This window comes from Labrus mixtus, chromosome 17 (genome assembly GCF_963584025.1).
Source record: "Labrus mixtus chromosome 17, fLabMix1.1, whole genome shotgun sequence".
Lineage (NCBI taxonomy): Eukaryota > Metazoa > Chordata > Actinopteri > Labriformes > Labridae > Labrus > Labrus mixtus.
In genome coordinates this window covers 2,710,227-2,780,418 of record NC_083628.1, presented here as the reverse complement: position 1 = coordinate 2,780,418, position 70,192 = coordinate 2,710,227, and the positions used below count along the sequence as shown (strand labels likewise).

At 41.5% G+C, this 70,192-nt stretch overlaps 5 protein-coding genes across 8 annotated transcripts; 3 read left to right on the top strand and 2 right to left on the bottom strand.

The window, feature by feature from the left end:
* Positions 1-12,322: 12,322 nt before the first annotated feature.
* tor1 (torsin family 1) lies at positions 12,323-18,314 on the top strand. Of its 3 annotated transcripts, none has more exons than XM_061060728.1 (6): positions 12,323-12,618; positions 14,484-14,749; positions 14,830-15,005; positions 15,667-15,794; positions 15,897-17,253; positions 17,298-18,314. In XM_061060728.1, exons 1-5 carry the CDS (start codon positions 12,420-12,422, stop codon positions 16,139-16,141), a joined length of 1,014 nt encoding a protein of 337 aa, XP_060916711.1. In that variant the 5' UTR covers positions 12,323-12,419; the 3' UTR covers positions 16,142-17,253; positions 17,298-18,314. The 3 variants fall into 3 exon arrangements, with proteins under 3 accessions (XP_060916711.1, XP_060916712.1, XP_060916713.1); XM_061060729.1 differs by having other exon boundaries at positions 15,897-17,263; positions 17,314-18,314; XM_061060730.1 differs by lacking the exon at positions 12,323-12,618 and adding an exon at positions 13,151-13,437.
* Positions 18,315-20,465: 2,151 nt separating this feature from the next.
* On the bottom strand, positions 20,466-23,885 carry nsa2 (NSA2 ribosome biogenesis homolog (S. cerevisiae)). The gene is made up of 6 exons (XM_061061389.1): positions 23,725-23,885; positions 21,886-22,073; positions 21,643-21,793; positions 21,313-21,492; positions 20,972-21,164; positions 20,466-20,773 (listed from the first exon to the last, which is right to left on the bottom strand). Exons 1-6 carry the CDS (start codon positions 23,725-23,727, stop codon positions 20,706-20,708), a joined length of 783 nt encoding a protein of 260 aa, XP_060917372.1. The 5' UTR covers positions 23,728-23,885; the 3' UTR covers positions 20,466-20,705.
* A 418-nt stretch (positions 23,886-24,303) lies between these two features.
* Positions 24,304-33,601, top strand: gfm2 (GTP dependent ribosome recycling factor mitochondrial 2). Its single transcript, XM_061061966.1, has 20 exons — positions 24,304-24,600; positions 24,680-24,764; positions 25,987-26,032; positions 26,127-26,224; positions 26,320-26,445; positions 26,532-26,620; positions 27,387-27,475; positions 27,561-27,621; positions 28,238-28,423; positions 28,509-28,589; positions 28,678-28,826; positions 30,142-30,282; positions 30,359-30,458; positions 30,548-30,737; positions 30,822-30,898; positions 30,997-31,135; positions 31,485-31,670; positions 32,289-32,404; positions 32,996-33,178; positions 33,264-33,601. The coding sequence occupies exons 1-20, from the start codon at positions 24,559-24,561 to the stop codon at positions 33,390-33,392; spliced, it is 2,313 nt and encodes a 770-aa protein (XP_060917949.1). The 5' UTR covers positions 24,304-24,558; the 3' UTR covers positions 33,393-33,601.
* Positions 33,602-33,653: 52 nt separating this feature from the next.
* On the bottom strand, positions 33,654-43,166 carry hexb (hexosaminidase B (beta polypeptide)). 2 transcript variants are annotated; one of them, XM_061061967.1, is made up of 14 exons: positions 42,853-43,166; positions 42,539-42,690; positions 41,010-41,075; positions 40,785-40,831; positions 39,388-39,498; positions 39,192-39,293; positions 38,967-39,099; positions 38,622-38,802; positions 38,440-38,526; positions 37,799-37,871; positions 35,206-35,386; positions 34,713-34,803; positions 34,037-34,141; positions 33,654-33,911 (listed from the first exon to the last, which is right to left on the bottom strand). In XM_061061967.1, exons 1-14 carry the CDS (start codon positions 43,119-43,121, stop codon positions 33,848-33,850), a joined length of 1,662 nt encoding a protein of 553 aa, XP_060917950.1. In that variant the 5' UTR covers positions 43,122-43,166; the 3' UTR covers positions 33,654-33,847. The 2 variants fall into 2 exon arrangements, with proteins under 2 accessions (XP_060917950.1, XP_060917951.1); XM_061061968.1 differs by lacking the exon at positions 35,206-35,386 and adding an exon at positions 36,493-36,667 and having other exon boundaries at positions 42,853-43,163.
* A 7,143-nt stretch (positions 43,167-50,309) lies between these two features.
* enc1 (ectodermal-neural cortex 1) lies at positions 50,310-68,833 on the top strand. The gene is made up of 3 exons (XM_061061171.1): positions 50,310-50,630; positions 59,722-61,539; positions 65,478-68,833. Exon 2 carries the CDS (start codon positions 59,728-59,730, stop codon positions 61,501-61,503), a length of 1,776 nt encoding a protein of 591 aa, XP_060917154.1. The 5' UTR covers positions 50,310-50,630; positions 59,722-59,727; the 3' UTR covers positions 61,504-61,539; positions 65,478-68,833.
* The last annotated feature ends 1,359 nt before the right edge of the window (positions 68,834-70,192 follow it).

The following is a 70,192-nucleotide window of genomic DNA, read 5'->3' as shown; positions in this document are numbered from 1 at the left end:
TAGATTAAATAGTCAGATTTAAGATGTTTGCACAGTACTGGAAGAAAGCTAGGATGCTAACTTTAGCCGTTACCTAGCTAACAGGCTATCAAACATGTTGTTTTACCTTGAAATAAACCTACAGACTTGTGTCATCCATGCTCTTGTATTTACATGATGTTCTTTGAGGTTATTCACAGTTGTAAAGAGGATGGTGAGTTTAAACAGGAGCAGGAAAACATCCAGACACTCACTTGTTACTTACACAGTCCATTGATCACTGGCTTCTCTTACAGCTTTTATCAGTGTCTCGCTCCATCAGCTGTCTGCACCGGGTCACTTTCACGGTTCAATCAGCACTCTGAGATTGTGACTCCCTCTCTCTCTCTCTGCAACAGCATTTATTATCCTTGTTTGTGTTTGTGTGTTTGCAATGTGTGTCTGAAGAGGGGGTCAAAGAGCAAACGAGGGAGAGTAAATGAAAAGGATTCCCAGAGTTGCGAGGTGTAAAGGTTACAGATGGCTTTAGAGACCTCGTGCTCTCCGTCTTCGTCAAGAAACTTGAAGCAATTAAGTCTTATCTCACAGCTGAGCCTTTGGTGCCATCCATCCAATCCCTCAGTGTCACCTCACAGCTTTTTAGCGGGGAGAGCGACGCTCTGTATGTGTGTCTGTGCAGAGACGTCTTATCTCGTTGAGACAGTTCCTTCGCCTGACTGACTGGACAGCATGAAAGTTCTGCTTGGTTTTTGGTTTGGTCTTGATTTCATGGATTTTCCCCACTCGATTGTAAGAAATGAAAGCATGCAGGAGGAGAATAAAAACTGGGATTTTCACAACGTGCAAACCGAAGAGTAGATCTTATGAAGGAAGCATTGCCATTCTATTCTGTATTAACAAGTGCAATGATTGAAATTCATTCTAAGAGCTGGAAATAAAAAACGATGTAGTCAGAGAATAAAAACGGCAAATTGCCGTAAGGGATTCATGTGATCCAGAGATTCTGCCTGTGTGACATTATTAAAGGACGATTATTTTTCTTTTACTTTGGGTTACGTTTTTAGGTGTTCTGTGCCACATCAACCGACAGGTACAAATAAAGTAACCCCTCTGCCAGTTGTCAAACTCTCTGTCAGTAGCTGATAGAGGACGGCCAGTGGAGCAGGTGGGTGTAACACAAGCCCTGTGTTTGTTTGTTTCTACCCCCCCTCCCCACCTGCTGCTGCTTCCTCCTTCCATTTATTTTGGGTTTTCCTCGTTTCATCCGACACTTTTCTGTCTAGTGGCAGGTTGTTCCCAAGACCCCTCTCACAGCAGGGATTCACAGATGGTGGACAGATAATCCGCTCCAGCTTCTGTTTCTGGTTCGGCGTCACATCTACAATTCTACAATTCACTTAGCAGACGCTTTTATCCAAAGCGACGTACATCAGAGAGTAAGAACAACACAAGCAAGGATCTAGAAAAAAAGGGAACAATGTCAGTAAGAGCAAACGATCAGCTTTGAGTCTGATTGGACACACAGGTGCTGACAGGAAGTGACCAGAGGCAAAGCACAACATTGAGGGCAGTTCTTGAGAGCTCTAATCAGTATAGAAACCATCTTATAAGTCGTCGTTATCAAACAAAAACCATCGTCATTACCATCGTCATCATCAATAATATGGAGACCATCATCATTAAGTTAGTAGGTATTCATGAAAGAGCTGGGTCTTTAGCTTTTTCTTAAAGGTGCAGAGGGACATCTGCTTTCAGAGGATCCATCTCCCTGCAGAAGTTTCCTTACAGACACCTGTTTTAACAATCTGTGACCCCCAGTTCAGTTGTGTTTATTTAGCTTTTAGCCTGGAAGGACACGCTCGCTAACACACACACACACACATCCCAGCAAACAATACGGCCGTTAAGTTACCTCGAAGGTCAGCACAGGTGTGTTTGGCTTTTCCTTTCCTTTGACTGTTTCGACACATGAGAAACAGCTTTTTTTGTCTCAGCTGTCACCTTGAAACACCCACTCGTGTTTGTTTGGTTTGTGAGTGACCTTATGACCCCTCAAACACTCGAGTCATTCCAGGTTTTAATCTTTGGTACGTGTACATGAAGGTAATAATGAAACGTTGCTATTAATCAGGTTTCAAATGCTTGTTTTCCCTCCTCAAAGATTTTAAGTTAAGAAATAGCCCCGCTGCTCAGCTTCATTGCTTTTCTTGATTGATTAGCTCTCACTGAAACGAGGCTCATTTCGGAGCTCGGCCTGGAAATCTAGGAGTGATTGATTTTCTTGTACAAAAACATATACCGTCCCTAAAGCGTTGTAAAGGATCTGGGAAATGTGTGCATTTGATTTAAAGTAACGGTGCTTTACTATAATAATGCCTCGATCAGATAACAAGCTTTTTTTTTTCATCTCAAAGTTTTATTCCACTACTTCAACATTTATTTGATCACACCTGATTATAAAACGCAGGAAATGAACAATATTAAGAATAACACAGTTGTTGTTTTTTTTGTGTATGTTGAGATGTATGTTGAAGTGCAGTATAAATTAAGCTTTCTGGCTTGAATCCAGTTTGGACCTCATGAGGTTTTATGACTGTCAGCCAAGCATGTCAGTCCTTTTCGTTAGCGTGTTCGACTCCCTGCAGGTTCCTCGGCTCAAATTCATACTTGTTCTGTCGTAATCAGAGAAGTTGAATGTGTTTGCCAACAGGACAGGTCCACAGTGGATATAATATACGTTGGTTCCTGATCTTAAATGATTGTAGAGCGGAGAGACATTTGGATTATGTATGTAATGTAAAACTGAGACGTTAGTAAATGAGACTATTTATAAAAGTAAAAAACATGGTACCGGAACATTTACCAGCAACATAATGCTAAGAGAAGTATTTTAATGGCGCTTTAAGCTATCTAAGCTTCACCACATGCCCTGCGTCTTCATGACCACAAATACAGCCGCCACCATCAACCACTGCATGTGTGCTAGGCAAAGCATGCTGGGATACATAACAACTCATACCCAACTGACGGCGCCACTTTTTATCAACTTTTTTTTCCCCTCATTGGGTCATGATCATGTTTCAGACAATTTCAAGGTAAAACAACATATGCTATTACCAACTAGCTACCTTAAAAACAAGCTAATGTTAGTATTCAATATGGATGACAAGTCCTTTGATGTTACGGATGTCAATAACTGTTCATGTTTTTCTTTTTAGATTAGCATCCAAAGTAATATCACTAATACTGTAAAGTCCAGGTAAATGGTAAATGGTAAAATGGACTTGAGCTTGTATAGCACGTTTATGGTCTTCTGACTACTCAAAACGTGAAAATTGACATTTGCATCACAGGTAACACATATATCATTGGTATTTTGTAAGTACCTGCCTTAGGACTACTAAAAAATGTAAGCTATTGCGCTAATATCAGCATATTTACATTTATCTGTATTGCTGATATGTTGGTTAAAGGCTTTATATGAGATTTTTTGATCCAGCAGATGTCGCCCTTGAGCACCAGCATGAAACCAAAACAACTCACGCTGCATTGTTGTGTTAGCATGCTAATGCTAGCGATCTTTATTATGCTCGTATCTTCACGCTGCATGTAAATTTACCTGAAATGAGCGTGATCTAGAAACACAGTTAAGCAGTGAGTACAGTATGTTATTCTTCTTTTCTCCGTCCCGACGATGTAAACAAACTGAAGATAGGACTCTGAAAACTCTGAAAACATCACAGACAGTGGGACTCGGGTGTTACACCCATTGTAGACAGTCATGACTCACAGAGTTATTTTCAGAGGATATACTTGATTTATATTATATTTAAGTGTGAAAAATCACATATAAAGACTTTAACGTGCACAAATACAAAATTAATCAAATTTAAAGTGCATGTTTCAGAATCCGTAAATTTAATGAATGACAATATACTAACTAAGATACCAACTTTCTTTCGCTGTAAAGTTCTGGTTCATCACCAAAGTCCAGGCTATAGCCTCCTCTTAGCGGGCGCTGCCCTCTCTCCATCAACCCCCTCACTTTTATTTGGAGGGCGGCTGCCGGGAAGGTTGAGCACCTGAGAGAGGAAGTCTGTGGCGGACGTTGGAAATGAAATCACTTCCTGCTCAGGGTCTGAATTTAGTCGTGATGGGGTGCAAAGGGGATGTTTACATACGACGGGGGCTCCTGACACAATAGGCACAGCTCGGAGTGTGTTTGTTGGATGACGACAGGCATTGTTCTGTGGAAGTGTATGCTCTCTCTTTCTACCTCGCTCTCATTTCTTAAGCACAAGTTAACCTTTTAATGTTTGCATTTCCATACTGCATGATGGGATACCTGTGCTCATAGTGCACCAGTGCTCCTGGAGACACTCAGCTTTCTGCAGGGTGCTGAGGAAGACTATCGAGCGCGGTCTTGACATATATTTGGCAGCCAGCAGAAAAAAACACTCACTCCTGCAGAGATCAGACAACAATCTGGATTCAAACACAGCTCGACACACTGCTTTTGAATTACTTTCCAGCTGGTTCAGTCGAACAGACACTGGGAGCAGGTGTTTAAAGTTATCTGTGTCGAATGGGACTCTTCCTTCCTTTCTGTCTGTCTGTCAGTGTCTTGGCCTGTATATGATGGACTCATTCGCTCACCTCGGCCATCTCGGTTACTCTGCGAGACATGAATCTGAGACCAGGACAACACACACAGTTGTTTTGGGTTCTCTGGTTGTGGGAGGATCCAGTGTTTTTTGGAGACTCGGACCACATGTTAAACGAGCTAACAGAGCTACCCCTGTGGCAAGAGTCCGTTGGTTAGCAAAACAAGAAACCTCAGTGACCACCATCCATTTCAGACGACAGACAATAAATGTGTGAAAACACTTTATGACAAAAGGTAGTAAAACTTAAACTCTGTAGTGTGTTCAACCTCCCTGAACTTCTATAAAACACTTCATATCGGTCCTAAACTTGCATTAAAATTTATTCAGAGGAGGTGCTAGCTTGTTTATGTTTCGCAATCGTCAAATACTGACTCTTTTACACGGTCCATGGTGTATGATGCAAACAACTTCCACTGCTGCTTTAGACCCACCAGGCCCTAAAAATGTCTAATGTGTAGTCAGACTAAACTGAAATATCTTCTCTATAGTGGGAGACATTTTTAAGTTAACTCATTTTTGGTTCTTAGACGCAGCATGACAAACTGGTCAAATGTGTTATCGCCACCCTGGCAATGATTGGCTAATTGTTTTTTCTGTCATTGCTCGTTTTTGTCAGCTACCTTTCAACTGTAGTTTCACATCCTGATGCAGAATCAAAGGTGTGGATTGTTGGCTGTAAATGGGAAGTGGGCATACCCACCCTGTAGTCACAGTTGGTGGGTTATTGTTTGGGTTGCCTTTTTGGTTGTCATCATCTTGATTTTTTTTTTTTATCAAGAAGAGTCCATATTTGGTCTAAAGGTGGATATGCTTTAGTGAGCCTCTATTCAGACTATGAGGTCACAAACACCTAATCAATTAGCCCCCAAGCAGCTGGGGAGTTTGGTGCATTGCTCAAGGGCACCCTCAGCAGTGGCAGTGCTCGGGAAGATAACCTTTATAGCTAACGGACCAATTGCCAGACTTGGTCTGCACCGGGACTTGAACCGGCGACCCTCCAGTTACCAACCCAAGTCCTACAGACTGAGCTACTGCCGCCCCAAATTACATTTAAACTTTGCATCTTGTATTTTATTATAAAGGTGATAAATTAAATTAAAAAACCTGAGTGGAGATCGTACTTAACTTTTCAACCTCACCCCTCAAGCATAGAAGTACTTCAGTAAATTTATAGACCAGCACATGTAGACCAGTAAGAAAGTGTACAATAATCCCGTCTTCTCCACCCCTGCTATTTCATGACATCATGCAGCGATTTTCAGGGTATTGAACACTTAACTATTTAACTATCGCATGGAAAAAACAGCATCTCAGAGACGCTGTGAACGCAGCATAATCTCATTCAGGGAAAATAACAGTGAGTAAGAAAACTGAAGGGAGGGGGTGCTGACAGAAAAACACATTTTCAGACCAAATCCTCACAGTGTTACACAAACCGAGTCACAAATGTTTTTGATTTGTGACCTCTGGACATGATTTAGCATCATTGGTAGTCTTTACTTTTTCTTTTATTATATTTGTGTGTGTGTGTGGTGAGAGCTTTGTAGTTACTGTAATTGAGTTACTTGTGTGTTCTGCACCTCCCAAGAGGCATCAATTTGGCATCATTAGGGGAATTCAACCGGCTGAGAAAAGTATTGAGCCCCTCCTGGTGGTTGGAACGGGTACAACAATCCAGACTACAGCATTTATAACCAGATGTATATTTCTACATGTGTGCCTTAAATGTATCTCTCTTCCTTATTTAATTCCATAATCTTCACCCTGTAGATCCCGTCTTGGTTGACTTCACAGGAATGTGCTTTGCCCCCCCCCCCCACACACACACACAGGGTGGGGGTTAAAGCGAGAGTTAGATGAGGTGAAGGGAGCAGGAGTAGGGGAGGGGGGTTTCAGTGTGTTTATACTGAGATTAGGCGCTGACCTATCCCCTTTGTTTCCCCCTCAAAGCTCAAACTGCTTCACAAGTGCCCTCCACTATTCTGTAGCCTCTGAATGAAGCAGCACTGGAGACATTAGTGGGATTGAAAAGAGAAGAAAAGACCTTCAATTAGGCCCCTAAAATTCTGGTTTCCTGACTGGTAAACATCGGTAGACAAGCTAAATATTTTTGCTACGTCAGATGCCAAATGATTTTCCAACTTGCACAGTGAATTGACATATTTACTCTCACTTGTCTAACGCTGAGAAGATGCCCAGACTTCTCAGGCCCCAGAGGTGGGAGCGGGGAAAATCCTGTTACATAACACTACACTCATAACTTAGAAAAACTAACAGATTACAATGGCTACAATGACATGGCTAAAAAAAGCCCCATCTGTAAAAGTATTTTGGGTATGACTTAGGAGTTTTATAAAAGGAGCAATCAGTAAGATATCTACTGAATGAAATTATAAAGTGATCTTACTATCTGATCAGACATTAAGGAAACATGCTATGTTGAAGTGCTGGCTTCTCTGACAACAATGCAGCAGCCAGTATGTCCTCCTTCTAACTTTAGATTCTGCTCCTGAATGCTCTGGATTTGTTTGGACCAGAGAAGGTTTGAAGGCGCCCTCACACGGCCCGTTTTGGACGCCCCTCGGTTTGCCAGATATGAGAGCAGTTATCAGGTCAACAGGTGTTGCAGCGATGGAAGCGGGCAAGAGAAGTGGTTCAGATAGAAGTGATTGCACCCGACCTAAAAAGCCTCTGCATGTTTCTAATAAGCTCCACGAGCAGAAACGTGCTCAAACTAGGATCAATATTGGAGATGCTTTTGAAAAATGGAGAGAGGTTAGAACACAGAAAGGTTTACAGACCCATGCAGAGCTGGATAAACACTGAAGCTTCAGAGTCCACCACATGGTGACCTGTGTGAGCATGGACTCTAGAGGGGGGGGGGGGGGGGCAGCTCTCTATGATGTTTTGAATTTGGACTGCAGTACCCATTTTAAACACTAGGTGTCAGAGTTACATACTGCTCCTTTAAGGGGGGAATCAAAATATGTCAACTATTGGATGGTTTGACGTTTGTGGTTTGTGGTTTGTATCAAGATGAGTTTATAGCAACAGATAACTCAAGAAACGTCTTCAACTAGTCATGGATGAAGGGCGTTAGACTGCTTTGGCTCTTCTTTTTCCCAGCATTATCTAAGCATACTCAGATTCCTCTTTTTCTCTAGGAATTATCTCTGTCCGCAAGAGAGCCTGGGCTTCATCAGGATTCACGCCCCCCCTTTTCCCCTCCCTGATGAGTGACCCCAAGGAAGAGTGCTGAATCTGGAATCGGACCACCATTTGACCCCATCCACAACAGGAAAGACACGCCACGACAGTGACAGGCTGGAGGAAAAGGAAGGAAAATCACCACCAGCAGCAGCAAAAACAGAAAATGAAGGCTCTTTGTTTGGCTTGAGCCCCTTGAGAGCGTCTGTTTTGGCAGATTGCAACCATCCTGATCAGGAGTAAGTGTTGGGATCACTGCAGAGGAATGCACAAGGATCTTTAAACTCCTTGCTGACCAAAATGTAAGCAATAAACATGGTTAGCTAGGAGGAAATAACTAGTTTACTAGCTTTATTAAATCTTGAAATATGGCTTTTCATTCTTCCAAATTTTCAGAATAAAATGTCACATCACCTTGAAACGTGTCAAGCTTTAGTCGTGAAGAATAATTATTTTCACTCAGAGTTTTGTGGATGCTTAATGAGCATCTCTACTTTAATGTCATCTTTGAAATTGTATATTTGGTGCTAATTTCCAGACGCTTCATGAGTCCTTTTTTTTTTACCTGTCATTTCTTTTTAATTTGCAAATTCAATCCACTTTATATCCTAAATTTTTGGTCCTTTTTACAATTACATAACTTTTTTTGAAGCCTTCAAATCAAACTGTGCGATCAGTTTTTAAATCTGGTCTTGGTTACACTGTCTCACCCTTCACATCCTTCCCTCAAAGTGTGCCAGAAACCTCGCAGAGCCAGCGGCTTCAGAGGCTACAGAGGCTACACAGAGGGTGAGGAGCTGGAGGGAAACATTTGGTATCTATAAACTACGCTTTCTTATAATAGAGTCGGATCCTGAGAATGAAAACATAAACATGCGGTAAGAAGGGTTCACTGAGAGAATGACCTCAGGACACACAACAAAAAAAAAACAGAGTGCCTCGTCTTGTAATGTCAAAATATTTCCAGAAAATAAATCTGCCATTTTAAATATATCAAGCCGACATGTCAAGTTTACGGTATTTATAGTCCAACACCGCAAACAATGTCTCAATGGACTCAGAAGGCCACTTCCTGCCTTAACACAGGCTTTTTAAGAAGACCAATATCCCAAATATAAAGAGGGCGAGAGTTTTATTTGGACGGCTATGAATTAGAAATGTCAAAACTACAAGACAAAGTTCCCTTTCGCTCCTATAGGGAATTTAAATATTTATTTTTGGGCCTTTATTGGAGGGATAAGAAAGTGGACAGAGCTGGAAATCAGGGAGAAAGAGGGAGCGCAGGGATCGACATTCAGGAAAAGAGCCACAGGGTGGATTCGAGCCCAGGCCGCCCACCTGGAGGACCGCAGCCTCCGTACATGGGGGTGCACGCACTAACCACTGTGCCACCAGCGTACCATCAAGAATTTGAAACAACTTCTTCAGTGGATCAAACTTTTATGAGGACTCTGACATGTGTACTAAAACGATCAGCATTTTGGTTGTAAACCTTTCAAGTTTTGTTTTTAGGCTTTTTGATGAAGTAATAAATCTGTATCATTAATGCAAGCGTTACACCAACCGACTTCTCAAGCGATTTCAAAGTCGCAGACCATTTCAAAAGTCTTGCTGGATTTGGGCTGTGCTCCCGTGATCATGTCGTTTGTTGTTAGGTGGTCTTAAGTAACATAATTATGGGATCTCTTTAAAGTTGCTGGCTTTTCTTTTCTTTTGTCTTCTTTTATAGTTTTGGTTTTATTTAGGGGTTGCACGGTGTCGCAGTGGTTAGTGCTTGTTTCCTCACAGCAAGTTGGTTCCTGGTTCAAATCCCCATCAGACAGAAGCCTCTCTGTGTGGAGTTTGCATGTTCTTCCCAACAAACAACACATCACACTTCATCAAGCATAACAAAAAGATTCTCCAGAAAGAGGAATGAGTCTGATCATCCATTTTAAAAAAGTCCTAATTCATGCAATTGCCCCATGTAGAAACCAGCAGGGTAAAACTGCCCTCTAGTGGCAAGTTTGATACTTTATTATGGGAGCAAACCTTTCCTCCCCATGCTCAGTGGATCAGGTCCTGGTATTCTATGTGGGAATTTGATTGGATGTAAATTATTATGTGATAATGTGACATATATTGCAAACAAATGAGTATAAAATATACAGTGGTGGACAAAGTGCAAAACCTCATGACTTATTTTAAATCCCTTTAAAACTCTGTGACACTGAACAGGTTTTATAGATTTTTGAGAATGCTTCAATACGTTGGAGTTAAATTAAAGAAACGATTGGATTGACTTTTATCAAACTGATCATTTAAAAAATAATTTTGATAGAATATGTTTGTGTGAAATCTTGTGTATGTTAAAGAGCTGCACATTAAATGACAATTGTATCCTTATCTTAATATGAGCTTTAGCAATAAACACATGTAATGTCTGAATTTAATGCATTAAATAAGAAACCTTTGCAAACAAGCACTGCTTTCTCTCGCTGCATACGCTCTTGCACCATTTTCATGCAGTCAGATGAAACTCAAGCTAGCTATCAGCTCTCAGCCATTGTTCAAATTTGATGGTAAGAAAAAAACCTGCTTTGTTTTGGATTCACAAGAAACGTTGCAAATAGCTGGAAGTTTATTTTTCACACTTCGTGTCATTATCTCTACATTGAAAAATTGTTTTGTGCATCACATTTTTCCTGGAAGCGAGATAGAATACACCTAAAGTTCAACATAATTTAAGTAGGATTCTAAGATTCAAGTATTAACTGCAGATATTTAAGCTTAAAGAAATTGACTGCATTTGTTTGGAATAACTGGAATAAGTTGTGTGTTCTGCACCTCCCAAGAGGCATCAATTTGGCATCATCAGGGGAATTCAACTGGCTGAGAAAAGTATTGAGCCCCTCCTGGTGGTTGGAACGGGTACAACAATCCAGACTACAGCATTTATATCCAGATGTACATTTCTACATGTGTGCCTTAAATGTATCTCTCCATACATCCATAATTTTCCATAATCTTCACCCTGTAGATCCCGTCTTGGTTGACTTCACAGGAATGTAGGACGACCCTGATGAAGGCCACAAGCCGAAACGCATCGGTCTAATTTGTTAATAAAGTTGATCTTCTTACTACAAAAGTCTGGTGGGGCCCTAGGCAAAAATGTTTTGGGGGGCCGTCTCTCCTAAAGTCGGTAAAGACGGATAAATCCACTTAATTTTCTTTGTTGACTTTCATTGACAAACTTTTGGTTTTCACAGCAGTAATGCATGCAATCTGTAGCAGGGCAACGAGAGTGAGTGCTGTAAGATGGGGCCCGCTTAGGGAGGTTTCCTACTGTCATTAAATACTTTGCACATTTTGGGCCACTGCTTTGGTTTAAGTTTGTGAGCCCTCAGGGGCCCCAAGCAGTTGCCTGCCTTGCCTGTTGACAAGCAGCGCCTCTGCCCTTCATGCACCTTGCTGGTTGGTGAAGTTGGGCCAGAAAATCCCACTTTGTTTTCTTATGTCGCAATATATCTAATTTCATTAATTTTCATTTCTTTCTTTATTTCGAACGATTAAAAAAAATTGATGAAAATGAATAAACAAAAGGAAGAAATAAATCTGTATAAAATAAAAAAAATAAAAAAGCCAATTTCAATATAATACACATTTGACTAATTCGAAAAGGGATAGGAAGAAGCCTAGGCTTAGAAGCCCCCATTCTTCACCATTAACAAATGCAAAATCCAATAAAATAAACTAAACGGATAATACAAAAAAATACTCCAATCGAGCTATTAAGAAAAACAGAACAAAACAAAAACAAAGAAAAAGAAAAGAACAAAATGAACAGGCGCCATTAACATCTGTGAGATTTACATTCTCCTTCCTCATTTCTGTACTCTTCAAAGATATATCTTTTGTACATTTTTAAAAATTGCATTATATTCATACTTTGTTTAATCGTTGCGCCAAGACCATTCCACAAAACCACCCCACAAATGGAAATACACATACTTTTCTAAACTGGTCCGAGCATAATGCTGTTTCAAGTTTAGTTTCCCTCTGAAGTTCTAACCCCCCTCTCTGTCTTTGAACAGTTTTTGTATGTTTACAGGTAGCAGTTTATTTTTTTGCTCTATACATTATTTGTGCAGTCTTAAATTCTACCAGATCCCCAAACTTTAAGGTGTGCAATTTTAAAAACAGTATATCGGTGTGTTCATAATATTGTTTACTATACGAATGGCTCTGTTTTTGTAGTGTGCTTAGTGATTTTCTCAGAGAGGAAAAATATTGCAGTGTTACATTTTTTCCAATAATATGTAATAGTAATTAGATATTTGCAGTAGATTTCAAAACCAGGGGACCTTTGTTGGACCTTATTTTGGCTCCGAATAAATTTCACCGTTGGACTCTGACGTCATCAAGCCTCCATATGTGCTTGGCAACCAATAGCGCCCCTCGACTCTACTGCCAGTCAGCTGTCTCCCCCTGTGTTGACTCAGTCCACTTTGGCAAACAGTTTGACGCTCTCCCTGGCTCTTTCTTTCTTTTATGCCAAGTCTGATTAAGGTTTGACTTTTAGGCGACATGAGACCGAAGAAGCGACACGTCCTGCTGCTGTGGATGCTGGTCTGCTCCGGCATGACGGAGGCGATTGAGCCCATCAGCACCAGTATAGCAGTGGGCATGGCAGCGGCTCTGACTGGGTTTCTAGCGAGCTACCAGAACATTTTCTACTATTTTCACGAGTGCTGTCGCCCCGAGTGGATTTCGTTCAACAGGACAGGTAAGAAAGAGGCTTACACATTAGCTGGTGTTTGGGTTTAAATAGCTACCATGTTGACCTTCCGTCGAATGCGTTTGTGTTTCCGTACTAAAAACAGTTATCAAAAAAAACTGAACCAGTCCTCATGGTAGCTTCTTAGTTTAGTTTGTCAACAAATACAAATTTGATTAGTATAGTTTAACATTATAATTCAGGCGTTCGTGAGGACTCTTCCCGTTTTAATCGGCGCTTGTACGAGAACCACACCGCAGAATGTCGCCAATTAACACGGTAACTATTTAAACCGTTACACCTGTACATTAGTTTCTTCTGTTTTCTCCAACGTCCTCTCGCTTTTTATTCTCTAAATGTTTATCGAGTGGATATATTTTCTAAATGGTAAGTTACGGATAAGAATACCTCATTCAACTGTATTATCTTTAATAAAAAAAAAACTTGACAAACATTACTGCTGTTGTGGTTGGGGATGCCTCTCTTCCGTGTAGTGTCTGTGACGTGTGGCTTTTTTGTGACGTAGACGGAAGTTCCCCGTTGTACAGTAAAAAATAAGCAAGCTAGCCTAGCGCGTTTTTGCCGCGGTGTTATGTTTAATTTACTACGTAATAACAGTTTTATTCAGGAATTACGCGGTTGCGACGATGAAAACGGCACACTTGTGTTTGTTGCTGCACGGTGTTTTGACAGCTAATGTGCTGGTAAACGCGTTTGATCCATTCACAACAACCGTGGTGCTCGGTCTCGGTGCCACACTGGGGCGGACAATCTACAATTATTTACATGAAAGCTGCGATAACAAATGGATAGCCTTCAATGCGACAAGTGAGCATGTGCAGAATTTACATCTTTATGTTTTTGGTGTTTTTTTTTAAATAACGTAGAGATCATTTTTGAAGGTTACGATGATAATGAAAGTAGCACGACTTGAGTTGTTTTGACTTTCTTAACCGTCTATTTTTCAAAATTAAACATTTGTCCTCTGAGGCTTCCGTCACCTCTGAACACCATCATTTAGAATACATTTAAATAATTATACTTGTTGCATTATTTAATTGTATTTACTGAAACCAAAGCTGTTATAAAAAAAAAACAGTATTTATATGACAAAAGTGCTGCTTTCGATGTTTTCAAATAAAATAGGCAGGGCACGTTTATTTATAAATCACATTTAGCAACAAGGCAATTCAAAACAAGACATTAAAACAACACGATAAAGGAAAAAGAAACATTAAAATAGTGGCAATTGTGTAAATTGTTTTTGTATTTCTGCTTATTTATTGCCTTGTTTTTGAAACCATTATTTAATTAATACTATTCATAATTTCCCGTTTTATTTATTTTAGTCATTTATTTTCTTATTGTTTTGCACTTTAACTTATGTCAATACTGTCCATTTACAACTCTGTTTTTGCACATTTACATTTAATCTTTCATATTTAATTTACAACCATTTATGACTCTGTTTTTGTATATTTACATTTAATCTTTCATATTTAATTTACAACCATTTACGACTCTGTTTTTGCATATTTAAATCTTCCTATTTAAGACTAGTAATGCTTAGGTAAATGCTGGTTGTATATATTCCCATTCTTAGTTTTGATATTTTTAGTGCTTATTTACTTTGTATTTAATATTATATTATGTTTAGATTTGCTAATATTGTGTTTTTTTCCTCATATTGTGTGTTTGGATAACCTGCTGCTGTAACGCCACAATTTCCCAGTTTGGGATCAATAAAGTAATTCTATTCTATTCTATAAGGATGGCACTCATTTAGTCTTTGAGTTCACTGACATTCGACATGCCTCACTCAGATGTTTACCCCCACTAATCCCTGCTGTTATGTTCTGTTGTGGACTCTGCAGGTCTCGAGGCCGACCTGGAGCGAAAACTGTTCGGACAGCACATCGCTTCACGCATCATCCTGAAAGCTGTGAATGGATTTATGAGCAACGAGAACCCCAAGAAGCCCCTGGTGCTCTCGCTGCACGGATGGACCGGCACGGGGAAGAACTTTGCCAGCCAGCTGATCGCAGAAAACATTTACAAAGAGGGGATGACCAGCAGCTTCGTTCATGTTTTCACAGCTGAGCTTCACTTCCCACATGCGAGTCATTTTGACACCTATAAGGTACGAAGACAAACACAATCTGGTCTTCTAAAGCGACTCTGTTCTGTCCTCTTATATGAACGTGTTTCTGTTCTCCCCAGACTCAGTTACAGCAGTGGATCAAAGGAAACGTTACCAACTGTGCCCGCTCCATGTTCATCTTCGATGAGATGGACAAGATGCAACCTGGCCTGATTGACAGCATAAAGCCGTACCTGGACTACTACGACAAGCTGGATGGAGTTTCTTATCGGAAAGCCATCTTCATCTTCCTCAGGTAAGAAGATGAAAGTATTCCCTGAGTCAAACATTTCCTTTTGAGCCAAAAACATTGCTGTGCTTGATCAGGTATTAAAGGAGCAATGTGTAACTCTGTTTAAAACGGCAGTCCAAATTCAAAATATTGGAGAGAGCCGTCTCCCTCCCCCACCTAGATACATTTGTATTTCTTAGATCATTTTTGTAATCTTGCAATTTATAATAAGCACCCTCCATTCCCTGTCAGGCCATGACGTGTTGAGGGGACGCTGGGCATCTGATCTGATACGTATTCAGAGGTCATCCCTTCAGTGCCTGCCTCCCAGAACGAGGCCATTGTCTTATTTACTTTGTTTTTGACTTTGTGTGTTACATCCTGCCCTGTTTGTTGTTTTAGGATTTTACAAAACACAATTAAAGTCTGCGACCACTCCAGACAGGGAGGTGGGTTTTTTTTTTATCTGATCCGTTGGTAAATGTAGTGATCTCTTCAGCAGTGCTACAGACAGTGGTATGTGATCACACCATGTCTTAATGACAGAGCGGACCATGTGCTTCATCTGTTAAATCATGAGGACGTTCAGTATCGACTCACTGACATATATCACTTAGACTTTAATGTAAACTGAAGTAACAGGATACAATCAGCGTGAGTTTCCTGTCTTTAATCTTCCTCTTAGCAATTCTGGAGGGGAGAGCATCATTCAGACGGTTTTAGATTTCTGGAAAGAAGGAAAAGATCGAGAAGAGCTCGAGCTAAGAGACCTGGAAACAAAGCTGTCTCTGTCGGTGTTCAACACCAAGAAGAGTGAGTATAAATGTAGTCATTACTTCTTTGTGTTCCTGCAGACTTGAGCTTCATTGTCAGTGAGAAACGAGATCTGATGCATCTCTTTATTTCTCTCTGTAGGCGGCCTGTGGCACACGAGTTTGATTGACAAGAACCTGGTGGACTTCTTTGTCCCGTTCCTGCCGCTGGAGTACCGACACATCGTCCAGTGCGCCATGGCCGAGATGAAGGCGAGAGGAGTTCGTCCGGACCGCAGCGTGGCCGAACAGGTGGCCAGTGATTTAGTCTACTTCCCCAAAGCGGAGAGGGTGTTCGCCGTCAAAGGCTGCAAGACGCTAGAGAGCAAGCTGGACTACTACACATAACGCCGGCACCTGACGGACGCTGGGGATCGAACACTATGTGCACTTTTTTTTTTTTACAAAGAGAGAAACGCTCTCCGCTGAATGACTCGAGAGGAAGTCGAGCTAGACTGAACTCTGAGGAGGTCTCTGCAGAGTTTTATCTGCCCTGACCCTGAGGTCTCGTTGAAGGTCTCAGCCGGCCTCCTCCGGTGCTGCTTCTCGCTTACACTGAATGAAGAGGAGAGAGCGCATCTGCTGCCAGCTGAATGAAAAAGTAATAGGACTGGAATTGCAATCTTCTGGAGCTGATTCAAAGGCTTTTATGTCACGAGAGACTGAGAGTCTCTTTTTTTGTATTCCTCAGAGGTGTCCTTCCATCGGTGAATCTATTTCAATGTTCATGTGCTTTTTGTTTTTCTAAGTATGTCATCCATTTATCTGGATTTAGGATTGTCATGGTACCAGAATCTTACACTTGGATACAACACTTCAAACCTCTCTGGTTACCATGGCAACAAAAATAAAAGTCCTAGGCGCCCAGTATTGGGTAATTTATTGCTTTTAATCACCAAATATTGCAGGTAAACTCCTCCACACTGTCTTACACAAATGCATTTGTTGCCGATGTACACTATTTGTGCAATTTAGACGATGTCGTATCCTCTGCACTCTATCCGTTTGCAAGAGACATGAACGTAAATTTTGCGTCTTAATGAGATGCAAAAAGGACTTGGGCAACATCTGTATTTGCTGACCTGTGACTTTGAGTTAGAATTTGAATGCACGTAGTTTCAAAACATCTGGTATCCACAAGTGTTGAAATAGAGTCACTTTGACGGCCTTAATTCCGATTATCGGTTCACCTGCCTTATTTTTTCCTGAATTTCTTCATTTTTTTAAATCAAACGAAGTTCTTAACACGTGTCCACTGTGTATTTATAGAGTTATGATTCAACACGCCATGTTTTCAGGAGGGCTGTCACCACACCGGGTTTTTAAACTTTGATACCTTAGTAGTATAAACAAATCCAACACCACAGCCAAAGAAGGAAGTCTTACTACACAAAATGATCACAAACCAACACATGTTTAGAAGTATCTAAAGCCATAGTTTGTAGGATAAAAAAAAAAATGTATTGACTTGTATCTCTTCGTCACCCTGATGGCCAGTTACAAGAGTCTGATTGTGTCAGTGAAATGTGAAAATGAGAGATTTAATCTTTTTAAATGTGTGGCATCGAAAGGAAAGAATCAAAGTATGATAACTTTAGACAACCTGACTTTGTTAAAATATGAGAATGAAAATATAAGCAAGTTCTGCAGCCACATGTTTGTAATGTCTTATCTGATTAAAATGACAGAAGATCACAAATAGAATTATACAGAAACTAAGAGGACACACGTCTGTACAGTTTATTTTACAGTTTTCACACCAAACTGCGTAACTTTTGGTTGATTATTTTATGATCTTGACTCGTTTATCTCGTCATCTCATGATAACAACGCTGGTTTTGTCCCCCGTGATGACGACTTTATTTCACTTAAGTTCTTAGCATCTCCAGAATCTTAACTCGTTATCACGGCATAACCAGCGTTATGACCAGGTAACGACATGAATAAGTCGAGATCGTGTCAAATCAACACAAAGTAACTTGTTACCATGGGAACATGGAGTAAAATAAGATGTATGGGTGTTCTTCTGTGGAATCACATGCATTGTACATTTCCATTAATGTTGGTGAACTCATGTTGATTTATTTGAAGCCTTACTGTTTTATTGTTTTTTAAACCTCTCACTCGCCTTTGTTCCAGAGACGCCGTGTATGAACTCAGGATCCTCTTCCTCACAACACACACAGATGTCATCTTTACCAAAACTTCATTTTTTTTTACCCATAAATAACTCAATTCTGATGATATTGTATATTACAGAGTGGTTGATGCTACAATTTCTAAGGTTTGAAATGTCAGCTTTTCAACGGTCTTGTGGCAGGAAGTGTTCTGGTGTTTGCTCCTCTGTGTCTGATGATCCACCGTTAGCTCTGGAAACAACATGAAGAAGTTGTGAATCTTCTGTATGTGAAGGATCTTTTAGAGGACTGTGAAAAGAAAATGGGTTGTGTGGATGGGAAAACAATCTTCTGCTGTTAAATGAAACACAAAAAAAAAACACAGAATAAAATTTTAAATTTTTCATGAAGTTTCTGTTACTGATGCTCACTTAACTTCAGGATAACAACAGAACTTTAAAACCAAAGAGGGACAGTAAGGCGGCTGTGTTAGAGTCTGTCATCTCTTAAAGAGGGACATGTTTTATATGCTCTTCAGTGTGTTGTTCATGTCTCAGGTTTATCGATGTGCAAAAATTCAGAGTCTGTCAAACTGTTGCTTCTCTGTCTCCTGAGAGCATGAAACGGCTCGTTCTCTTGAACTACAGAGCCGTCAGAGGACAGGGGTGCAAAAAAAGTATCTCGTGCTCATGAATCAGTATTTAAGTTTTCCAAGAGAAAATGCACGTGCAATAATTTCTCATGAGCACCAGAACGTATGATATGAGCAAGAGAGTTTTTCTTTTTTTTGCACATCAGAAACTTGTTTTTTCTGCCAATGTCCTTTTTTGGGTTCTGTAGAAAACATGTAACAACGCTGCTCCAATGGAGAGTTTGAAGCTTAAATAGCAGTTGTAGTTTAAATGAAGGGTGAAGTTGCTCAGTACGTTCTGTTTCTGAAATATCTAAAACCCAAAGGATGAACTATTCAAGGGCACACCGATGGATCAATAAAGAGCCTGTTGGTTCATGACTGAGTTTGTATAAACTTTGATCGAGCTTATTTTAAGAGCCGCACTATCACTGAGTGTATATTTAATATAATATAAGATCGAGAGCTAAATACACACAGAAGTCTAAAGTGACAGCAGCTCATTTGACCTGATAGAAGCGTGATGTAAGAATCAAACAGATTGCCAAACAGTGCAAAGTGCAGCTCCAGGGCCAAGGCTGAACAAAAGAGAGAGAGTTGTAATATCACATGCGTTCTCTGGCAGAGCTTTTTATTTGTCCAATAAAGGGGCGGGGATGAGACGAGCCTGGTTTGTGTTTAACAACTATTCAAGAAGAACTAGACAGAAGAATACACCAGACATCATTTATAGAGTTAAAAGGAAACACTTAAACTCTGATATTAGTCAGACTCTTGTCCTGGTTTACTGTATTTGTGTTTATTTTAAGAGGCTGGTCTGATAAAATGCAACATAAAGACAGGTACACTGCTACCTCTTGTTTTCAAAAATGTTGTGAGCAGGAAACTGAAAAGAAGGGGTTTTTTTTATTGCAGGGTTAAGTCTTGTATGTTTGGCTGAAACATAAAGCTTTCTATTGGTTCTTTGCTTTAGTGGTTCTCTACTGGTTTATCCTCGGGACCCACCACCAACTCCTGCATGAAAAATCACAACCCTAATTTCTGACATTCTTCAACCAGTCAGATTTATTAAAGAAAGACGGTACCGTCCAAACCTCAGCCGTGTAAAAAAACATGTGACAGAACCAAAACTACTAAATAAGAAAACATGTTTAAAAAGCACTTTTTGATGTTGTTTTCTTTCCAGGCACTCATTCGCACCCACTGAAAATAGCAACGCCTCATATTAAAGAAACAGCTTTTCTTTTGATGTCTAAGTTTGACTTTAACAAAGCAGGTTTTAGTTTGACTTCCTGAACAAGCTTCCAGTTGAATTAAATCCTGGTGGAAGAAACCCAACTCTGTCTTCTAGAAATCAGTCAGACGTATCGATTCAGTTGGTCAGAGGAAAGCCGATGTTGACTCCTCTACTGTCGAGTATTTCCAGTGTATTTAACAGAAAAGCAGGGACGAAGAAAATTTCAATTTTCACACATATTGTGTAAAATACACTTTACCATGTTCTTCTATACGTGTCTCTAACCTCTCTACAAACCCCCCAATGATGAGAAAAGTCCATCCTCTTTCCCAGTCCCTTCCAGAGAGGGGGCGTGGTCAGACACAGCTCATTTACATATTTAAAGGTACAGACACAGAAACAGCCTGTTCTGAGCAGGGCTGTCTTACATCTGTTATCATATGTTTAAAGGAATCTTTAGCTGCTTGACTCTCTCCTTTCCTCCACTTTTATTAGGATCATGGTCCTCACACTGGATTCACTTTAATCTGCCTGCTTTGTTTAGTGTCTGAAGCATCAGGATACTAACAAGGATCTATTCTGTGTCACTGTTTTAAATCCTTCAGAGAGCATAACTGTGATTATAAGAATTATTTTTCTCTTAAGTATTTTAAAGTATGCAAAGAAAAGGACAACAAATCCAACATATCTTGTGTGAAATCAGGTTTATTTAAATCATATTTAACACATCATTACCACATCGTCCTTCTTCTTACATCCTCCTGTTACAAAGAAAACGTTCTGCCAGGTGAAGCATCAGCGACCTTCCTGCTGTTCCCAGAACATGAAGGTCATGGCTCGTCACATCTTTGTGTTGTTTGTAGTCATCGACAGTCCTCGAGTAAAAATACGAGTGACCAGACACAGTCTGTATAACGGTCAAGAGTCTTATACGAGCAGAACTGCGTTAATGCAGCCATCGTTCTCTGGGTTGTTCGTCACCTGGGCGTATTTACCTGAGAAGAAACACAGAGGTTTTAGTTCCCACATTATCACAAAACACTCTTTATTCTCTCTAGTCTTCTTCAGATAAACTCTCAGTGTTTATAAAGTTATTGCACTAAAGACTCAACTCTTCATCTCTGAAATATCGACAAAAGTAGGAAGTAAACACCGAAGTGTAGATGATGTAAATAAACGAGGAAGTGACTCACCCCAGATGACTTTTCCTCCTTGTGTGACTAAGCCCAGCTCGCTGACATTGACCTCGACGACTGTTCCTTTGGTGATGACTCCCAGAGACGTGTAGAGAGGAGAGGAGGGGTTCTTCTTCACCCCGAGGATGGGGAGGCAGAACGTGGCTTTCAGCTCGGGATGTGTGACGTGAGCCTTCTTAAAACGTAAACCCTGAAGCGGAACAAAGAGAGGGGCGATGAATTCTGCAACCTATATGTACCAGTTCTGCACATCACAAAACTTTAGACATTAACTTTGAATGTTTGTGAAGTAATGTTCAGAACATAAATCAAACATTTAGTGTTTAACGCGGTCTTACCATGGGTCTGATGAAACGCTCGTATTTCGGAGGTTTACGAGTGAAGCCGTCGCCGACAAAACAAACTTTGGTGACCATTCTCTTCCACGCCTTCTTCTGTCTCTTTCCAGTTTTGATGACTTTAAGCACTTCTGTCTCTCCCTGTGCTCGCACCTTCGGCAGCGGGACCTCCCATTTGCCCTGAACAAGAACATGACACACTTGTTTTGAAACCAGACCAATCAATTAAAGGCAGCTACATCATGAACAAAACACACATTACACTGAATCAGTGGATGTTTTATTAGACAACCTCCACAATAAGGACTGTTGATTTCGTCTGGTACTTACAGCTTTCTCCTTCCTCTTCTGTTTGATCATGTTGGAGAGGACCTTAGCGCGAGACTGTCCCTCTCTGTCCAACAGGTAGGCCGGCACCGCTCCCTCTGGGGTCTTATCATCGTTCTTCTGCTTGGTCTTTCTCTGTTCATGCATTTTGATGCTGCAAAGAAATTAATCAGAATTGTTATTGATCATGATTTGGTTTTAAACAACGTCACCATTCATATCAATAAGCCGAGTGTTTATACTCACGTCTTCTTCATCTGGATCTTCTCTGAGTGTCTCTGTTTGTGGTAGAGTTTGGCCTTCAGACCGATCAGCTTCCTCGCTTTGTGCGAGCGCTCATGAACCTCACGGCTCTCCTTCTTCCTCTTCTTTTCATGGTGGTCCAGACGGTAGCCATGCCGCTTGCGGTGTAACTCAATGTGCTCGTTCTGAGGCTACAAATGGAAAAACAAAAGTACAATTAAAACCTGGTTTACGCTTTAACAAAAGTGCAGGTGAAGTAAGGAAGCTCCAAAAAACAGATACATGTAAAACAATAATAACACCTAAGAACCCAGAATTTCTCTATAAATGTAACATTAACTTCTTTAAATGAAGCTTAACCCTCATGCATCATTGTAGACATTTGGGCACATTTTTCCTCTTGATCTGCCCATCGTTTTGGTTGTGTTAGAACAGGGGTGTCCAAACTTTTTTTCTTTCGGGCCAAAATTGTCGTGTTAGAATCGCTCGCGGGCCACAGGTTTTGTTTTTTAAAATATAGTTGAAAAAATAGTAAGGCTTTGTAGATCAGAATCAAAAGGCTCGCTAAAGAAACCCTTTAATAAAAGGAAATCAAATATTTTGATTTCTTCGTTCTACTTTATTTGTTTTTTTTCTCAGAATCAAACCTGTAACGTGGTTCAAGCTTTCTGCATTTAGCTCAGGTCATTAAATGGTTAAACAACAGTCCGCTTGTTTGAAAAAACTTTTTTTTTTTTTCATAGTTTACAAAAATTTTTGGAAAATAGTAAACGCTGTAGATTTAAAAAAACAACAACATACATATTACTGAACATTTTCTATTTTAGGAATATTGTTCAGACCTTGTTAACATGAAAAACAAAAATAAGATAATGTGCCGATCTTAATCGAGGCCTCGGGACAAAATCTTCAGATTCTTTATTTGAAGTTACGGGCCGCAAAAAATCCCCTCAAGGGCCGCAAATGGCCCTCGGGCCGCACTTTGGACACCCCTGTGTTAGGGCATATGGCACAACTTTTTTTTGTAAGAAAGTCTCCCTCTTGTCAAATTTTGGATTTACAAAGTTTTCAAATAGATCAACAGAACACTGACAAAACTATTTACTACCCTCTTAAGTTATTAAGGACAAAATGTACACTTCCAAAAAGCTGCTATAAGAAAAGTACAGATTCATATTTATTCCTCTTTACTGCATTAATATCTTCTGCTCAAAACTACCAAACATTCAATCATTTTGAGGATATTTTCATTTAAAAAAATATAAGCATTATGTCATCAAACTGGCATTTAAAGGGTTAAAATCCTCAATATAATTGTTTGGAGGTTTTGAGCAGGGCTGAAGTGACAGATTTATGCAGAAATATATTAATGTGAGCCTGAGAGTTAAGAAACTGCACACCTAGACTGACACATGTAAAACATTTTCTGAACTCTTATCACAACAAACATTAATGCCAAACAACTGCCAGATATCAACACTGGAGCAATCCTGTGAAAGGGAGCAAAGGCACTAACAAATAGATTCTTTTACAGCCATGAAATAAACCTCAAGAATCCAGGCGACCTGTTTGAGCTGTTAAAGGGTTAAAGTTATTTTAGCCATTTCAATTGTCTGAATCTGAGAACCACTCCTCAATTTTAGTAAACTAATTATATGTTTAATATTCATACTTTTCAACTAGACCCCTGCTTATGGAGGATAAACAGTGTTATTATGAAACTACACACAGCAGAGCAGCACGTCACTCCGCCACATGTGAACCAGAGCTAATGCTAATGCTACCCCGTTAAACTACCAGATAACAGTCAAATAAATGAGTTAAACTCGGGTTTCCTCTTACCATCTTGTGCGGAAGGAGTTCAGGACCACGGAGAATACGTCAAAGATGATAATAGGTGGTAACGGCGATGAATACTTGGTGTTTTGACTTGAGGCTGGGGTGCTGTAGATGTTGTTTTCCCCGGAGCCGATACTTAGAGGAAGTACGTCACAGTGACGTAACATCTTGTCCGTTACTTTTAAATGAACGGCTTCGGTTTTATTTATTTTTAAAGTTTTTTTTTTCTATCAGATTCATTTTAAATATATATATTTAAATATGTAAGATTATTCAACTATTTTACAATGATGCTTGTCAAGTCGATTTAGTTTGCCACCCCGGTGTATCGCTTTGACGTGTGACCGTGTTGACTGGTGACTTCCGGCAGACACCGTCAGTGGTTGTCGTGGTTACAACAGACATTGAAAACGCAAAGCGATCGCTAAAATTGCTCTTTGTTTAGTCATTCATTGAAGTTTAATTTGACATTTTTTGCTGCTGTTACTATGACAACCACAGACTCATTCCCCAGTCCGCAGTCCCCAGTTAGCACGGTAACTTATCAAACCGAAACACCGGAATGCTAAGCTTCACGTCCTTGTTTCTGGGGATGTATTTTGGAGCTGTACCTTATGAAAGCGTGACATTTGACAGCCAGAAAGACTTTTATTGCATTAAAGGGAATTTTTACGCTTTAGTGGCATATAAATTAAGTTCATATTTATTGATTAGAGCCTTTAGACTTCCTGTATCCTGTATCACTTTCCTCAGCTGTGCTACCAGACTGCAGTCTTCTTGTCCCACAATGGTTCCTCTCAGGCTCAGATTCACTGTGAGGTGAACACTGAGCTGAAAATGCCTCTTAGAGCCTCCTGGACAGTAAGCAGGATGATTCGGGTAAGCTTTAATGTGCTCTCTGTAAAAAAAAACATGTACTGTGTTATTTTCAAGTTAACTTGGTTGTTTTCATCAACAGGGAAATATTTTATTATCTGCTGGACTTCAGAGCTGCAGATGTAAAGTGAGCAGGAGTGTAAGAAGACATTACAGCTTCCTTCCAGGTGCGTTGTTTTCAAAATATCTAGTTTAGTTTATTTGCACATTTTTTGAAAGGAGAGTCAAACAGAAAAATAAAACAAATAAAAAATAGAACACATGTGCAGGTGAGGGCTTATCTCAAAATCTAACCTGAAGAGATTAAACAAAGTTAAAATAAAATACAGTAAAAATAACAAAGTAAGAATATTTACTATCACTAATAAAATGTAACCAATTGAAAATTACATTCAAACATTGAAAACATAAAAATAGAGCAAAACAGGACGTACAGTATGTAGACCAGGGTTGGGCAACTGGCGGCCCGGGGGCCACACGCGGCCCCCATCAACCCTCAATGTGGCCCTCAGGTCAATTTTTTACGTATCAATTAATTGGAAACATGAAGAAAAACATGACAAAAATCTGCCATGAAATCATAAAACCCAGAAATATGTCCATAATAATATTTGATCAGTGGTACATGTTGAGTTAAATTTGAGACATAATTGACTGTAATCGTTTTTGTATTCTGCAATTTGGCCCTCTGGCAGTGAGAATTAAATGAATGTGGCCCCTTGCTGTGACCAAAGTTGCCCATCCCTGATGTAGACAATAGATGTTAGATCAATACATGCTGACTTACCTGCTCAAACTCATTGATTGATTGTTCAAACATTTAAGAACTAGCTGATTCCAGGTTCTAATCCAATAGTTGACCAAATCAAAAACTGTAATTTAGTCATAAATAATGCAATTATTGTCACATATTTGCTCGTCTTAGTATTTGAGATTTTTGAAGTGGCTTTCTCTTTCATTTTGTACACAAAACTTGAGGGTTGTAACTTAACACTCATCTCGTACTCCATATCACAACACTGGGTTCATGTTACGATTTTACTGCAAACTTTCGATCTATAGGAAGTTCCTTATTTTCTTTCAAAACAAAAGAAATTTTTATGCAAACATGAAGTAAAGTAAACTAAGCACAAGCCGTTACAAAGTATTAAAAAAAAGCAAAACTAAAACTTTGTTCAAATGCAAAATAACAGTTTTCAAACTGGATTGAAAAATAAAATAGATTCTGATTAATTCATCATGATTAAAACTATTAAATAGTGTAACCAGCTGCTGTGAATTTCCCTTCAATATTTGACATGATGATTCATCTTTTCACCTTTAAAAAAAGGATGACATTGAAACAGACTTAACAAAGTGTTGTGTTGTTCTTTATGTTCTCTGTCTTAGATGATGTCAAATCATTGCGCGCTGTGGTCAACCCCGATATATCCAAGTAAGTGATTTCATTCTGCATTCACTCGTTTCCTTCAGAGGATGTTTAGATTTAACTTTTCTCACTTTAAGAGGTGAACTCTTTGTACCTGCAGGATCAGAAATATCGGCATCATGGCGCACATTGACGCAGGGAAGACGACAACGACAGAGAGGATGCTTTATTACTCTGGCTACACGCGAGCACTAGGAGGTGAGCGGTGTGCTTAAACATCTGTATTCTATCAACTTACCCCCCCCCCCCCTCCCCTCCCCCGTCTCTTTAACTGATTCCTGTGTTCACTTCAGATGTGGACGATGGGGATACAGTCACAGATTTCATGGCTCAAGAGAGGGAACGCGGCATCACCATACAGTCGGCTGCGGTCACATTCGATTGGAAAAGTCATCGAATCAACCTCATAGACACTCCAGGTACAAACAAACAGCATGATAGGAAGTAAACAAGTCTGTGGATTACGACTTACTGGTCATGTGTCTGCCCGTGTGTTCGACTACAGGACACGTCGACTTCACGCTGGAGGTGGAGCGAGCACTTCGCGTTCTTGACGGCGCCGTGGCCGTGTTTGATGCTTCTGCTGGTGTCGAGGTGAACTGTCTGCTTCTTTTTTATTACTACAAACATGTTTGGGATCATTGTTTTCCATCATGTGCCGCCATGACAACCTCTTGTTTAAAGCAGTAAAGTTATTGTTATTCTGATTAAATGTGGCAGAACATAAGAGCGGAGCAGATGTTGGAGTATTTCCTGTGTTACCTGTACAAGAAAGAAGCCGCCTGCGTACCTTTTGCATGTCATATTGGGCAGAAATGTTTATAGTTTATTGTTTATTTGGATCCCCATTAGCCACTACCTAAGTAGAGACTACTCTTCCTGGAGGTCCACTCACACAAACATGAGTTTAAAATCCACACAAATTAAATTATAAAAACAAAAAAAGTCCAAGACGGAACAGAAAAAGACAAAAGTAGAAATAAATGACAAACACAACAACAGGCAAAGTTACAAATCAATCATCTATGCAATCAATAAATACAGTGTTGGACAAATCTTAGAATTATTTTCCTACTTAAAACACAGCAGAGTAACTAAACAATGACATACAAGACAAACATACACACACATATACACACTATACTGTTTGATATTGATACGATACACTTTATTGTCCCCTTGGGGAAATGTATTATTGCCCTATTGGTTCATTTTTTTCCTCCTCTGAAATCAGTTTTATATCCACCCATGAAAAATCCTCCAAAACGATCTGTAAAAAAAAAGTGTTTTTATTTGATTACTGTGATCTCTGGCCTGACAATGCTTCCTTCTGTGTTTTTCTCCCTGAACACACCACCAGGCTCAGACTCTGACGGTGTGGAGGCAAGCAGAGAAGCACCACGTTCCCTGTGTCTGTTTCCTGAATAAGATGGATAAACCTGCAGCAAAGTGAGCGACCAAAACAAAAGACTTTTAACTTGTTTTTGTTTTTTTTAAATCACTGTAACCTCTTTATTTTTTTCCCGCCCTTTAGCCTCACTTTTTCCATTGAGAGCATAAAGCGGAAGTTGAAAGCCAATCCAGTCCTCCTGCAGGTAAGACAACAGAAAAAATCATCAGACAGATTAAAGTCTTTATATGAGATTTTTCACACTTAAATATTTAAATCAAGTATATCCTCTGAAAATAACTCTGTGAGTCATGACTGTCTACAATGGGTGTAACACCTGAGTCCCACTGTCTGTGATGTTTTCAGAGTTTTCAGAGTCCTATCTTCACTTTGTTTACATCGCCCGGACGGCCGGCTGACTCCTCCCCTCGTGTATAAAAGTTGTTTAATTGAGGGACTAGAGAAAAGAAGAATAACATACTGTACTCACTGCTTAACTGTGTTTCTAGATCACGCTCATTTCAGGTAAATTTACATGCAGTGTGAAGATACGAGCATAATAAAGATCACTAGCGTTAGCATGCTAACACAACAATGCAGCGCGAGTTGTTTTGGTTTCATGCTGGTGCTCAAGGGCGACCTCTGCTGGATCAAAAAATCGCATATAAAGCCTTTAAGAAAGAGAAACTTTCACATGCCGTCAGAAATATTACTTTGATACGTTTTGCAGAAGCAAATGAAAATTCAGATAAATGACGTTGAAGTCGTGGTTTGTCTTTTTAATAAAGAAAACGTTAACATGATGGTTTCTCACCTTCTAGGTTCCTGTCGGCTGTGGCAAAAACTTCTCGGGTGTGGTCGACTTGTTAACAAACCAGAAGCTAACATGGAAGCAAAGATCCATGGCAGAGGACGGACGAATGTTTGAAAGCAAACCTCTAGACCAATCAGAGGATCCGGAGCTGCTGCAGGAGGTCGCTGAGGCGAGGGCAGCTCTGATAGAGCAGGTACACGTCACAACATCTACAGCAGTATGGAAACTAATGTTCCAGGTTTTTACTCTCCGGTTCAAACTTGCGATCTCCATCACAGGTTGCCGATCTGGACGACGAGTTTGCAGAACTGCTGCTGACCGATTTTAGTGACAACTTCGACGCCGTTCCCTCCATCAAGGTGAGAGATTTCTTTGCGCACTACCATTATATAATCACATGAAGAAGAGTCAGTGAATACAGGAGTTAACCCCGCTGATGTTCTCCAGCTGCAGGAGGCCGTGCGGCGGGTGACTCTGGCCCGTAAAGGCGTCCCGGTTCTCTGCGGGAGCTCGCTGAGGAACAAAGGTGTTCAGCCTCTTTTAGACGCCATCAACGCCTACCTGCCCGCACCCGATGAACGCCACCATGACCTGGTGTGAGTGAACTCTTCAACCTGTAATTAACTTAGACCAGAGGGTTTAACGGTGCTGATTGAAGGCATGACTTAAAGTCCATCTTAAAGTCTGTTTTCTGTTCTTTGATTTGACTTTTCTTTGCATTTTTCTGGTTTGGTTGTTGTTTTTTAAACTCAACAGCAAAGGCTTTGAGGTTCTCCTCGTTTGGAGCAGCGTGGTTATCCTGCAGTCTGCTTCAATCAGGCTTTATTTTCTGCTCTATTTCAGTTTCATGGACTCTTACACAGAATGTTTTTTGGTTTCTAGACAGACTTGGGATTTGAACATAACCGTCGAGTAAAAGCAAATATCAGGAGGTTTTATTTCCACTAGGGCTGGGCGATATGGACCAAAACTCACATCTTGATATTGTTTAGCTGAATGCCGATACTCGATATATATCGATATGTATTTTATTAACAGTGAAAACATGTGGAAAAATAAACTACCTGTTTGTGAATTTAAAAAGTAATATTATAAAATAAAAATGTTCCTTAAATACAATAAAAGAGAGAGAGGAGGAGCAGGGTGAAGAGGGACAGACAGTCAGTCATCATCAGTGACCTGGCACCTCTGTAACGTTATTTTAATGCAACATAAACTATATCCATATTAACGATGTTGTCTTACCCTATATCTTGTTTGAAAATATATCGATATATCTTAAAAACTCGATATATTTCCCAGCCCGAATTTCCACTGTTAAAGTAAAAGTAGCAGTGACGGGAGATCTCAACACCTCAGACGTTCAAAATGTAATTCAGTTGACGACTCCTCTCAGGCAGAATCCAAAGAAAGTCCTGGAGCGCATGAATCACTTCAGGCGAATCTATGAAGGTGCAAAAGGACTAACGTTTTGATGCACTGCGACTTCCTCAGAGTCAAACAGTTCAGGTTCAGATTTGAAAAAGGTTATCACACTCCTACTCACAGCGAGTCATCACTCATTGGTTAATGAAAGCGAGAGGTAAGCAGAGAGAGTGAACCGGAACTGTGAGTGGGAATCACAGGGTGACTCAATATGATGAGGTTCTTTTAGACGCAAACAGGTAAACCATCAAAATGTAGATTTGGAAGTGAAATTTGAAAGTTGGAGAAGTGAAACAATTCTGTGCTGTATTTTCTGAACTAAATACACAAACTTTACTCAAAGGAAAAAATGGGTCCCTGGAACACTGTTTGGTGCTAAAAAGCTACCAGGAGAGTTACCTTTTCACTGTTGCAGCCCATTTCTGTGTGTGCATGTAATAACTATTTTTAGACCTTTAGCTCAAGTTTGAATTCGTCCTCCTGCAGGCGGTGGTATAAGGACGACTTGTGCGCGCTGGCCTTCAAGGTCCTCCACGACAAGCAGCGCGGCCCTCTGGTGTTCCTGAGGATTTACTCCGGCACGCTGAAGCCTCAATCAGCCGTCCACAACATCAACAGGAACAGCATGTAGGTCGACTTTTTTTATTACAGACCCAAAACATGCCAAAAATCATAAACTTGATAAGGATGATGTCGTCTGTAGTGAGCGTATGAGCAGGCTGCTGGTGCCGTTTGCTGATCAACATGTGGAAATCTCCTCGATGACGGCGGGGAACATCGCTCTGACTGTCGGACTGAAGCAGGTACAGATCTAAAAAATCCTAGTTTACTATTTTTAATTTTTTTCCCGTAAGGAGGAAGGTTGATTTTTTCCCACCACTTTGACCCTCAGACGGTCACAGGCGACACCATCGTTTCCTCCAAGGCGTCGGCAGCAGCTGCGGCCCGCCGAGCGCAGAGCGACGGCGGGGCGGAGAAGAAACGCGGGGATAACACCACCAGTGTGATCCTATCAGGGGTGGAGGTCCCTGACCCGGTCTTCTTCTGCACCATAGAGCCTCCAACCATGTCCAAACAGGCCGGTCAGTAACTGTGATCGTAGTATTTTTACATGATGATTCAGCAGGATTAGAATAACTGACTGTGTTTGTGTGTATCACTGAAAGATCTCGAGAACGCGCTCAACTGCCTCCAGAGAGAAGACCCCAGCCTCAAGGTCAGGGTCGACCCTGATTCTGGACAGGTAACACCATCAGTGGGATTATCCTGCGGCTTTTCTTTCAGTCAGTTCACCTTCCACCTGTGGGTCGGCTAAATGTGCGTCACTCTCTCCGTCTTCAGACTATTTTGTGCGGGATGGGAGAGCTGCACATCGAGATCATCCACGATCGGATCCGACGAGAGTACGGCATCGAGACTCACCTCGGACCCCTTCAGGTGGCCTACAGGGAGACCATTCTCAATGAGGTCTCGACTACAGGTACAAACGAGCCGTGGTTTTTTGTTAAAGCTTTGGTACTTGACCACTTGGGGCGCCGGTACAGGTGGCCTTATGGTTGGTGTGGGCGTCCCGGGTATGGAGGCTGTAGTCCTCCAGGCCCAACCCTCCAGCCTGGGTTTGAGTCCGACCTGAGGCCCCTTTCCCGCATGTCATTCCCTGATCTCTCTCTCTCTCTTTTCTGACTCTATCCACGCTCCTATCTCTAAAATGAAAAAGCGTAAAAAGCCCAAAAATAAAGCTTGCTTTTTTTTTTAAGTCACTTTAAGTCATGAACCGTAGAGGATTAATTCTTGTAAAACCACTTTGTTGCTCTCATCTTCTAACACAGACATTCTGGACCGTACTGTCGGGGAAAGACGGCACGTTGTGAACGTGGAGCTGACGGTCAGACCCGCGGACATTTCCTCTTCTGGATCCTCGTGTGAAATAGATTTCACTGAAGAACTGGAGGCTCAGCTGTCTTCAGAAACTAAAGAGGCCGTGGAGAACGGAGTTAACAGCTCGTACCTACAAGGTATCATCATTGAACAGATGTTATTATTGCAAACTGGAGGGATGGATTCCACTAAACGGTGCGAATAAAGACTCAAATATAGTTGATCTAAAATATCTGAAATGGAAAATTTCAAATATTGAGATAAATATAAACCTGAAATATTTAGCAGGGAGGGGGGGTGTGAATGTGAGAATGCAGAGATCTGGGGTTGTAAATGTGCAATTTACATGCACACATTTGAATGTGTTAATACAAACACATGCACAGAAAGGTGAGAAGCAAATATTGCACAATTGTATCAATCAATCAATCAAACTTTATTTATACAGCACCTTTCAGACAAATTAAATTGCAGTTCAAAGTGCTTTACAAGAGTGCAGAAAAGTTATTGACGAAAAAGTAGTTTATAAAATCATTGAGAGACTAATGCACACCAATAAGAATTAAAAATAAATATGTATAAAAATGAAAAAATAAAATACGACACATAAAAGCAATAAGATAATAAAATTAATACATAGGAGAAGAATATTTAAAATTGTAGTATAATTCAGCGAGGTGTCCAGGGTAGGTTATTTCCATTAAGAGGCATTTTTCAGGAGTTACTCAAACACTCATACATACCTCTGTCTTCAGGTCCTCTGTTAGGTTGTCCTCTACTGGGCGTGTCCACGCTCATCCAAAGTGTCAACATGGAAGCAGGAACGTCTCCCACCATGGTGTCGGCCTGTTTGTCTCGCTGCATGCTCAAGGTAAACCGCCATGGCGTCCTGTGTCACATCGGTTACTGCAGGATAATCGAATGAATCAAGAAAAATGTAACAGAGAGAGAGAGAGGAGTACAGAAAGATGAAGTTAAAGCCAAACATGAAAACGTTTTGCCTGAACAACTCCCACCCACCTTGCTCCCTATCCCTCTTCCTGCATTTTATCCCATCTCTCCCCCTATCCCCTTCCAAGCCCGGTGCAGTCTAGGCCTGTGAAGACTGTTTCGTCATGAGCCGGGGATCCGGCCGAAGATTTCTGTCTTTTAATAAGACAGTTTTTTTCTTACCACTGTAACTTTTGCTGCTTTGCTAAAGTGCTCATGATGGATAGGCCGGGTCTTTGTAACATAGCAATAAGTAAGGTCTTTTACCTGCTTTTTGTAAAGTGTCTCGAGATAACACTTGTTATGAGTAGACGTTATACAAATAAAAATTGATTGATTTTCTATACATTTTTTTTGTCATGTTCGAGGACGCTTTCAGGTGTTTATTGAACGTCGATATTTATGACTCGAGACTGGATGAGGTCGAGAACCACTGGATTAATAAAACAACATCTTGTTCATTTGGACACAGGCCATGAAGCTAGCAGGAGGTCAGGTCCTGGAGCCGATGATGTCCCTGGAGGTGACCGTGGAGGAGGAGCACCTTGGCACCGTGCTGGGGGACTTGGCTCAAAGACGAGGGACGGTCCGAGACATCCAGAGCCGCCATGACAGCAAGGTGCTGCTGGCGACTGTACCGCTCGCAGACATGATGGTGAGAGGACATCCAGTTCAGAAGATTTTGTGATGTAGCTTTGTTTCACCTCGTTATTTTCTAACTATTTATATCCTTCTAAAAGGGCTATTCCACCATCCTGCGCACGCTAACATCCGGCAACGCCACCTTCTCCCTGGCGCTGGACACGTATGAAACCATGAACCCTCAGGACCAGAACACCCTCATTAAACGGATGGCCGGTCTGCTGTGATTTCCTCGTCCAACACTGAGCGACCGTTCAGCAAAAGGGAACAATGGACTTCTGAGACAGAAGCACATAACCAGGAAGTACTCTAAACATCGAGCTCGAGAACTGAGAGGAAGCTCGAGTAAACTGATGTTTAACGCACGAAGCAGAAAACGCAGAAGAAGAATATTTTATAATGTCGTAGCTACATAAAAAGTACATTTGCAGCTTAATGTTTCATGACTTTTTTTGGGGGGTTTAAAAAAGAAATACTTGACCAGCGACTAGAAGTGTACATTTTTTTATTCACAATCATCATAGAAACATTCATAAAAAAACAAAGAGTGCATTCATAAAGTCACGACATTGGATGTGATCAAAGGTTGATGAGTCTCATGTGATTTCCCCGGCAGTAATTGAGTTGATTGTTTATGGATTTGCTTCCTTTTCCCTTTTTTGTGTGTGTGATCCGCTTGTTCTCAGAGGCCTTTGTACTCGCGGGGGCAGAAGCTGGAAAACAGCGGCTCGGCTGGGATCCCACGCCTACGATGAAAAGAAAAACAGATAATAAGAATATTTAGAGAGTTAGAATACATACAACCACCGGGGGGGAAGAATCTGATAATCCAGGTAAAGATGCAAAGAATAAATCGAGTTCAGATACTTACTCCACCATACGACAGCGGTGCACAGACAGTCTGTTGAAAGCGTCGTTGACGTCTGTCACGTCTTTGGCAGACCACAGCCGCTCGGCCACAGCACTGGCACGAGGCCTGGGAGTGACAGCGGGGGAAAAAATACAACCAATCAAGTCTTTCATCATGTGATATATCGAAGGCCGATGATCTCCTAGGTGTGTCAGGGCCTTAAAGGCTTTATATGTGATGTTTTGATCCAGCAGATGTCGCCCTTGAGCACCAGCATGAAACCAAAACAACTTGCGGTGCATTGTTGTGTTAGCATGCTAATGCTAGCGATCTTTATTATGCTCGTATCTTCACACTGCATGTAAATTTACCTGAAATGAGCGTGATCTAGAAACACAGTTAAGCAGTGAGTACAGTATGTTATTCTTCTTTTCTCTAGTCCCTCAATTAAACAACTTTTATACACGAGGGGAGGAGTCAGCCGGCCGTCCTGGCGATGTAAACAAACTGAAGATAGGACTCTGAAAACTCTGAAAACATCACAGACAGTGGGACTCGGGTGTTACACCCATTGTAGACAGTCATGACTCACAGAGTTATTTTCAGAGGATATACTTGATTTATATTATATTTAAGTGTGAAAAATCACAGATAAAGACTTTAAGAAGAGTTTAGTGAGGAATCAGATGAGCCGTACCAGAGTCTGGGTGTCAGGTTGGTGGCGTCCACATACTCCCCCCACAGACAGGCTTCTCCACCGATTACGAGCTTCTTCTGTTCGTCAGTTCCTGTTTTTAAATGCAATATGTCACAAGATCAGCGGGTCTATGGAATCTTTAACTCAAATTAGAAAGAGTAATAAATGTATTAAACAAATAAAAAAGTGATTTTGATCCCTCTGATAGTCAAACATTTAGATATCTCCCCTCTTATTCGTTCAGCAGGCTTACACATATTTGCACAGGAGCGACTTTAAAGCACTGACGGAAGCGTCCAAAGTCAAACAACCCAGCTAGTAAAATCTGGGTCAGACCAACAACAGACCAATAAAGCAGTCAAATGATGGAGATAAGGTTCCAACACTGTTAATATAAAGCACAGAGAGCTGCATAGACTGCATATCAAAGGTTGTAATGGGCGGGAGAAAAGACAGCCAAGCTTCAAAAACAATCAATAATGCAAACACCAACCATTGAAATCCTGAGGGTCGGCCTTGTAATGGCCCTTCCAGTCCTGGCCGTAGGAGATACGGTTCAGGTACCAGGGGGTGGACAGCAGGGTCTGGTACCCTGCTGAGGTAACATTTGCCATCTCATTCTGGTATTGCAGCTGGGTTCTCTTCCAAACGTGGATTATTGTGTCTGGCTTGAGCTACACAGCACACACACATACATGGATCAGTGTCAGTACTGGCAAGATGAAAAAGGAAAAAAATGGGGGATTGGAATGAAGACAAGAATGTCCCAGCTCTCTCATCTTATTATAATGTTTTAAGGAAATGTGTTCAATTTACAAGTATGATCCAGCTCTCCAGCAGATTTCCTCAAATAATAGTCGGTCTCTAAAAATGGTCAGGGTGTTGCCAACACAAACAAACAGGCTGATAACGGTTCGGTTCAGAACACATTTATTGATGTTTGTCAAACGTTGGGATTGGTACCAAACTAACCGATACGTACCGTCCTACTTATTGGTTACCCTTCTGTTGGGGTATCAAGCGTAGCGTTCCGACCCTAAGGGCTGGAGCTAGAAACACAGCAGTCCACTGATTGGTCAAAAGAATCATCACTTCCCATGTGACAGTGGTAATAAAGGACAAACAAAAAACATACCATAAATATCTCATGGATTTTGAGCGATTTACTTTTATTGGGTTTATGTTTTTTGTGACTAACGTCAATGTGTAGCACCGCCCCTTGGTTGACCTCAGGTGTAGACCTCTGTTGGACGTCCTTCATTGTTGCCCTTTGTAAACGGTATGCTACACTGTCCCACTGCTATGATGTCAAGCTAAGGTAGCTGACGCGGTTACCGCCGTCCGGCTTACATGCCGCTTACCAAGTAGGTACGACGGGCTGTGGAAATGCAGATCAGGGTTTACAATACCAAACTGTACTGAGCCAAACCGGGCCCCTAGGTGGAAACCGGGCTTAAAAACAACCAATGACACTCTTGTACCAGAGAGAATAAAAAAACAAAACCTTGCCTCTTTTTACCTGATTCTAATAACGGCCTGATACCGTTATCAGTTGACACATCTTCAAGGCTTTAGTCTCTCATTCGGGACAAAGAGGATTATCCATGATACATTTGACAACCACCAACCGCACTGCCCCATCGCCATTGTCACAACTGTGCAAATTTAAGTGTAAGCCTGTTGAACAAAAATCTGCATACGGTTTCACAACAAGGCCCAATTAGAATTTCCACCAAATTCATTGATTCGTCATAAGAAGTAATATTTGTTTAAAACTGACCGTTGAAGTTGAGTGGTTCAACCTTGTAGTACTTCTGCCAGTCCTGAGCGTAGCTAATGTAATCTAGGTACCATGGGGCGGAGAGGATGGTGGTGTACCCTGCAGCCGTCACCCTGCCCATTTCATCATTAGAGCCGCCGCCGATCCACACATGCACTACCGTGTCTGGGTGTAGCTGGAATAATTACAGACCATGCTACTGTGCTACTGTTAGATACTCGAGGACAATTATGGGTAACACTGTATTCACTTTCTTGCTGAATGTAAAAGAGAACATTGATACCACTGTCACGTTTTCTGCCATGAAGCTACCATAAAATTAGCTAGCTAGACGTTGCAAGAGTTTAAACAGGGTGAAACAAATAGCATGTTTATGAAAAGACAAATTTACCTACTTGAAACTCCTACCTAATTCAGTCACCACTTAACACACAACTATTAATGATTTGTATGATTCTCGCTAACGGGCTAACTCTGCTCATTGTCTGGTGCCCAAACAGTTAGCACGTTTACTTAGCCAGCTAGCTAGCAATAAATAGCTAAATAATTATGTTCAGACTTTTAGAAGTTCTTGTAGTGAGAATGGACCAGGCTAGGATAGAGTCATGCTAGCCTTTTCTTTTTGTTTTGCTAGGCTAAGCTAACAGGCTGCGGGTTACGGCTTCAAATGTAAATGAGCTGTAGAGATAAGAACTGGTTATCGACCAGACTGTAAATGTGTTTATTTCTGCTGTAAAAAAATTGACATTTTAATATGGCTCTACTGGCATTTTACTCGACTTTTGCAGCCAACCTCAAGTGGACACTTGAGGAACTGCAGTTTTGCACTTCTGCATTAGCTTAATTTTTCAACACTGGAGGTTTGAGACATGATAGTGGTATCAAACTGTTCATAAAACTATGGAGTACAAAGAGAACAAAAATAATGCCTTTGATTTAAAGCCATTTGGTTAATAACACATAATGAAGAAAAAAAATTATACCCACAAATCTTGGGGCTGGCGTAGCAAAAGTTGCACACTCTTTAATCCACATAAACATCACACAAAAAGTAAGGAAACTTAGGTTTGGTAGATTTGGTAGTTTTTCATGGGCGCAACCCACATATTCAGCTCTGCTGCTCATCCCACAAATGCACGTTCCTTACAAATGTGGCACCATTTAAAAAGAGAAATAAACAACTGTATAAGATTTATTGCCAAGAAGCATTGTTACAACAAAGAAATAATCTACCAAACACAAATTTCCTTACTTTCTGTGCGATTTGTTTATATAAATCAATAGACAAAATGTATTGTTTGTTTACCTTAACGCCATTGTCGAAGACCTCCTGCCAGATCATGTAGCCCTTCTTGGTAGAGGTGACGATATTTAATAGTCTGTAAAATAAAAAAACGCAATAAAGAGGAGAACATGGAGAATGTAAAGCCTCTTTATTTTTGACCTACTATGCTGATCCCCATTTGAAAACTCACAGTGTTACAATGCTTGATGCCCAAACTAAACATGGGCAGAGATTCAGATCATGAGGTAAACGTGTGTTGGAGGAGTCCCAGGATAAGCCTGCAGAGGGCGCTAAACGCGATAGTTCTCTGATTTCACAAGACGCCTTCAAGCCTCTACATAAGCTGTTGAAATCTGTTACATAAGCTCTCTTCTCCAAACCCTGAAAAGCAGCCCTCCCCTGGCAGCCCTGCAGCGTTCTGCCCCCGGAATGCTTTCGGAGAGCTGACCAATTAGAAGAAAGTAGGCACATGGGGAGGGGTCTTAAAGAGACAGCAGCTGAAATGAGGGTTTTTACAGACCCGAGTATCAGATAAATAAGGAGTTTTTTGAGCTGCTAGTCATGCAAAGCTACTCTCTACATTTCACAGATCTTGAAAGGTGAAGATGAGCTTAATATGCGATCTTCCAGCATCCTGCTTAAATTTGAAATAGGCAACACACCTTTGTATATAGAAAGATTCCAGTTTGCTGAAGTCTTGTCCAAAGCCTTGCTGAGCCATGAACTTCTGAATGTCCGGGTTGGACTTCCTGCAGGGGGGGAAAAAAAAACAGCAACTAATATTAACATCTGTCTCATCTTTAACGCTCACATGAAGTTATTGACACTGTGCAGAAAGTCTCACCAGCAGTTGAAGTCCACCTCATCTCCCCCCAGGTGAACGTAGGCATCAGGGAACACAGTGCTGATCTCCTTGAAGAACTGGGACATGAAGTTGTAGGTGGTGTTCAGGATGGGGTTGACCGGTCCAAAGGTGCCGGACGGTGTGGCGCCGGAGTAACAGGGTGTGAGCAAATCCTTCTGACCTGAGAGGGGACGGATTAAACATCGTTATTTATGATTAATCACCGTTAGATAAATCAGCAAACTGCAAACATCAGGCCTCCGATCACGGCTGGACATGGACACAAAAATGCCAAAAATAGTCACAACCGAGAAAGTTTCTCCCAGCAGCACTTGCAAAACTCACCTTTGCCCCAAGACTGCGTGTGTCCTGGAGTGTCGAACTCGGGGATAACGCGAATGCCTCTCAGACGGGCAAACTCAATCACCATCTTCACATCAGCGGGGGTATACACGTGTGTGTAAGGGTGATAGGCTCCCTGTGGCACAAGGTAGGAAAAACATTTTCAAGCTCTTCTATCTGATCACAAAATTAAAAAAAGAGTCTACTCGAGCCGTCGTTCTTCCTGACCTGCTGGCTGAGCTGTGGGAACGTCCGGCTCAGGTAAGGGAAGGACTGATCGTCCACAATGTGCCAGTGGAAAACATTGATTTTGTTCATCGCCATCGTCTCCTGTGGGAGTGAACAGAGCAAAAAGAGGCATTAGTAATAGTAGGTGTAACTTAAAAACGAGGAAACAAGAATTGGACGGTGTTAAGTGACGCACCAGATTAGCGAGGATGACTTTGATGGGCAGGTAATGGCGCGAGGTGTCCAGTAAGATCCCTCGGTGTGCAAACCTGGGGAAGTCGCTGATCTGTGTTGCGTTGATGCTTTTCTGAAAGATAGAAAATTAAAAAATCAGCCTGAAAACAAATGCTAAACGATTCTGTATATACATGATAATGGATAATAGATTTAAGTTACTGAATTGAAATATTATCATAAACTCGCAAATGATTATGTCAAGCCAAAATGTATTATAACCTTTTTCCACATGTTGACATTGGCTGTCATTACACCGTTATAACAGTGTGCTTGACGTCAAGTAAAGTGGGACACTATTTTTACAGATTTTCCCAATGACAAGTGGGATCGGCTCATCGAGAGGCGGGGTTACACCCTGGACTGTTCATCAGTCAATCACAGGGTTGACATATAGAGACAGACAACCAGCCACACTCACAATCACACCTATTATTTATAATTTAGAGTCACCAATTAACCAAACAAGCATATCTTTGGACTGTGGGAGGAAGACGGAGAATCCACACATGCACAAGGAGAACATGCAAATTCCACACATGCACTGGGAGAACATGCAAATTCCACACATGCACTGGGAGAACATGCAAATTCCACACATGCACTGGGAGAACATGCAAATTCCACACATGCACAAGGAGAACATGCAAATTCCACACATGCACTGGGAGAACATGCAAATTCCACACATGCACAGGGAGAACATGCAAATCCCACACAGAGAGGCTCAATCGGAGATTCAATCAGGAACCTCCTCGCTGTGAGGCAGCAGGGCTAAATTTGTTTAAGTTTGATAATCAGGCCTGTGCATCAAAGGTGACACAATTGACCCAATGACACTTAATCACAATATTCATAAACATTCAAAAAGCCTCCTTCATGTAAAGGACAGCGTCGCCTTAGTCTTAAAGTACAATGGATTTACAAACATCTAAGTGCTACAAAAAATCCCTCACTATTAAACTTCTGGAACAAACTCCCAGAAAACTGCAGGTCTGCTGAATCTCTCAGCTCTTTTAAATCGAGGCTGAAGACTCACCTGTTTACAGCTGCCTTTCATTAAACAGCTTTAATATGATTTTAAACTCGAACTCTACACTGTAACTTTTAACTCTTTTTATATTTTTACTTCAATTCATTTAATTTTAATTATTTTTATTTGAACATATTTTCAGATTTAATAATTTCAGTGATTTTAAATTTTTTCTATTTTAATGTTTCTTTTCTTTCCTCTGTCGTGATGCTTTTTGATGTCTTGTGTGAAGCACTTTGAATTGCCTTGTTGTTGAAATGTGCTATATAAATAAACTTGCCTTTTTTAAAACATATCTATATATATATATATTGTTCTATACTTACAGCTCCGTAATCATCTTCAAACACCAACTGGCTGAAAGTTTCCAGACCTAAAAACCCAGAAACACAAAAACACATCATCTGCATAGACTGTATCAAACACGGTTGAGTCTCAGGGACGTCCCTCATTGGTTACTGAAGAGTGACTTTAATTTGATAAAAGGGAAAATAATTCAGATTTTGCTTTGGTGCAACAACAGTAAAAAAAAAAAAAAACTATAATCCTACCACGCAGGGCTCCCCAGACCTTTGGTGCCCTCAGGACGGCGTACGGCTGATCCACTGACAGCTCATCTGTGGAAACAAACGCTTGTTCACTGCATGTGTCCTCCTGTAAGTGTTGAAGCTCTGCAGGTGGTTATTATAGAGTTAAAGTAAGGGTCTTAAACACTCAGGGGGACTTTGAACACTCTGGGTTGACCGTGTTAATCCTCGTACCTACACTAACATCCAGCTCCAACTGCAATGGAAAGTCATTTCATGTAATGTTTACTAATCAGATAAATGCCCCTTTAATCAAAGTATTCAGATGCATTTCTTATGTGGAAGTAGCTGTAAACACTGTCTCTATAACAAGTGAGTTTTTGGAATGAACATCAACCTTAAAAAGAAGAGAAACCTGAAATACTTACAGGTGTATATATACTCAAATAAACTGTTATTGTGCAACTGTCTTTAATTTATTAAAAGGTCACATATTCTGCAAAATGCTCTTCCCCATGTTCCTCTTAAACTAACATGAGTCTCTAGTCCGTCTACAAACCCCCCAATCATGAGAAAAGTCCATCCTCTCCGTCTTCTGCCTGCTCCACTTTTCAGAAAATGTGTGCTCAAACAGGCCGTTTGGAGATTTTCCCTTCATGACATCACAAAGGGCAGTAGCCCCTCCCCCAGGTGGGTGACACTCCCACAGCTAGGTGTTTGTTCTGACCCTCTGAGTGACAGTTAACGCAACATCGGACGAAATTGTGAACGGATGTGCTGAATCACTTTCCCCGGAGCGCAGACTCACCATGACTGTGTTATCTGCAAACGTTCAAACATGTCAAACAGGGTGGAAGCTTCTGCAATTATCAGAGACCATGTTTACTCGCCAATTAATATCCTGGTGTAGACTTTATTCAGGATATGAACTTTAAATGATGTTTATCCTTTTTTTTTAACCCGTATGAGCTTTGTTAACTTTATTTATTGCTGATCTGGCTGCATCGTTTGTTATGGCTTCACTCGGGACTCTCTGAGTGCACTTTGGATGTTGATATGTGATGAGTGTGTGTGTGTGTGTGTGTGTGTGTGTGTGTGTGTGTGTGGCTTGTTTTTTGTGCTGTGCTGTCATTCATGCGACTTGGGTTCACACTAGTTTTTTCTTTCACAACTGAAGTTTAATGAATTGGTGCTCTACAAATAAAGACTGATTGATAATCATTTCACAGTTCTAATTATTAAATATATTATATAAAAAACTCATAATATGGCAAATAACACAGCCTGTACATACAGATATATTCCAGTATTCTAAAGTTGTTTTCTAGGCAGGTGTATAAATAAATAAAAATAGCTGTGGAAAAGATAATTCCCGAGTTTGTGTGTAAATATTTTTATCTGCAAGTGTGTAAAGAAGAATATAAATGGATTTAATTTAATACAACAGCTTAATGTTTTTGGGAAGATCCCCTTTTCATTTCTGTAGCACACAGAATCAACTGAGTGAAATATCCTGTAGAAATATAATAAATAGAGGAAGAGAGGAGACTCACATGACTCGTCAGAAGTCACAGTGGGGTAGCCGTCACAATCAGAGTCAGGTGATGTGATCCACACCTGCAGCTCCGTCAGCTCCGAGGGGCCTGTTCTCCTGCTTTTGTTAAGCTGCTGCCTTTTGGAGCTGCCAAACATGTATTCATAGTACCTGTTGAGCGAGACACAGGAGGTGGTGAATGTGCTGTACTATGCGCTTGTCGGGTCCCTGAACGCAGCACGGTGCATTGTTTCTTCATCACAAACGACTGCAAAGAAACAAAACAAAACAAAACAAAAATAAATAAAATAGAAATGAAGCTTTTTGTTTTACCTCCTGTATGCGTCCTTCAGGAGGCTGCAGCTCGGACCAGCCGACGACTCTTTCGCGTCAACTATTTTGAAGCTGGAGCTCGTTAACTTGAATGAAATCTCAGACATTTGCACTTTTTGCGGAAGAGGCCACAGAGAGCCGTATTTCGAATCCGCAGAAACGTCCTCCTCCTTCGGCTCTTCCTCATAATCATCGATGTAGTTCAGCTGCAGCCCCGCACCAAAGGACAGGGTCAGCAGCAGGACAGTGAATCTCAGCGCTGTGTCCATGTTGACAGAAGACTGCAGAGTCACAAGACCTGCTGACGACCGGGCAGTGAACGAGAGCCGGAGTGGGCGTGGCTTAATACGAGGAAGTAGCGGTAAATGGTGAAAAAGATTTAAAGGGGAAGTGCAGCCCTTTCCTCTTCATGAATAACTCAGTGGTGTCCAAACTTTTTTTTTCTTTCGGGCCAAAATTGTCGTGTCAGAATCGCTCGCGGGCCACAGGTTTTGTTTTTTAAAATATAGTTGAAAAAATAGTAAGGCTTTGTAGATCAGAATCAAAAGGCTCGCTAAAGAAACCCTTTAATAAAAGGAAATCAAATATTTTGATTTCTTCGTTCTACTTTATTCGTTTTTTTTCTCAGAATCAAGCCTGTAACGTGGTTCAAGCTTTCTGCATTTAGCTCAGGTCATTAAATGGTTAAACAACAGTCCGCTTGTTTGAAAAAACTTAATAAAAATAAGATAATGTGCCAATCTTAATCGAGGCCCCAAAATCTTCTGATTCTTCATTTGAAGTTACGGGCCGCAAAAAATCCCCTCAAGGGCCACAAATGGCCCTCGGGCCGCACTTTCGACACCCCTGGAATAACTAGTTGTTTTTCTATTTATGACGTTAACTTTAAAGTGATAACATTGCAAGTGCAGCAGGAAAATATAGTTAGGTGTATGTTACGGAGGCCCTAAGTGACCATGTTTCTATAAAGGTTAAATAAAAAGTCAAGATCTCGAGGAAATAAATGTAATTTCTTTTTTTTTTAATTAAAAAAGTGAATGTACTCAATTTTCCAGTGATTACGGCTGAATTCCAGATGTTTTCTCGAGATCTCGCCATATCTAGTTCTCGTGAATACAACGCTGGTTTTCTCGTTTATTTATACTATTTCCTCAAGATCTTGACTTATGACTCTAGAATTCCCCAAAAGTAAAAAAATATATAACTTGTGCACACAGGTTACCCATCATCTTACTTGGACGCTCAGGGTAATAACATTTGTGTATAAGGTCAAATTTTCACTTTTTGGGACTTCAGGAGTTCTGTAACTTATTATTCTTGTTACCTCATATCGTATAATAAAGCTTGTTTTTTATGGAAGAACTGAACTGACATTCGTCCATACATTTGATTTTACTCCATTTTCCTGTGATATCGAGTATACATTTTGTTGCAACCTCAAGATCTCGACTTATTTATCTTGATTTCTCGGTTTAGCAGCGTTGGTTTTCCTGTGATTACGAGTTAATATCAGTCATTTTCCCCGAGATCTCAAGAAATTAACCGTCTATTATTTCTTGGAAACCAGCATTGTTATCTCTGCGTTACTGTGGTACAACGCTGCCTCTCTTCTCTGATGTTTACATTACTTGCTGCTATTTGTCATACCAAGTCACTTTAATCATCACTTGTCACTTTATCTTGCCATTCCCTGCACATACTGTCTCAACTCCCTGCATAGTTAACTTCATCATTCATTTTGTACTTGTATATACCCCCTATTTTTATTTATCTTATCTAATCTATTCTGTTTAATGTGTATTTTGTATTTTGAACCTTACTTGTCTGTGCTGCTGCAACGCCCAATTTTCCCCTCTGGGGATCAATAAAGTATTATCCTATCCTATCCTTTCCTTATCCAAAGATGATGACGCTGTATCACATTACAATGGAGTCAAATAAAAAGCATGGATGTATGTCCCCTTAGGGCTTCCGTAGATTTGCCTATAACGTCTTTCCCTGTAAACAAAGAGTTAAAAGAGCAAATGTCAAGCAGACACAATGTTAATAGTCAGAGAAAAGGAAGTTAATTCGGCTTAATGAATCAAAACGAGCAAACACACAACATAATAATACTTAGCTTGAAGTGTGACGACCCTGTCACCTGGTAGTCTTTGGCTTGTTTCTGATGCACCTGAGCCCTGGTGCACTCTGGTCGACAAAGATCTGCTGGTTTCTCTCACTCACTCTCTGACTCTCTGACGTCTGATCTCCCTCAGACTGACCAACATTTGAACATTTGTTTCTTCAGTTTATTATGTTAGTGCACTCTTCAACACCTCACACCACGTTATGCTTTCACACACATCCACACGTTCACCACTGATGATCCAGATTAACACACCTCATAACTCTGGTCATTTATCTAGTTTTTAAATAAAATACTAGTTTTTCATTTTCTGATAAACTTCTGACTCCTCCCGTCTTCTGTCATGACCAACGAGCCGGACTCCCTTGAAAATGCCATTTAAGTTAAAGTAAGAAGAATTGCTGCAAAATGAGGAAAATGAAAAACCTATGCACAGATATAATCTATAGATGCTTTTTTTTATTGTTCTGCAGACAGTGCTGAGAGTACTGTAATCTATTGAGACTTCTACTACCAGGCTTTGTTTTCAGTGTTATTTGTTCTTAAACAACAGAAAAAGTTAGCACACATAGGAAAACAGACGCTGCAATACCAACACATGTGTGTGCGCCTGATAATATCAATCAGCTGAGATATCTGAGCTGCAACTTCTGCTCTGACTCACTCTCCCAGAACTCACACTATGACTATGTTTCTGCAAACTTACTAATGTGTCAAACAGGAAGAAAACTTCTGCAATTATCAGCCCTCAAAAGTCACCAGAGACACACGGGCCTAATTCAGAAAGAGGAACAACAACATTAAATAAATCATCTGTTCATTGGAAAATATGTTTTTTTAACGCTTTTGTATCATTTTCAAAATATTAAATTGTTTTAATTGATTTATAAAAAAAAACATGCAAACTTTCCTTTTGGGAACCAGAAAATGTTCAACACGATCTATTCATCCATCCATCCATCTATTACTCCATCCATCCATCCAATACTCCATCCATCCAATACTCCATCCATCCATCCATCCATCCATCCATCCATCCATCCATCTATTACTCCATCCATCCATCCCTTCATCCATCAATCCATCCATCCCTTCATCCATCCCTTCATCCATCCATCCATCCATCTATTACTCCATCCATCCATCCATCCCTTCATCCATCAATCCATCCATCCCTTCATCCATCCATCCATCCTTCCATCCATCCATCTATCCATCCCTCCATCCATTACTCCATCCATCCATCCATCCAATACTCCATCCATCCCTTCATCCATCCATCCATCCTTCCATCCATCCATCCATCCATCCCTCCATCCATCCATCCATCCATCCATCCCTTCATCCATCAATCCATCCATCCCTTCATCCATCACCCATCCATCTATCCATCCCTCCATCCATTACTCCATCCATCCATCCATCCATCCATCCATCCATCCATCCAATACTCCATCCATCCATCCATCCCTTCATCCATCAATCCATCCCTTCATCCATCCATCCATCCATCTATCTATCTATCCATCCATCCATCCATTACTCCATCCATCCATCCATCCGTCCGTCTGCCCATCCTTCCATCCATCCATCCATCACTCCGTCCATCCATCCATCCATCCATCCATCCATCAATCCATCCATCCATCACTCCATCCATCCCTTCATCCATCCATCCATCCATCCCTTCATCCATCCATCCATCCTTCCATCCATCCATCCATCTATCCATCCCTCCATCCATTACTCCATCCATCTATCCATCCCTCCATCCATTACTCCATCCATCCATCCATCCATCCATCCAATACTCCATCCATCCATCCATCCATCCATCCATCCGTCTGTCTGCCCATCCTTCCATCCATCCATCCATCCTTCCATCCATCCTTCCATCCATCCATCCATCCTTCCATCAATCCATCCATCCATCCATCCATCCATTACTCCGTCCATCCATCCGTCCGTCCGTCCATCCTTCCATCCATCCTTCCATCCATCCATCCTTCCATCCATCCGTCCATCCATCCATCCTTCCATCCATCCATCCATCCATCCATTACTCCGTCCATCCATCCGTCCGTCCGTCCATCCTTCCATCCATCCTTCCATCCATCCATCCTTCCATCCATCCATCCATCCTTCCGTCCATCCATCCATCCTTCCATCCATCCATCCTTCCATCCATCCATCCATCCTTCATCCATCCGTCCATCCTTCCATCCATCCATCCATCCATCCATCCATCCATCCATCCATCCATCCATCCATCCGTCCATCCATCTATCCATCCATCCATCCATCCATCCATCCTTCATCCATCCATCCATCCATCCATCCATCCATCCATCCGTCCATCCATCCATCCATCCATCCATCCATCCATCTTGAGGATAAGATCACAAATGAACTCGACTCTTAATCAGAGACAGTCTGAATGTTCAGTGTATCAGGTTTGCTTTCAGCTGGTTTGATTCATTTTATTTGAGAAAAACAAAATGATGAACTTCATTATTCCTGATATATCACGCTCTCACCTAACAAAGTGACAAGACGTGGATCTCCCCCCCTCCTCGCTTCTGAGTGAATGGGAATGATCTGCGCTGAATAGTAGTGATGGACACTCTGCCTTCATAGTTGCTGGAACTTATTTCTCACCCTGAAGAGACTGAAAACTAACTTTTTTCAGTCTCTCTCTCTTTGGGATTTCTCTTTTCTTTTGGCATTTTTTTTTAGATCCAAGTCCGAGCAAGAGGGTTCTTTTTTGGGGAGAGGGAGAGGTAGTTTCACCCCTTCTTCCTCTCCTCCTCATCCTCACATTCCTGACTAACAACCCTGTCATTTCTTTCTTATTTTTTGTGTTTCTGGCTGGCTGGGATTCTGAGGAGGATTTTTCTCTTTTACTCATTAACAGCAGAATTTTGGGTGTTTTCTTAATTAAAATTAAATTTTTACAGGTTTTGAAAATTGTCTTTTTATCACAAAAAAAGACATGCATGAAGACTGGTTATTTACTATTATTAAAATGTACTCATGCATGTCTGCTTAAGGCTCATGTCCAAAAATATGCGAACAGTCAAATTTACACATAATGTGATTTGAGCTTTGCACAGTTACTTTTTTGACTAATCACACACAATGCAAGTTGAGGGGGGTTTGGCATAATACTGAAGATTTTTAATAAAAAACAAGAGAGCCTCTATTGTTTGTTTCCAACCATTTCAGCGTTCATCTTTACTGTAATGCACATTTTGTCCACTAGAGGTCTCTCTTGTCTTATCTAAGACGCCACATGCTGCTGTAGTGAGTTCTTCTCTCCAGCTGACCCCCCCCCCCCCCCCCCCCAAGGGTCACAGTGCGGTGTTGTTTTTAATATGGAGCTCCAGTAATGATTGTAACAGAGTAATTTCCTCCTTCCGACTAACAGTTGATGGGAAAAGAAACCTGATGTGAGCGTGTGACCGCTCTCATCACCACAACAGAAGTACGCTGCACATAAAAAACAAACAAAATAATAAAATCGTTTGCCCTGGAGGGTCGACTGAGGAGTTTAGTTAAAGAGAGCAAACTGACTCACACAAGATGACCCGGGATAAAAATGGACTTCCCGTTCCCAGCGACCAAAAACCACAATGTCTTTGTAATGCTATAGGATTTACAACATGTCTGTGTTTACTGTGACTCACCCAGACTGTACCGTATATTCTATAGTGTACTTTTTTCTTATTACAATGAGTCCCTGAAGCACAAAACAAAGAATCATTTGACTTTTCTTTGTGCCTTGAATGATCACATTTGCTGGATTTTTATTAAAGGGTTTAATCCACACTGGAAACAATTGGATCATGGTGACCTCTCATCAGCTTCTGTGGCACATTTAGCTTTTAAATTAAAACCATGCCAGACACACTGGACATTTTTCAACTGGATTAGAAATAAAACAAGTCAGACTAATCCTACAGTCACACTTTCAAATCAGACTGTGGTAGCTTTACTTGGTACCACAGGCACACAACTTTTGCCCATTGTTCTGGGGCGGCTTAGTGGGAGGGAGGGGGCTGACTACCCATGGGCCCAAATGGAGGAAGGGGGCCCTTAAAGCAACATTATGTAACTTTTCCACCTTGAATTATCAAAATGATACTTCCCCCCCACAAAATTCACAGTGAGTGATACGATCAAGGAGATTTTTCATCATAAATACACTTTACACATGTGCAGAAAAAAGGTCATTAAAGAGACGTGATATACCACTTTGTCCACAGGGGGCGCCAAAACCCACACAAAGTGAAAGTTCATGACAGGATCGTTTGGTAAAAAAAGAAGATTGTGTCACTGAAGAAAAACTGGTTAAAGAGATTCTCTGAGGTTTCGTGGAGAGTGGAGAGTTTTTAAAATACAACCCCATTCCTAAAAAAGTTGGGACGGCGTGCAAAATGTAAATGAAACCAGAATGTGACCATACACAAAACACTGAAACCTCATGTTTAGTTTAAGAATATAACTATACAACAACAAAAACTATTCGCCTAGTTTAGATTTGATGCCAGAATTTTTTATTTTTTATTTTTTTTAAAGAAGTTGGGACAGGTTGTTCTTTGAGTACAGCGGCCCAAAGAGGACATGCATCCGTACACTTTGCTTTTCTCTGGTTTCCCATGAAAACGAGCAAGACTCCTCAACTTATTTATGGCGTCATCTCAAATAACAACGCAGGATTTCCCGTGATAACCAGTAAGTCTCTTAAGATCTTGAGAAATATCATGTATGTATCCCGAGATAATGGGATGTCCTTTTAGGGCTTCCGTACCTTTTGCATGTATGTGGTCACTGTCCTCGCTTAACTGGTATCAAATTCAAAATGTACATATAATTATGTTAAGCCAATTACATTTCCTAGTTTCAGCTTATATGTCTTGTATTTGTGTGCTGTAAATCTTTATTTAAATTCTGTTTAGGCTATTTACAATTTTCACAGCCTCCTAACTTATTAGAAACGAAATGAGGGAACCTAATGAATTCAAAATTATATAATTTCCTTTAAACTGAAAAGAAAAGTTGGACTTTGACCTTAAAGGATGTTTTTTTTTTTAAAGCTGAATTTGACTAAACTAAAACAATCTTCTTTAATTAGATAAACTTCAAACTAAAGAGTTTGAATTCTCTGAGGATGTGTGGGAAGACACTCCACAGCTTTTTCTACACCCACCACCTCCTCTCTCTCTCTCTCTCTCTCTCTCTCTCTCTCTCTCTCTCTTCATTTCCTGCGGGGTGACGGTCCTCCCCCTCTCCCTGTAAACACACCCATCGCTTCCAGTGAGAGGAGGACTGGGAGCGCAGAAGGAGGACCGTCACTGTAGGAGCAGAGCCGCCGCGACGCACAAGCGACGCCTCCAAACACCTCTCCACCTCTCTCTCTCTGTGTGTTCATCCTTTTTTTTCACGTCCGTTTTTTGTTTGAATCGGAGTTTGCAGACATCTCGTTGTGTCTCGTTGTGTCTCCTCATCCTGACCGCCCTCTGCCTTTCTTGGAAATATCCGCGGAGTTGTTCGCGCTCCCCGGGCGCAGGCTTGCATCGTGGCTCTTCCAGAAGTGGCATGTTCGAGGGATACTGCGGGCACTATTGAACTCCTGCTTTCACCCAAAGAGGTAAAATCAACTCTCAATACCACCTGTACACATTACAGTTTCATCTCTTTCACCTGAGCAACTGCTGCACCCTTTTCTGATCACCTAATGATGGAGAAATCAAGAAAACGCAACAGAAAACAGGCTAAAGGACGCAGTGTTATAATGACATCCATTCATTTTTATAAATATAATCTTATATCAATAATTAGCCCATAGAGAAAGCAGTTTTTGTGTGTATTTATACTAATAATTATCCAGATCTTCCCTGTTCTTTGTGCGTCTTTTTCCTGCACACTCATGCATACTCGAGATGTTTTACATATTTTAAAAGGCACATCAGGTGTCACGTGCTCTCCTCGGTGCTATAAATCGATTGACAGTGTTTTTATAAGTGGCTGTGAATCACTCAGATGTGTGTGGACAGGCGTAAATGAGAGATTTATATGAACGCAGACGTGCAGATCAATAGCTGCTGGATTCTTCTGCTTTTTTGCATCTTGTTTAATCTCCTCTTCCTCCCGAGCAGCAGCAGATGTAGAAAGGAAAAAAAAAAGCCTCGGTGGTGTTTACTTTTGAAGTCTCTCTCTCTCTCTCTCTCTCCCTCCCTCCCATCATCCCTCTTCCTGCATGAGTCTCTCCGGTTGACTGTGAACACCTGGCAATGATTTTAAACAGACTTGAGAGCCAGCCCAGGCCCTCAGATGGAGAGCAGTCTGCTGTGAGTGTGTGTGTGTGTGTGTGTGTGTGTGTGTGTGTGTGTGTGTGTGTGTGTGTGTGTGTGTGTGTGCATGCCTTTCTTCTGTGTGTGATTTCTTCTGAGTGTGGCATGTATGTGCTTTCCGGTTCTGGATCTGTTTTTCTGTGAGGGGACCAGGATGATAACTCTTAAAAAACATCGAACCCAGACACTCCTGCTGACACTGAAGATGTTTAGTGTTCAATGACAAGTCACAGAAATATATGAGCGCTGATGTAAGATAAAAAATAATTGTAGGGGGATTTAGGGCTTAAACTCCGTCAGTATCAGTGAACTGCTAAATATTAGATTTGCAATTTGCACAGAAGCTCCTGAGCGGACATGCATTGGTACATTTGATTCATTTATTACAGATTATTACAACAAATCGTGTTTTCCAAAATAACGCAGTAATTGGTCTCATTATCTCCAGATAACAGGATCATTTTGTCCTCACTGATGAGATAAGTTCGTTTTTTTTTTCTTTTGCAACTCTGCAGATACGAGATAAATGAGTTAGGATCTGGAGAAAACAACCAGATATTTACTTGATATAACAGAAGCACAGAGTTTATAAAATGTATGGGTGCATGTCCGCTCAGGGCTTTTGTAAATTTGTTTAAAATATTGCATCTGTAAAAATATAAATGCATGTTTCCTGAGTCCTCAATAATGTCTGCAAACCGCTTCAAACCCTAAAAGTAGTCTGTTCACTGTGATTCATGAGAGAGACAGGATGCAAATTGTCACATTTCTGAAGCTAAAACAGAAAATATGTCATTTTTTGAAAATCAATTTTGTTTCAAACTGAATAAAAAGGTTTAGCAAGTTGTCAAAAAAGTTGCAGATTTTTTCTGTCAATCTCTGAGGAATTTAATTAATGCTGAAATCAGCGACTTGAAAAGTTGTTTGTCTGCACGCTGTTATTCAGAGCTTTCAGTGATTTTTTTTAAATAAACAGGCTGAAAAAAAACCCATCATGCTGCCATGAAAGCTTTAACAGCTATCACTTAATGACTCACACTTTCTGCCAATTATATTCCCCAACACAAGTTATGTAAATGTTACTCAACTTGTTGTCTAAATGGTCACTTTACTCAGAAGCCCTGTTCACGCACACACACACACACACACACACACACACACACACACACACACACACACACACACACACACACACACACACAAGCTGCTGAAGATTTCTCGATGAGTTCAGGCCGGCCGCCCCTCAAACCTTCCTGAGCTTGTCGTTCACACATGAACCTCAGGAGGCGGCGTGCATGACGGGGCAGGACGTTCTCCGGTCTTGTGATGGTTAAACGTGTCGTCGGGTTGTTTTTTTGTTGTTTGGGTTATTTTGCAGTTGCTTACATTCTTTTGTGTTTGGGTTGTTTTGCTTTGTCCTTTTGATGCTTTTGCTTAGTCTGTGGAGGCACGTTGTAAACCTGTGTTTGTTAAGGTGCTTTATAAATAAAGTTATTATGACTAGGGATGTGCCGATGCATCGGTATCGGCCGATATCGGCCCTGTTGACAGACGTCGGCAACATCTGCAAATAATTTGGCATGATCACATGTCAGTAGTCGATGTTTATTTGTTTTGCCAAATCAATTAAAAGCTGGCATCTAGTACACCTAACTACTGATTCAGAGGAGAGGTTTTAAATTGGGCAGATGAACAAACCCTGACTTGTTCGTCAAACATGAGAAAAAATGTTGGCATCGTGGGAGTCTCACTCCAAACGAAGTCAAAATACAAACATCTGTATCAGCGTCGGTCTGATTATCTGATTATCGGTGCGTGTCTAATTATGACTTAAAAAAACAACGCAGCAGTGGCAGATGAAGCAACAGTGCAACCTCTGTTCCAAGTGATCCAAAGTATCCAAAAGTGCTAAAGCTTAAAAAAAAAAAGTCAGATCTCTAAGTCAAATTTTTAATCAGTAGCTGCTGCGAGCGAGCGAGAGAGAGAGAGAGAGCAGCAGTGGTCTGTTCAGATTCACAGGTAAACACTGTCTCAGTTTCACTTTGGCAACGTTTCTTGCATTGTGCAACTGAGACAGTGAGCAGGGGATTGCCTGCAACACTTGGTGATTAGAAACAAGAAAATTACCCAACACTGGCTGCCTAGGATGTTGCCGTGGTAACGCAACTCAAATCGATAAAGTTAGATTTTTTAACAGAATTTTTACAGAAACAACTCTTATAGTTAGAGACAACCCTTTAAGTTCTCAAAATCATCTTCACTTTCCTCAGAGGTCGACCTTGATGCTTCACAACATTCGGTTGCTTTGTGGAAACTGTGGACATTTTCTAAAGCAGCCGGTCAGTGTCTGCTTTGTCTGCATTTTGACGTCTGCTTTGCACATTCATGTTTGTTTGTGAACCACTTTGTAAAGTTATTTCTTGAAAGGGAATCTTTGCTTCCCTTCTCATTGGCAAGAAAGGTAAAAATTACATCCCAATTTCTGTGTTTGACCTTTGACCTTTCTGACGGTCCCAAATCCAATAGGTTCACAATCCCCGGTCGCACGTGTGATAAGCCAAACATGCAGCCATATTACACGTCAACAAATCGATTATTCCAGCTCTGAGCTGTTTTTCTCTTCAAGTTAGAAGAAGTTGTTGAAACGTGAGACTTTAATGTCAGCCAGACAGTTGTCAGGAATTTCACGGCGACTTGTTTCTCTTCGGGATGTTTTGCAGCGAACGAAAACAGACCGAAGCAATAATGTGATCTGAGCACTGAAACAGGATTTAGTTATCTGACCAAAAATCTGTGTTTACAGACGTGTGTGTTAAATACAGCCGCTTGTCTTAATGAGAGCTTTTAAAGAACGAGAGCTGGAACACAACTTCTGCAGAAGTCAGTGTCGTCCGCTGCACAGATGTTGATGATGTCGGGTGACGGTTTTTAACAAAGGATAAACTCTCATTTAAATAACAAATATATGAAGACCGGGGATCCAGGACCCGCAGGCTGAGTTAGTAATCCAGGCTTTATCCTTTAGTATGCAAATAGTTTAAGTATCTGGTTTTCTGCCTTTCTCTTTGTGCAGCTTCTCTGCTCTTACTGTGTGTGTGTGTGTGTGTGTGTGTGTGTGTGTGTGAGTGTGTGTGTGCTCGTGTGTGTGTGTGTGTGTGTTAGAAAGAATGCAAAGATAAGAAAATCGTCGATACATCAATACCTTTTGACACCACCTGCTTTTTTTCTCCTTCCTTTTTTGGGCTTTTTATGCTTTTTAGAGATAGGACAGTGGGTAGAGTCAGAGATCGGGGAGAGAGAGAGAGAGGTGGGGGGGGGGGGGGGGGGGGGGGATGACATGCGGTGAAAACAGCCACAGGCCTGATTCGAACCCGGGCCGCCCACTTGGAGGAGAACAGCCTCTGTACATAAAGAAGCAGAAGTTACGTTTGTGTCAGAGAGCAGAGGAGGTGAATCACTGCAACGTTGCCAATGTGATTGTGCAATTTGTGCAGTGATTTACAAAAAAAAAAGGTTTACAACCAGCTCTGGATGAATGTGATGTTATTGTTAGTACTTTTGCTAATAAAGGATTCCACATTATTATTCCTTAACAAACAAGCTAAGCTAACATAAACAACAGTCTCTCCTCACATTGTGAGTCTGAAGAAAGGCATCCCAAACAATGTTTTTAACATAAATCGTCCTTTTTTGTGCTTTTGCATTTTTAAATAATCAATATTTTATAAGGAACACAGAGCGTTAAATTCTGTGAGTAGAAAACAGCGGGTGCTGAAATGCTGCTAGCTCTCTGGCTAGCGTTAAAGTGTACATAAAGCTTTAGTATATATCACTGCTGTGTCGGCTACTGTTTTTGAGAAGTAGAACGAATACTATTTTACTCAAAGTTTTCATAAATCACCGTGTTGGGAAATCGTCGTACAAGCTCATATCTGATTCATCATTTTAGGCTGTGCTAGAGGCATTTAGCGGTACTGGTATTGGTTTCCAGCAACAACACCGATCTCTGCAATGGGCGGGAAATTAGCAAATTTGGAATAATCAACACTGACCTCGATGGGTTTAAAAAAATGTTTTATCCTGTTGGACCAATCAGGGTGTCTACTTGTCTGTCAGCGTCTGTGCTTCATACCTGCACCACTCAAGCTATCTAATAACATGCTAATTATTAGCATATGCTAAACCACTCTGATTTAGTACCTCATAAGGACCACTCATCAAATTAAGGCGCTTACAAGTTCCAATTAGAGAACATAAGCTGCAGTATCAGTGTGTGTGTGTGTGTGTGTGTCTGTGTGGTGTGTGTGTGTGTGTGCGTGTGTGTGTGGGAGGTGACACATGCAGGTGAGAGATTCTCGTTATAGCTCAGCCAGAGGCCACTAGATGACGGGTTTGCCAGCTTTTTTTTATCAGAGCTGGAATGCAATAATTCCTGTTGAACCAACATCGCGTTTAGTTTTTTTTTAATTTTTCATCAAGTTGTGATTAATTACATTCCTTCTCCTTTGAGTTATTAGAAATATTTTTGATTTCTAAGAGCTTAAAGAGTAAAGTGTACCTTTGGAGCTGCGGTGGAAACACCGGTGAAACATTAACCGGTTAGGTTGTTTATTCTTTTGGTTCTTTGGAGCTTTTTTCACACCTACTGTATAAGTGATTGAGTTTCAATATTAAACCAGATTCTTCTGTGATGAGTCATTGAGGTGACTTAGAGGCCTCAGCTGTGTTTGCAGATTTTGACAGATTTATCTTTCACTTTCTTTCAGTTGAAGTTTGTTTTGATCTCCTGTCATTTCTCACATCTTTGCTCCTCTTGGTCTCCATTTATGAAGATGGGTCCTTGTGTTGTTGTTTTTTTTGATGATGTGAGTTGGGTTATTTTTGGCCTTGGCTTTTTATCTTGCTGTTCATGATATTTTGGATATTTTGGTGTTGTGTAACTTGCTGTTTGTAGTGATAATTTCACAGTTGTGATTCCAATGACACAAGATCTCACAGAAACTCGTGTGATCATGACATGACTTTAGAAGAAAAACAAATATGGAGGGCGATCGACGTTGTCAGCTGGCTGTCCTGGCTCTGTGATTCAACACAATGAGAAACATAATATGGGTGAAATCGGTATAGAGAGTACAGTTGTGTTCATCTTCCACTCTTGATTGTGAGCTGTAAATAAACAACAACATCCGGTTGGTGATGCTTCCCCGTCTTCTCGCTCTCATTGGCTATTGTTTTCTGTTAGAGGCAGTCCGGTTTTAGATTGGGGAGACTGCGACTCGATCGAGCGCTGTAAGATAATTTGTATTGACAACACACACTTGAGGTTCATTCTGACAAATAATAGGTTTCGACAAGCCTCGAATCGGGTCAATGGATTGTTTTGTTTGGGGGGTATGCTCGTTGCAGTTTGTCTTCAGAGGAACATGAATGTATTTCCAAAATTTCCAGGCAATCCAACCATCAGTCAATGAGACATTTCACCAAAAAAACTACAACTATTACCTCAGAAAGATGCTCGCCAGTTTAACACCAAAGTCGTTGGGTGCCTCCTCTGTACACCATGAATGTGTTGGTGTAATATTTGTTGAGATATTTCAGTAAGAATGAAAGTAGTTGTTGTAATAAGTGTCTGAAAACACATGTACGTCTTACTCATTGTCCTTCCTCACATGTTTCTGGTTTTGACCTCCAGGCCGCGTTTGAAGCTTTTTTTGTGGAATGCATCTTCGGCCGTTTAAATACAGTCCGCTAAATCATGCTGCAGGTGGTGTTTTCTGCGTTGACAGCTGAAACAAAAACAGGGCAAGTTTTGGTGTCTTGCAGTCAGAAAAATAAATGTGTAATAGAGAGCAGCTGGTTTGGGGAGTTACCTAGAATGTAATCATGCTCCCAGAACGTAAAACAAGAAACAAAGCCGAATGCGTAAGAAAGCCTCTTCGGCCTTTCATTTTGTACGTGCGGGGTTCACGCCTGCTTGTCTATTCATGAGACGGCATGGAGAGGATTTTTTGGATCGAGATGATGCAACTTAGAGAAAATTAAAACTGTCCTCACCTCTCGGTTGCATCGACATCGGTGTTGCAGAGGAATCACTCATGACCCACAGGAGTGTTTGAACTCTATTTGTCTTCAAAAATCTATTTCACCACCTGGAGGTTTGTAAAACATGTTCTCAGTGGCAGCTCTGGTTAGCTTGACTCTGTTCTGTTGTGTTGGTTTGCAACCAGCTTTCCCAGCATGCAGCAAAATCGAATCAAAACACACATTGCCTCAGAATTGAAAAAAGATGCAGTGTCTCTCTGCCATGTTACTGCTCTTGAGTCTCTGCAAAAAGCCAGTATTTAATTGTGTTTTGGCATGCAGATAAGCAGAATAGTTGGCAAAGATTGATGAGTGTTTAAAGCAGTTGAATGGATGTTTTTAAATCTTTTTTTTTTGCACTGAAAACTTATCGGAATTGGATTAAAGTTTAACCTGCAGAATCACAGCTTCAGCCCTTTCTTTTGGTGAGAAAACTATAACAGGAGTTAAGCCAACTCATTACAGTATTGATCCTAACCAAGCAGATTTATGGACAGAGTGTAAACAGTCTTAAAATGTATCCGTCTTTGATGACACCTTTTTATACGTTTTGAGAGACCTGGAAGAGAACTTAAAAAGTCTTTCATTCTGGTCTAGTCAAAGTATCTGACAGATGTAGAAGGTCAGACGGGGACTTGGTGCTTCTGGAAATCGAGTGCATGATGCACTTGACATGTCTGGAAATTGGATGGAATGAAAGCGAGCTCCGAGCGAGGACAAGGCAAGGACAGAGAAGATGGGAGAGCTTGCGACTTTCCGGAGGGGGGGAGAGTGGAGTAAATTCTGTGCATTTCTCAGAGGCTTAAAAGACTCCTGCTGTCTCTTTCTTTCCTCTCCTCTTAAAGAGCTCTGCAAAAAGGGACTCTTGCATGTAAATTGTGGTATCTCAAAAAGAAGGGGATTAGCAGTGCTTGGGATTGAAATGGAAAAAGCCTCCCAGTATCTGCGAGGAAGACAAGTGTTATCTACTTGACCTTCCTAACTCCCAGAAGTATGCTGTTTTGCAACTTGTAATCACTGGATCTCTTGCTAAATGTCTCTCTATCTCCGGGGGAGGGATTGCAATACTCCTCTGAAAAAATGCACATCATTCATCACATTATGGTGGAGCTGCAGATGTAATGTTTCAGCAGCGACATCACAGTGTGAGCATGCACAATAGTTCAGCTTAGGGTACAATTCAATAAGGAAAACGAGGCCTCCTTTAATACTCGAGCAGTCTGCTTTTTCACGACTTATCTCAAAGACAAACAGCATAGTCTCTCTGGGGAAAAAAACCTAATTAAGCCTAAATTCACAGTGCTTAACATACAGCTTCAGCATTCGAACAAACAAGTGTCCAATGCGTTTTCATTTTAAATCTCAGGGGAAATAGCCGGGCCATCAATTCGAGACAGCGTACCATAAAAATTGACAGTTCAATGACAGAAGAGGAAGCAAAGGGACTGGAAATCTTTTGAGAATTTAGGTCGAGTTTAAATGAAAAGCATAACAATTATTTGAAACCCCAATGATATAATTTCTTCCCTTATGCTGTGTCCTCATATCAAACAAACCCACAATTTACTGAAAGTTTGCCCCCGTCTTTACGGGAAACTCATTATTCCGTTGCTAAACTCTCAACTGCCACCAAGAGAATTTAAAAATCTTTCTCAACTAGCAGACCTAAATTGCAGTGAGTCACTCTTTAAACAGAGGACCTTCCCCTCGGGTGTCTTCCTGGCAAAGCAAAAGGCACTCTGTTATTGAATTTCAAAACTGATTGAAATTCTTTAGTGGCTCTTTCGCGGGGCGGTTTGCTTGAGGCCAAAGTGAAAGTGCCTCTTCTAGTGACAAGAGATACTAGAGTCAAGATACCAGAATTTCAGCTATGAAATGATACTTGTAAAAATCAAACCTGTTTCAAAACCATAGCAACAAAAAAAGAAGTTCTAGGCACCAAATTTTAGATAATAAAAAATTGCAGGCAGACTCCCCTCCTCTGAATTACACAAATATCTGAAACATTGCCAACTTATTAGTGCAATTTAGACGGTCTGCAGATTTTCGAGGTATCTAACAATCTTTCCACAGTCAATTCTTTTCATAATGGAAGAAACATCCAGCAAAATATTTATAGATGACTCTGACGAGTTTGTATGGAGAGAAATGCATGAAGAATCCAAGAGCAAAATATATGTATCTGCCATGTACAACCCACACGGTGACTCACACCGACCATAAACAAAGCACAGTTGAACCTTGTATGATGGGCTTTCCGTATGAAACGCATTGATGAGAGATTTTTCTTTTCTTTTCTTTTTTCAGGATTCAATGAAAATGTCCGTGTGTGTCCATGAGAACCGGAAATCCCGAGCCAGCACCGGCTCGATGAACATCTACCTGTTCCACAAGTCGTCCTACGCGGACAGTGTCCTCATGCACCTGAACTCGCTGCGGCAGCAAAGGCTCTTCACAGATGTCCTGCTTCACGCCGGCAGTCGCTCCTTCCCCTGCCATCGCGCCGTGCTGGCCGCCTGCAGCCGGTACTTCGAGGCCATGTTCAGCGGAGGGCTGAGGGAGAGCCAGGCGAGCGAGGTCGACTTCCGAGACTCCATCCACCCGGAGGTTCTAGAGCTCCTGCTGGATTACGCCTACTCGTCGCGTGTGGTCATCAATGAAGAGAACGCAGAGTCGCTACTGGAGGCCGGGGACATGCTAGAGTTCCAAGACATCCGGGATGCCTGTGCCGAGTTCCTGGAGAGAAACCTTCATCCGTCTAACTGCCTCGGCATGCTGTTGCTGTCCGATGCCCACCAGTGCACCAAGCTGTCGGAGCTCTCCTGGGGCATGTGCCTCAGCAACTTTCCCGCTATTTGCAAGACAGAGGACTTTCTCCAACTGCCCAAAGACATGGTGGTGCAGCTTTTGTCACATGAGGAGCTCGAGACGGAAGACGAGAGACTCGTTTATGAAGCGGCCCTCAACTGGATCAACTACGACCTGGAAAAGAGGCACTGCCACCTCCCAGAACTCCTGAGGACAGTTCGCCTGGCTCTCCTGCCGGCCATCTTTCTCATGGAGAACGTCTCCACAGAAGAGCTGATCAACGCTCAGGCAAAGAGCAAGGAGCTAGTGGATGAAGCCATCCGGTGTAAGCTGAAGATCCTGCAGAATGACGGCGTTGTTAATAGCCCGTGTGCCAGGCCGAGAAAGACAAGCCATGCCCTTTTTCTTCTGGGGGGGCAGACCTTCATGTGCGACAAGCTGTACCTTGTGGACCAGAAAGCCAAAGAGATAATCCCAAAGGCCGACATTCCCAGCCCAAGAAAAGAGTTCAGCGCATGCGCCATCGGCTGCAAGGTGTACATAACTGGCGGGAGAGGCTCGGAAAATGGCGTGTCCAAAGATGTGTGGGTCTACGACACGGTTCAAGAGGAATGGTCCAAGGCAGCCCCCATGCTTATCGCGAGGTTTGGCCATGGTTCCGCAGAGCTGAAACACTGCCTCTACGTGGTAGGAGGTCATACCGCTGCGACCGGCTGCCTCCCGGCATCTCCGTCCGTGTCCCTCAAACAGGTCGAGCAGTTCGACCCGGTTGCAAACAAGTGGACAATGGTGGCGCCTTTGAGAGAGGGCGTGAGCAACGCGGCAGTGGTCAGCGTCAAGCTCAAGCTCTTTGCCTTCGGCGGAACCAGCGTCACCCACGACAAGCTGCCCAAGGTGCAGTGCTACGATCCCCAGGAGAACCGGTGGACCGTCCCCGCTTCCTGCCCGCAGCCTTGGCGCTACACCGCCGCCGCCGTGCTCGGAAACCAGATCTTCGTCATGGGCGGGGATACCGAATTCTCGGCGTGCTCGGCCTATAAGTTCAGCAGCGATACCTACCAGTGGACTAAAGTTGGCGACGTGACGGCCAAGCGTATGAGCTGCCAGGCCGTCGCGTCCGGGAACAAACTGTATGTGGTGGGCGGATACTTCGGCACGCAGCGGTGTAAAACTCTGGACTGCTACGACCCAACGCTGGATGCTTGGAACAGCATCACGACTGTGCCCTACTCGCTCATTCCCACCGCTTTTGTCAGCACTTGGAAACATCTGCCTGCTTGAGCCCCAAAAAAACCTCTCTACAACCTTTTTCATGAGGTGAGTTTGACCTTTGTTTTTCCTGATATAAAAATCGGTCTCTGGTGGATTGATATTGATTCTTCAAAACTGCACCTATGACAGTGATTTAGCCTCACCGACAATGTTGTAGAAGGGCAAACGGTGTACTAATGGCATTCTCTTTGAAGTGTTAGACATCTGCACCTTCTCCTTTTTCGTCCAGCCATCTGTAAAACATTGATATTCTGTTGTATTTCTATGCATTTCTCATGTATTTAGTGGATAGATCAATCTGTGTGAACTTTAAAGTGAGATTTCTTGGCTTATATGACTGATTTTTTTACAAAAAAACACCTCAAAGAAACAGAATCTTTTTGGCAGGGATACTTCAGATCTGGCAAAGATACATATGGAATTCGCCAATTTAACATTAACGTGTCACAGACAAGCCGACAAATCAATGAGGCCTATTGATCTGCTACTTATATGCATTTGATGCTTCTCTAAGGCTTTTGGATTTTAAATATAGTAGAAAAAAAGACAGGAGAAGCATTGTCCTCTATAAGAAGAAGAAGAAGAGGAAGTCACTCGAGCAGGGGAGGGTGGACCAGTGGGGGGATTGATAGAGGCTTGTGTGCGTTAGTTAAGTGAGTTATGTAGCTGTGGGGATGGGCCGAAGGACACAGAGGGTAATTGAAAGAGAATAGGATACTTTTATTGCTCCTGTGGGGGAAATCCTTCTAAGCGGGTAAAAAAAAAAAGGGGGTCTGCCAATTAGACAAGCCACACACCAGCAGGCTACAACACCATGGCGAGGCTAATCCACTCCCAGTCGCCTCGCTTTGATGAGGTTATGGTCTTTACGCTGGGCGAGAAGGAGGCAGCCAGCGACTCACGCGGCGTCGGGGGAAACCCATTCATCATCAGTTACAAGCAGAGGTGTCTGAGAGAAGTGGCAGCAGGAGAAAAGCGAGGAGGGCGAGTTGTAGGGCTAGAGAGCGTAAGCGCTTTCCTCCTCTGCTCGGTCAGACGCACATCATCCCCACAGAGCAGTGGTACTGTTCAACTCGAGTCCATTGCACGTCGTCTTGGCCTCGTTCAAACCCCCTGCTCTCCTGCTCTGACGATAAACAACCCGGACGTATGTGGAGCATGGGTAGTCAGCTGGCAAAACCTGAGCTTTCCTCATGCTGCGGGCTCTCGATCACATCACATCGTGCAAGTCTCTGCAGCCCACACTGATGCCCCCCCCCCTTCACTTATCCATGAAGGCTGTCCTTTTCATTTATCTGTTTTTGTTGAAGTGGCTGAAGGCCCCTCAGCTCCTGAGAAAGGAAAAGGAGGGAATTAGAGTGACTCCCCAGCTGTCCAGCACAGCACAGCCTATCATTCGATTATGCCAGGAAGCAGCTCGGAGGAAACTCAACTGCTGCAAGACTGTGATGCTCATCCTCTCCACGGGATGAAATATTTTTTTCTACCACTCATTATTCCCTTTTCTTTTCAGTGACTCATCTCTGAAAGAAAGAGACTAAGACTGAAGGTTTTAACTAACTCTAAGCCAGTTGAAACACAGTTGCTCAGTGAAGGGTTTAATCCTGCAACTGATTTAATACAGAATGTGATTTTTGGAGCGCCTGCCTGTCATTGCAACTGACAGTCTTCTCCGAGAAAAGAAGAATTTGTTGGAATGGAAAAGAAGGCTGAGTGTTTAGGGATGAAAGGGGGAAGGAAGTACGCTAGACCTCACGGATGGAGACTGTAGCTGCGAGAGAAAAAAGAGAAGTTCTTAGTTTTTCTCGGGGGAACAGCTTTGTCTGAGATTCCTCCTTTTCCTTAGAAAGCTTTCAGTAACAAAAAAAATCAAATAACAGAATTCAGGACTTGCTTCCTTGTTTAAAATGTCACAGTATTTTCAGCATGACTGTTTGTGATGTTTTGATTTAGAAAGGTATTTACACACAGAGAAACTATTATGAGTAACGTGGATCATATGAACACCCACGTAATCGTTTCTTACTCACTTTGCTGAGTAAGAGTTGCTGCTCACTTTAGCCTGAAAGGAGAAAGTATTTAAACAAAAATGTAGCTTTCAGGCCAAGGAATGCTAACCTTAAGGCTAAGGGAGCAACATAAGGAGGTCTATCACAAAACTATGAGAACATCTCTGTATGTGATTTGGTCCTGTTTAGCATCATCTGGTTTCGTTTTACCATGAGAGTTAAATCTAAAAGAATGAGATAGGAGCAGGCTCTGACATTTACACAGTGTTGAAGAAATATGGTGTCATTTTGGGTTAAAAACTTTTGCTGAATTTGAAGCCAGCAAACAAACAAGCCGAGTCTAAACTCCTGGAAATGTCTACTCCTGTCCAAATAAAAAAAATCAGGGATATTTCCCCCTGGAAAATCCAAAGACATTATTACACTTTTGTTACTGTATGTCGTCAACTTGTTACAAATGTTATCTCGAGACACTTTAGAAAAAAGATGGTAAAAGACCCAACGTCAATCAATCATGAGCAACATTTAGCAAAATGACAGTGGCATGAAAAAAACTTCCTTTTAAGAGGCAGAACTCTCAGGCGAAACCCGACTCATGACGAACAGCCATCTGCTGAAACTGCGCCCGGGTTACAGTGTTCCCCACGCAGAGACAATACTCGGGCGATCCGTCCAGGTGTATTTATGGCCGCCCAAGTGTATTTCTGAATTGCTGCGTGCATGAGGGAAAGAGAGAAAGAGAGAGAGAGTGAGGTCCGCCGTCTGTCCGAGCATTCATCCAGTAATGCAACAGATTGAGGTGCAACACTCATGTCAGAACCTGAAGCTTCTCAAGCCTTCGTTTCTATATTTTTGTGAAACGGGTTTTGATCAATAAGCCTCCTCCTACTTGGATCACTTTTCAAAACGCGAGTAATACAGTACGGTGGGATGGGACAAGCTGCTGTGTGTAAGAGAGGTGCAGGTGTGTTTTGATAGGAGAATCCTAAGTAATAGAATAAAGCACAATTAACATATACACACAAACTGACTATTAAAATATAACCGAAGTACCGAAAAGTAAGATAGTAAAAAAGGTTTAACTCTCCCGAATAAATCTTGTCCCAGTATATCTTAAGTGTCACTAAAATAATCTTCAGTGCAAGTGAGAGCAAGTGTTTACTTTTGATGCACCGGTGGCATTTTAAGAGAAAAGTTAGCCCGCTCTTCTTTTTCGGCTTCATCAGCAACAAAAGCTGTCACTCATAACCAGATTGCCTCTGAGTATAAAGCACTCTTCAGGGTTCACTCAAACAGCAGTGGAAAGACCTGCTGTGCCGAGATAGCTGATTATATTACATTCACATTAGCCTCATTTAAGACCTGCCGAGTGTGTGAGCCGCACGGATAAGTGCGTGTAAGTAAAAGCTTTTACAAAAAAATCACAAAGGTCAGATTGAAATTCTCGTGTTACAGAGTCGTACGTAGGCTGAGGTGGAGATAAAAAGCTTCAGGGCCAGACTGAGGAAACAGTAGGTGGGTTCAAATCTATAAAGAGTGGATAGAACATTAGTACTTTAACAATGAACAAAATCCCATTCAAATCTCCATCTCTGTACGAACCCAACATTTTAAAATAGGGGGGAATTGTGCTAAATGAATTTGGATGGAAAGTGGGAGGAGTAGTGAGTGTTGAGAATGACATGGGAGGATGCACAGGTCAGATTTGAACCCGGGCCGACAACTCGGAGGACTACAGCCTCCATACATGGGGCGCGAACTAACCGCTAGGCCATCTGCACCCCGGAAAAAAAAAACATTTTTTGAAGTTGCTGAATGAACATAATTCATGCTCTTAGTTTTCCCAGACAGAGTGTCTTAAGTCGTCTTTTTGCACTTTGAATAGTCACCTTTAAACCATTAAACCTTGTTTCTGTCTTTATGCATCTCATCTGCTTATTGTTTTTTACAAATGATTCCTTTTCTCCTCCTCAGATTTCCCTGTTTTGCATCATCTACTGGACACCGACTGTGAAGAAAGCACACGTCATCCTTCTCTCCGGAAAAGAGACACACACCGAGCAGTGATGTACAGACACCCGCATTCATCTCAACGCTGCAAAAAAAAAGATGCAGACGGAGACGCGCGTAACAGCCGGACACTTTACTGGAATGATGTCACGTCTGGTTCCCTCCCCCCCCCCCCCCCCCACTGAGAAGGAGGACGTACAGTACGGCCGCTCACGTAAACAAACAAACAAACCAAACAAACTGCTGCTTGTTTATTTGAGGCACAGAGACTGCGACTGTGTGGCACATCAGGCTTTTCATGCTGCCATATGAGGACTGCAAACACATCACATTCCCCCCATTTAGTCATCACAGGCTTGTGAGGATAATGTTGTTTTTTTTTTCTCTAAATAAGAAGAAAAAATGCTCTTTTTCATGGAGACTGCAAATGTAAAGCATGATGGATGTTCTATTTAGATCAATGGGAGGAGAAGGCAATGATTGGTGTGCTTCAGAAGAGAAAGCGCCTTAGTTTGACTGAGTGCAGCTGATTTATAAAAAGGCACAATGAAGGAGCTAATCTCCCCCCTTCTTTCCTCCTCTAATAAGCTCTTTTATTTGACCCTTTTGTATCTTATTTTCCTTCATGTTTCTAACTGCTTAACAAACCTTTTGAGTGTTCCTCTCATGAAGGCTCTGGCAGTTTGCTGTCGCTGCAAACCACGAGGTGTTGATGACCAACACCAGCTGAGGTTGAGGAGGACGGCAGGGGTCGAGGTGCCTCGGGGGGGTTACGACCTTACATGTTTGCTGTTTTGCAGCTACGCATTAACGCCCGCTGAGCGCCCGGTTAACTAACCCCACTTTGCACACACATGGGCGGTATTAAGTGTCCGGATTCAACGCTGTCGCATTCAGCTGTATGCTTATTTGCTGTAATAGACCGGCTGTGCTTCTGTTATTCCGAGAAAAGCTGCGTCTCGCTTGCTGAGTCACAGCTGAATGGTTTTTAGAGCATGTCCACTCATAGTGATTCAGTGAAACTGGCATGAACTCTTCTCTGTGCTCGCAGAAATACTGTCACCTTAACCCCCCGAACTGAGAATGAATCAGTTTCTTTTGCTGCAATGTAGACTTAATTTATATGACAGTAATAACTCTTGTTATGTTAAAATGTTTAATCCTATTTATTTCTTCTCTGCCTGCATTCTTACGTGAATGTATGTCTGGGTTATGTCATGCATGGCCAGGTGTTGTGTGTTTTTTTGTTGTTTTTTTAAATCTCAGTTGGGCTGCATTTTGCACAGTTCAGTCTTTCCTAAGAGGAGCTTGTTCTTTTAAAAAAAATAAATCCTCTCAAAGGATTTTCATTCATGTCTGAGTGTGGATGGAAGAGGAAGACTGGCTCGGGTTACTGATGTGTGAAGAAGTTTAGTCCACAAATTAGAAGTCCAACACTTAAACTACCAGAAATATAAAACTACTGGAACGCCCAAATCAGTCATTTTGACTTTTTTTTAATTGAATAATTAAATCTTTAATGCTAGGATAGGTAATGCCATAGCCTCTGAAAGGGTAATAAAAACATTACAAAGCAACATTTATATCAATAAACTTCAAGAAACAAGCTGACTTAGAAAGAATATGCATGTTATAAGAAACAGGTTCAAATGAAAATCAGGCAAGTGTTTTCCTTTAAGCAGGCTAATTTGTAGCAAGGCAGCATTTAGAGCACAACACTTCCCGGGCATGTTTAAACTTAATGCAAACAGCTTAGCAGATAGAGCAGATAGAAACGTCTGAAAATCTAGGAATAATCTATAGGTAGCCTTGCAATATTTTAAAAGAACTAACTGGTAAAAAACCCAAACCTTTTTAAAAACGCAGTAAAAGAAGAATGCAGTTACTCATCTCTAAGTAGGCTAACTTGAACAAGGCTGCAATTTTAGCATCTTCCTGCTCAGTTTTAACCCAGGCGAGAGTTAGCCTTGCAGTATTTTTTAAAAACAACTGGAAACAACAGCTTGTTGCTAGTTAAAGGAATAGTTCCACCTATCTTCAGTAGCAGGAGCAAGAAGAAAACATGAAAAAGATTATGGAAAAACTACGATTAAGACAGTTAAGGCTATTTGAAGCAGAAGTTTTTTGTAACTTAGAATGAAACATAAACACAAAAAAGAGTCAAATTGACTGCTTTGGTCGTTCCCAGACTTCCTGTATGGGCCTCAACAAAGCATGAAGATATGAACCATAAACAGACACGGCTGCTGGAATGACGCAGCGTGTGATCCAGTATTTATCAGAGATGTTACAGAGCGACCCTGACACGGTGAAGAATGCGACAAGTCTCTGCAGCTGTCGTCAAAGACAGCTGGAGGGACGGTCTCAACGTGCTAACCTTGGCTTCTTGAGAGAGCGTTAACCCACAGTCTTCCTCACCGTTAGACCGAGAACGAGTCGAATCCAGTAAGCTGTGCATTGATAAGGGCAGACACCGCAGTGCTTTTCACCATTGTGTCAATAATGCACATACGTAGAAGAAAAAAAAAGGAAAAAAAATGGCAAGTTCCTAAAGACCAAAAAGAGAGAATGTCTTAAAACAAACTTGCATATTTGTTCACTCTAATCAGTGTTTTGTCTGTTTGTCCGTCTACGTGACCTGAACATTGACGCTTTGCATTTGAATATTAATGGAATCATTGAATTTCAATGTAAGAGGTAATGTTTTTGGTGGATTATATGTATATCTTTTTTCAAAATGTCTTTCCTCGTGGAGTCATGAAACCAATCAAATCTGTGAGAATAATAAAAAAAAAAAAAAAGAAGCTCAGTAAATTCCTGCTCAGCTCCTTAAGCCACCACCCAAGAGCTCTTCCTTTTATTGGCCTTTTCCACGGCTTCTATAGGGACCCTTGTGGCTCCGTAATGTTGACCTCCTCCGACCACTGAACACAGAGCCTCTGGCCCCCGACCAATCAGATAAGAGCGTCTCCTTCCCATAGAGCCCTAGTTTCCCCAGCAACAGCCAGTAATGAATGCCCCCCTTCAATTTGCACCTAATTGCTGAGTGGCATTTCCCTATATCTGCTCTAGCCCTCCTCTTATTATCCTGTGTTTTATCTGGAAATCCAGCTGGCTCACATTGGAGCGCAATGCCTCATGTAATAAAATGATGTAAATTAGACAGAAAAAAAGACACTGTCAGCGTGCATCAGTCTCATTTCTTTTGTCATGTAAGAGTTTAATTTCTATTTTTATGGCATTATTTTGTACATGTGATTTTTTTCACAATGTGAAATTCATGGCTAATAAACATAAGAGTTTTTTCCTCTTGACTGTAACACCACGTCTCCGTCTTTTGTCTGGTTATATGTATGAATTTAATAGCGATTAAGCCTCAGCACTGCTTTCTCATTATTGCATTTTTCGAATATTTCGGCCGCTTCGGAGTGAATACAGCAGCCTGAAGAGTCCTGAGGTATTTAAGGCAGTATATCATGCGTACAGCTTTTGTTCTGTGGAGGAGGGACTGAAATCATCTTATCTGTGCCTCTGGCTCTTTAAGCTTCCTGCACATGAACAGTGCAAAAAAACACAGCCAGATACTTTCCCTTTCTCTGTCAAGTCACCTTGGCAACGGCAACCTTTATCTGCAAACTGTGGGGGCTGGAGGAGAACATGAAATCTTAAAAAGCACCTTTTCTCTATTCTACACCTCCCTCCCTCCCTCCCTCCATGGCCTTCCAACCCTTTCACTTCCTACGCCCCCCTCTCTCACTTTTCATCAGTGAAATGCATTGTGAAGCGACTGGCCGGTTCAGTTTGCGATCTCTGGTTTGTAACACGTCTAACATCCCATTAGTGAGTGACTGCAGAGCACACTGCCACTCGCTGCATTCCTGCAGCTCCAAGGAGTCCAGCTCTGTTTACATTCTTCGCCCTGACGTGACTCCTGAGGTTGAGAAACACCAGTTTTACAGGATCCTGACCCTTATGCATGCACAAATAAAATACACCCATATACCAGGGGAAACGGCGACGGGAGAAACTTTTTTTTTTTTTAGCTGTCACAAAATGTGCTGGCACATTTAAATGAGCTGTTCAAAATCGTATCTACTTTATTCCACAAGCCGGTGTTTCGCAAGAGAGGAAAACAAGGGTTGACATCCGAGGTGAAATGTGGGAGTTCTGTGTGCGCAGAGGCCCCCTCAGCGCCTCCGTGTGATCCAACAGTCCCCCCATTAATCACGACAGGAAGTTGAATTTCCTGTCCGCCAGGAAGTAGGTCTTATCCCCTGCCACCCCCGACCTCCCCTCCCCCTTCCAAGAACATACCGCTGATGGTTCAGCCGTTCAACACTGTGAATCCTTTGGGTCCTGTTAGCTTATGCAGAGCTTGGCTGAAGAGACTGTAGTCTAGTATTTTTGTGTGGGCAGTCTGCATGTGTGGTCGAGTGTGATAAAAACAATGTACCTACATGTCACCGTTGCCAGGCAACGCAGGCATTATCCCCGTCTCAGTCATGCGAGCGCCTTACACACACAAACACACACATTCAGGCAGACATTTTCCAATGTGAGACAGTATATCACTTACATCAGATATTGTCATTAAAGGTTCCCCGAAAAGATATTAAAAAAAACAAGTGTGTCTAAGTCCCCACATCGTTATTAAAATAGGATGTTGTGTGTCAGTAAAA

Coding starts and splice junctions, on each gene's coding strand:
- enc1 (XM_061061171.1), top strand. CDS start 59,728: ATGAAAATGTCCGTGTGTGTCCATGAGAACCGGAAATCCCGAGCCAGC.
- gfm2 (XM_061061966.1), top strand. CDS start 24,559: ATGCCTCTTAGAGCCTCCTGGACAGTAAGCAGGATGATTCGG. Junction 28,424..28,508: donor GGGCAGCTCTGATAGAGCAG/GTACACGTCACA, acceptor TCTCCATCACAG/GTTGCCGATCTGGACGACGA. Junction 31,136..31,484: donor CAATGAGGTCTCGACTACAG/GTACAAACGAGC, acceptor CTTCTAACACAG/ACATTCTGGACCGTACTGTC.
- tor1 (XM_061060728.1), top strand. CDS start 12,420: ATGAGACCGAAGAAGCGACACGTCCTGCTGCTGTGGATGCTGGTCTGC. Junction 15,006..15,666: donor GCCATCTTCATCTTCCTCAG/GTAAGAAGATGA, acceptor TCTTCCTCTTAG/CAATTCTGGAGGGGAGAGCA. Junction 15,795..15,896: donor GGTGTTCAACACCAAGAAGA/GTGAGTATAAAT, acceptor TTCTCTCTGTAG/GCGGCCTGTGGCACACGAGT.
- hexb (XM_061061967.1), bottom strand. CDS start 43,121: ATGGACACAGCGCTGAGATTCACTGTCCTGCTGCTGACCCTGTCCTTT. Junction 39,499..40,784: donor TTGAAGATGATTACGGAGCT/GTAAGTATAGAA, acceptor TCTATCTTTCAG/AAAAGCATCAACGCAACACA. Junction 38,803..38,966: donor CACGCAGTCTTGGGGCAAAG/GTGAGTTTTGCA, acceptor GTCCCCTCTCAG/GTCAGAAGGATTTGCTCACA.
- nsa2 (XM_061061389.1), bottom strand. Junction 21,165..21,312: donor AGCGTTTCATCAGACCCATG/GTAAGACCGCGT, acceptor GTTCCGCTTCAG/GGTTTACGTTTTAAGAAGGC. Junction 20,774..20,971: donor AGGAGGAAAAGTCATCTGGG/GTGAGTCACTTC, acceptor GTTTCTTCTCAG/GTAAATACGCCCAGGTGACG.